This window comes from Chlorocebus sabaeus, chromosome 5 (genome assembly GCF_047675955.1).
Source record: "Chlorocebus sabaeus isolate Y175 chromosome 5, mChlSab1.0.hap1, whole genome shotgun sequence".
Classification (NCBI taxonomy): Eukaryota; Metazoa; Chordata; class Mammalia; order Primates; family Cercopithecidae; genus Chlorocebus; species Chlorocebus sabaeus.
The window spans coordinates 10,288,581-10,360,669 of NC_132908.1; the positions used below are offsets into that span (position 1 = coordinate 10,288,581).

The 72,089-nt window shown below is 45.1% G+C and overlaps 1 protein-coding gene across 1 annotated transcript; it reads right to left on the bottom strand.

The window, feature by feature from the left end:
* Positions 1-30,753: 30,753 nt before the first annotated feature.
* LOC103228119 (tektin-5) lies at positions 30,754-49,827 on the bottom strand. Its single transcript, XM_007985502.3, has 5 exons — positions 47,883-49,827; positions 44,553-44,636; positions 43,873-43,943; positions 36,499-36,642; positions 30,754-31,059 (listed from the first exon to the last, which is right to left on the bottom strand). The coding sequence occupies exons 1-5, from the start codon at positions 48,444-48,446 to the stop codon at positions 30,777-30,779; spliced, it is 1,146 nt and encodes a 381-aa protein (XP_007983693.3). The 5' UTR covers positions 48,447-49,827; the 3' UTR covers positions 30,754-30,776.
* Between the last annotated feature and the right edge of the window lie 22,262 nt (positions 49,828-72,089).

A 72,089-nucleotide genomic window follows, 5' to 3' on the forward strand; every position in this document is an offset into this window, starting at 1 on the left:
TATGGGCACACCAGGAAATTGCTTCCTCACTAGAACATAAGCCGTCAGAAGTCAGGGGCTGTGTTTTGTTCACGCTGTTCTCCCATCGCCTGGAACAGTGTTTGGTGCAGCATTAGGGTTACCAGTTAAACTATAGGACTCCTAGTTAAAATTGAATTTCACATAAACAACAAAGCACTTTGTCATGTATGTTCTATAATGGACTGTCTGAATGTTTGTGTTCCCGCAAAATTCCCATATCGAAAGCTTAATCTATCCCAGTGTATTAGAGGTGGGGCCTCTGAGAGGTGATTAGGTGGGAAGTGGAGCTCTTGTGAATGGGATGAGTGCCTTTATAAGAGGCCAAAGAGCTACTTTGCTCTCTGCCAGGTGAAGAAAAAACAAAGGCTGTCTACGACCCGGAAGAGGGCCCTCACCAGAACCCGCTCATGCTGGCACCATGACCTTGAACTTTCAGCCTCCAGAACTGTAAGAAATAAATTTCATTGTTTATAAGCCACCTAGCCTATGGTACTTGGTTATAGTAGCATGAATGCACGGAGGCAAGCCCCAGTTATTGCATGAGACATGCTGATGTTAAAACACGATTTGTAGGTCAGGCACAGTGGCTCACACCTATAATCCTAACACTTTGGGAGGCCGAGGTGGGAGGACTGCTTGAGCCCAGGAGTTTGAGACCAGCCTGGGAAACAGGTGAAAAACCATCTCTACAAAAAATACAAAAAAATTAAGTCAGGCGTGGTGGTGTGCACCTGTGGTCCCAGCTACTCAGGGGGCTGAGGTGGGAGGATTAGCCTGACCCCAGGAGGTAAAGGCTGCAGTGAACCACTGCACCACTGCACTCCAGCCTGGGCAGCAGAGCAAGATCCTGTCTCAAAAAATAATAATAATTTGGCCGGGCGCAATGGCTCATGCCTGTAATCCCAGCACTTTGGGAGGCCAAGGCAGGCAGATCACCTGAGGTCAGGAGTTCAAAACCAGCCTGGCCAACATGATAAAACCCCATCTCTACTAAAAATACAAAAATTGGCCAGGCATGGTGGCAGGCACCTGTAATTCCAGCTACTGGGAGGCTGAGACAGGAAAATCGCTTGAACTTGGGAGGCAGAGGTTGCAGGGAGCCAAGATCGCACCATTGCACTGGGCTGCAAGGCTGGGCAACAAGAGTGAAACTCTGTCTCAAAGAAATAAATAAAATAAAATAAAAATAATTTGTCGGTCGGCCATGGTGCCTTTGTGCCTATAATCCCAGCACTTTGGGGGGTTGCTGAGGTGGGAGGATTGCTTGAGCCCAGGAGTTTGAGACCGGCCTGGGCAATATAGTGAGACCCCATCCCTATAAAAAAAAATGAAAAATTGGTCAGGCATATAAGTGCACATCTGTAGTCCCAGCTACTTGGGGGGCTGAGGAAGGACTGCTTGAGCCCAGAAGGTCGAGGTTGCACTGAGCTATGATCACAACACTGTACTGCATTCTAGCCTGGGCAAAAGAGTAAGACTCTGTCTCAAAGAAAAAAAAAAAATTTGTTGATCTGACATTCAAGTTTAAATGGACATCCTGTATTTGTCTTTGCTAAATCTGAAAACCCTACTTACCATAGTAGCTCAATAAACTTTAATTGAATGAATGAATCACAGTGGGATCTAGAATTTTAACCAGCTGCCCCCCAGTGACTCTTATGCACACTCAAATTTGGGAACTACCTGCCCTACAAATTATAGAGTCCTGCCCATCTCAGATTTTAAGATAGGGGAAAACTGATTACACAGTAAATTGTTCCTGAATGAGGTGGGATTGCAAGTATAACACCCAGTCCCTGCCTTCAAGGATTTTACGATCACTTTGTTTTTTTCCTTTCTCATAAGCTATAAAACATTCACACATCTTCATATGCAGAAATGACTGTTTTAGCGAGGTTGGGTCCATACCCTATGGGCACCAAGAAATTGCCTAAAACAGAATTTTTTTCAAAGAATAAAAGTCCTGGTTTCTGTATTAGCTTACGAAAAAATCCAGAAAAAACATAGCAGTTTGCTCCCTAAAGAGGACAAAAGGATGCCTGTTTCCTACTGGTGGAGTCAAGACAAGAAGCTGGGTTATGGGAGGGAAGGGAGGCCCAGCCTCCTCTGGAACCCACCTAGGAAGGAGGCCGGCCCCTCACCTGGTCCTCCGTGAGCCACAGCAACTCAGCCCACACGCAGGTTAAACATTGTCCCATAAGAATGTTCTGTGCCCAGCGAGTGAGTGGCATATAAACACTCAATGGGGGAACACCTCTCTTGGAAGCCCTGGGGATTTTCTTCAGAAACCTCCCCTTTGTGGGGGCAGTGGGTGGGATGTACAACCCTTAGAATGCACCACTTCAGCCCAGCGCAGAAGAAAATAAAGCCTTATATAGATGAAAAATGCTTCTTGGTGCCACTTTGCCCAGTGTTTGCCCTGTCATGGAAAACAGCCCCTACCATCTAGGCGTCCTTACTTGAAGAGCCTATTGCTGGGGTGGAGAGGACATTACTGAGAGTTCAGCAGGTGATAAGAAGCTGCCAGTGGGCTGGGCGTGGTGGTGCACACCGGTAGTCCCAGCTACTCAGGAGGCTGAGCAGGAGGATGGGCTTAAGCCTGGGATGTCGAGGCTGCAGTGAGCTATGATCACACCACTGCACTCTACCCTGGGTGACAGAGTGGGACCCTGTCTCAAAAAAAAAATAATAAAATAAAAAGCAGCAGCTGCCTGTGGTACGCACCAGCCCTGCCCCACCCGGAGCCCATCCAGGGCAGCTCCCAGGATGCTCCTCTCCACGAACAGGTGCTGCTGCTAGAGAAATCTAGAGATGCCTCCGGCCAGTGACCTAAGCCCACTCTGTCTCTTTCTTTGTTCACTTTCTCCACTCCCTGGTCACCATGCTCAGGGCTCAGCCAGCCTCTGATGGGGACCTGAAACTTTACAAAAGGCCTGTCTCCTGGGTCTGGGAAAGGAAGAGCTAATACTCATTCATAAGCTCAATCCTTTCTTCATTCATTCATTCATTCATTCATTCATTCAGAGTCACTGATTCATGTGTCGACGCAACAAATGTTCACTGAGCACCTACTTAGTGCAAAGCACTGTTCCGGGCGGTGGATCCAGCAGTAAGCAGAACAGCTGGAAAACCCTGTCCTTGTGGAGTGGACATTTCGGTGGACTTTACACTCTGTCTGCTTTTTACGCAACAAACACTTGTTAAGCGTATACGAGTGCACACTACAAGTGAGACAAATGGTCACTTCCAGCAACACAGGAACTCAAGTCCCTTCCATCTCCTGTTAAAAACACTTATTAGATGCCTTTGATGTACAGCACATGGGTGGGGGACAGGACCACAAAAAAAGGCACCATGTTAGTTCTCCTGGAATTCCTGTGTAAGCAGAGAAACAAGGGCACAGCCTCACACGACCATTTATCAAGTGTTTACTCCAGGCCGGGTCCTGCGCCAAGACTCTCACATGAATCATCTCATTATAGGACCAAACCAATCCTATGCAGAAGGTTCTAGCAACAGTCCCTGACTTTTATTTTTATTTTATCTGTTTTTTTTTTTTTTTTTTTTTGAGACGAAGTCTCGCTCTGTCGCCCAGGCTGGAGTGCAGTGGCCGGATCTCAGCTCACTGCAACCTCCGCCTCCTGGGTTCAAGTGATTCTCCTGCCTCAGCCTCCTGAGTAGCTGGGACACGCGTGTACCACCACATCTGGTTAATTTTTGTATTTATTTATTTATTTTTTTAGTAGAGACAGGGTTTCGCCATGTTGGCCACGCTGGTCTCAAACTCCCGGCCTCAAATGATCCGCCTATCTCGGCCTCCCGAAGTGCTGGGATTACAGGCATGAGCCATCACACCCTGCCTGCATTCCCTGGTTTTTAGATGAGAGAAGTGAGACAGTTACCTCCTTGTCAATTCTTTTTCAAACCTGCTGACCATTTCCAGGCATGAGGCCCCAGGTGGTGCCAGCCTATCTTTGTCTCTCTAGCCCTTGGCCATGTTGCATGGTTCACAAACAGCAGCTTCAGCACTGAGCAGTTTCTGCAGGCCACAGGCTCAGACTGCATTTCAATGGTTGGCTCTGCTTTCCTTGTATTTATTTTCTAGCTACCCTCAGGTTACAGCAAGTGCTGATGGTTTTCCATTTATTGAAGTGACCTGAAGTTTCTCTTTTATTTTCATTTTTAATTTTATTTATTTTTAGAAACAAGGTTTCTCTCCATTGCCCAGGCTGGAGTGCAATGGCATGATCATGGCTCACTGCAACCTTAAAAATCCTGGGCTCAAGTGATCCTCCTGCCTCAGCCTCCTGAGTAACTGGTGCTACAGGTACATGCCACCATACTTGGCTATTTTTTTATTTTTGTTTGTAGAAATTGGATCTCACTATGTTGCCCAGGCTGGAGTGCAGTGGCACGATCGTATCTCACTGCAGCCTAGAACTCCTGGGCTCAAGTGATGTTTCCAACCCAGCCTCCTATGTAGCTGGCATTACAAGTGTGTGCCACCATGCCTGGCTAATTTTTTGTAGAGATGGGGTCTTGCTATGTTGCCCAGGCTGGTCTTGAACTCCTAGCCTCAAGCCATCCCCCTGCCTCAGCCTCCCAAAGTTCTGGGATTATAGGCATGAGCCAATGCACCCAGCTGTGTCTCTTTTAAATACTTTTTTTTTTTTTTTAAATTTTCTTTTTCTTTTTAACACAGGGTCTCTCTCTCTTACCCAGGCTGGAGTGAAGTGGCACAATTTCTCCTCACTGCAGCCTCGACCTTCTAGGCCTCAAGTGATCCTCCCACCTCAGCCTCCTGAGTAGCTAGGACTACAGACGTACACCACCATGTTCAGCTAGTTTTAGTGTTTTTTTGTAGAGACTGGGTCTCGCCTTGTTGCCCAGGCTGGTCTCGAACTCTGGGGCTCAAGTGATTCTCCCACACTGGCCTCCTAAAGTGCTGGGAATACAAGTATGAGCCACCACACTCGGCCTATTTTTTGAAATTTTTAGGTGACTCAATTTAAATAGAAATACAAAGTCAGTAATGGTCCAGGTGGCACATGAATACAGTAAAATCGAGAACATGGCGCTGCTGCACTTGGTACATAGATAACACAGGTGAAAGAGAATTGAAGCAGAGCTAGGAGGAGGACACTGAGGGGCAGAGACCGCTGCGGAGCCTGTTCCCACCCCATATCCTTCCTAGGTTGAGACTGGAACTGACAGCTGCCTGTTTCTCCACCACCCCCACCCCATTCCACTTTCTTCCTCCCCCTGTTGTCCGCTCCTCCTTCCCCCGCCATTTCTTTTTTTATTTTTATTTTTATTTTTATTTTTGAGACTAGTCTTGCTCTGTTTCCCATGCTGGAGTTCAGTGGCACAATCTTGGCTTACTGCAACCTCCGCTTCCCGGGTTCAAGCAATTCTCCTGCCTCTGACTCCCCGGTAGCTAGGATTACAGGTGTGTGCCACAAGGCCTGGTTAATTTTTGTATTTTTAGTGGAGACAGGGTTTCACCATGTTGGCTGAGCAGGTCTTGAACTCCTGACCTCAGGTGATCTGCCCACCTTGGCCTCCCAAAGTGCTGGGATTACAGGTGTGAGCCACTGCAACTGGTCCCCCTCCCATTTCTTCACAGGGCCTGTCTGCAGGTTTTCCAGAATTGGCTTCCCTAGAACCTATCAATGACTCACACCCAAGGTAAATCTGTCCATGTGGGTGTGCCCTCTGCCAAAAAACATGCCCCTTAACATCTTGTCCAGACTCTGTCACTCAAGGCCAGGGTCATCTTCATTAGAAGGGAGGAAATCTGGCCAGGTAGGTGGCTCACACCTGTAATCCCAGCACTTTGGGATGCCAAGGCAGGCGGATCACCTGAGGTCAGGAGTTTGAGACCAGCCTGGCCAACATGGTGAAACCCAGTCTCTACTAAAAATACAAAAATTAGCCAGGTGTGGTGGTGTGAGCCTGTAATCCCAGCTGAGGCACGAGAATCGCTTGAACCTGGGAGGCGGAGGTTACAGTGAGCCGAGATTGTGGCATTGCATTCCAGCCTGGGTGACAGAGTAAGATTCCATCTAAAAAAAAAAAAAAAAGCCACACCCACTCTGTCTGGGGGGCAGCCCCTGCTTGTGCACTAGAAACACTGGGGCACCATGAGAGCTTCCGGAAGTTTGAGGAATGGGACTCCCAGCGTCGGAGAGGCAGATGGCTGCATGGGCTGGCCAGGGGCAGGGGCTGGAGACAGAGCAGGTTGAAGCTCCATGCTGAGGAGGAAGCCCAGGGAACCTTCACCCCGAGCTGGAGGGACAGTTTAGTGATATGGTCTTTCTGCAGGGCAATCCAATGCACCAAGATCAAATAGGGGAGCTGCCCCTCCACCTGGGATGTACCTCCCCAGGTATCCACATGCCTTATTCTCCCACCTCCTTCAGGCTATGGCTAAAAAGCTAAGAAGCCCTTCCCTGACCATCCCAGTTTAAATTGCAGCCCTAAACCAGCCAGCACCCCCAATCGCCTGCTTCCCTGCTTCATTTTCTCTCTAGCCCTTATCCCTGACATACTGTATGTTTTACTCATTAATTTTGTTGTTAATTCCCCTAACCAAAAAGCAAGCTTTTCCTCTGGGGAGGGGTTTTGGTCTATTTTGCTCACTTCTGAAGTCCCAGTGCCTACATGGGATCAATGTCTGGAACATAGTAAATAATAATGATGATGATGATGATAATATGCAACACTTAGCATACTGCTATTGTGTACCAGGCACTTTTCCAAGGACTTTGCATATATCAATCAATTAGTAGTTGCTCAGTGAACACTGGCTCTCTGGATGGATAAATACACACCATGGGGTGTGTGTTTAAGACAAAAGTACACGGCCGGGTGCGGTGGCTCACACCTGTAATCCCAGTACTTTGGGAGGCCGAGGTGGGAGGATCACCTGAGATCAGGGATTCGAGACTAGCGTGACCAACATGGCGAAACCCCATCTCTACTAAAAATACCAAAAAAAAAACAGCCAGGTGTGGTGGTGGGCGCCTGTAATCCAAGCTACTTGAGAGACTGAGGCAGGAGAATCACTTGAACCCGGGAGGCAGAGGTTGCAGTGAGCCAAGATGGCACGAATGCACTCCAGCCTGGGCAATAGAGCAAGACTCCAAAAAATGAAAAAGACAAGAGGAGACACATTGGCATCAGACTGTCTGAATCCCAGCTCCAGCATATCTAAGCTGGGTGTCCTTGGGCCAATGTCCTACCCTCTCTGAGCCTTTCCACTACAGCAGGGGTCATAATCATTCCTAGTCCATGGGCTGGAGGTGAGGTTTAGTGAGACAATCCAGCAACATGATTAGCACAGGGCCTGGGAGAAGGAACTCTTGAAAACCTTAGCAGGTATGGACCCCTTCACTGCCTTGGCACACAGAGCTGGCAGACGCAGACACCTCTCTGGTCACAGAGCAAAGGTGGCATGTAGCTCTTCCCACAGTGCATGCTTTTCTCCCACACAATCTGGAAAATGCCAAAGGGAAGTCCTGCTCCTCTCCCCACCTGCCCTCCCACCCTCTCCAGGACAGGTAGAATGATCCCTTATATACACAGGCAGACACACACACACACCGCACCCTCTCCAGGTCAGGTAGAACGATCCCTTGTATACACAGGCAGAGACGCGCACACACCCCCACCCTCTCCAGGTCAGGTAGAACGATCCCTTATATACACAGGCAGACACACACACACACCGCAGCCTCTCCAGGCCAGGTAGAACTATCCCTTGTATACACAGGCAGAGATGCACACACACCCCCACCCTCCCCAGGTCAGGTAGAATGATCTGTTATATACACAGGCAGAGACACACACATGCACAGACAGAGCTGGCATCTCTCTGCCCATCCCCCAAGCTCTGAGGGGCTCCCCCACTGCAGGCCCCCTCCGCCGGGATGTTAACCTTCCTGTTCCCATGAAGCTGGAGGAATCTGGGGAAAAGAGGCTTCTGGGGCACAGCCTGGCATATCCTAGTGGCTGGGTGAGGCTGCTGGGGATTGGCTCAGGGGGTCACCCCATGGGAGGAGTCCTGGCATCCTGTGTCTGGCAGCCAGCCCTGCCTTCCCCGCCCAGCCCTGCCTGGGAACTGGAACTCTGGTGGGAAGAGGGCGGTGGAGTAGAGGACTCACCTCACTCCCTTTCCCGCCCAAACTCTGTGCTCTGCACATAGCAGGCTGCCTGCCAGTGGAGATGAGGCGAGCCTGGGGAGCAGGAGTCCTAAGCCTCCCACGTGCTATACACCTGGGGACAGGTTACTTCACCTTCCTGAGCCTCTCTATAGTTGCACAGATGTAGGTTCAATTCCACCTCCTGCTGTGTGACCTTGCATGGATCACAACCTCTCTGTGCCTCATGCAATCTGCACTCAACAACAATTGAGCCCTTTCTAGCTGCCAGACACCATGTAGAGCACTTGTTCTTTTGTCTATAAAAACTGGCTTAATAATAACTTGCCTGGCCAGGTGTGGTGGCCCATGCCTATAATCCCAACACGTTGGGAGGCCAAGGCGGGCAGATCACCTGAGGTTAGGAGTTTGAGACCAGCCTGGTCAACATGGTGAAACCCCGTCTCTACTAAAAATACAAAAATTAGCCAGGTATGGTGGCAGGTGCCTGTAATCTCAGCTACTTGGGAGGCTGAGGCAGGAAAGTCGCATGAACCTGGGAGGCAGAAGTTGCAGTGAGCCAAGACCGACCTATTTTACTCCAGCCTGGGGAATAAGAGTGAAACTCTGTCTCAAAAAAATAAATACAAAAACAAACAAAAATACTTGCCCACAAGGTTACTGGGGGGACTAAGTAAAATTGTGTGTGTGTGCACGTGTGTGTGTGTGTGGTGGCTGCTCTATTATTTTTTTGAGAGAGGTTCTCTCCCTGTTGTCCAGGCTGAAGTGCAGTGGCACTATTACGGCTCACTGCAGCCTCAACATCCCAGGCTCAAGGGATCCTCCCACTTCAGCCTCCCGAGTTGCTGGAACTACAGGCACATGCTACCACACCCAAGTAACTTTTGTGTTTTTCATAGAGATGAGGTTTTGCCACGTTGGCCAGGCTGATCTCAAACTCCTGGGCTCAAGCAATCCACCCACCTCAGCCTCCCAAAGTGCTGGGATTACAGATGTGAGTCACTGCACCCAGCCAGTGGTTAATTTTATATGTCAATTTGACTGGCTTGACTGGGTTAATAGTATATGTTAATTTAAAGGGATACCCAGGTAGCTAGCTGGTAAACCATTATTTTGAGGGGTGTCTGTGAAGGTGTTTCTGGAAGAAACTAATATTTGAATGCATGAACTCAGTGGTCATGTCCAATGTGGGCAGGCATCACCCAACCCACTGAGGGTCCAAATAGAACAAAAAGGTAGAGGAAGGGTGAATTCGCTCTCTCTGCTTTAGCTGGGACATCCACCTTCTCCTTCCCTTGGACATCAGAGTTGCTGGTTCAGACTCAGACTGAGGCTTACAGCCTCAGCTCCTGACTCTTAGACCTTAGGACTGGAACTGAATTACACTAGCAGGTTAGCAGACTGCAGGCTGTGGGCCTTCTCAGCCTCCATAACCTCACAAACCAATTCCTATAATAAATCTCCTCTCAGATATATTTCTGTACATCCTATTGCTTCTGTTTCTCTGGAGACCCCTAAAACAGTGTGTAAATTGCTGAGTCCAGTGTCTGCCACCATGCCATGGACTGTCCTGCTCCCCACTCTACCTTCCCCAACCCCCCGAGTCTGTGATGAGATTTTTCATTTGGGATCATTGTGTGTGTGTGTTTTTTAATGTAAGACAATAGGAAATTCAGATTCGCTTGAAAGAATTTGTCTTTGCAGGCAACTTAAATTCTGTAATGCAGGAAGAGAGATTTACTGTTGGAGAAATAACTACCTTTCCTAAAAAAAAAATTGAGGACTAAATTTATCCTTCAAGAATTGTTATCTCTTTTACATACACACAAATGCTGAATGGGTAACTCGAAAGCCGATTACATAAAAAATGTTGCCTTTACAAACAGCCTCCAACCATATTTACACATTCTTATTGCTCCCAGTCTAAACGGAGGGAGTGCAGTCCATTGGGAAACGAAGGCCTTCAGAACCCAGCAGAACTCCTGGGTTCTAATCCCAGTTCCACTACTTACCCCCTATTCAACTTTGTACAAATTACCTAATCTCTCTAAACCTCAGTATTTTTTTTAAATTATGAAATAATATTTTTAATGCCTGCCATATAGGATTATTGTGAGGGTTATGTAAGATTATACATGTTTATATGTGGGTGGCATTGTGGCTACTTGACACATAGAAAGGGCCATATTAATACCCATTTTCTCTTAACCTGTGGAATACTATAAAAGACTACATTTCCCAGGCTCCCTTGTAGCTCCAGGCCATGTGACTAATTCCAGCCAGTAGAAAGGAATCAAAATGTTGTCTGGGACTCTTGGGAAGTCTCTTTTAAAAGGGGGTGGTTGTGCCCTTCTTTTTCTCGGGTATCTTCCTGCTAGCTCAAACTTAAGATGTGATGGTGGAGCTCCAGCAGCCCCCTTGGACCATGAGATCTAAGTATGAAAAATAAATGCTTGGATGGTGAAGTGGAAAAATAGCAGCCTGGTCATCTGATAACACCATGAAGCCAACTTGCCAACCCAAGATTTATTTTATGTGAGAGGAAAGTAGACTTCTAACTTACTTAAATTGGTGCTATTTGAGGTTTTCTATTACATGTGGCTGAACCTAATCCCAAATGAGTTGTCATATATGACCAAAGAGTTCATAGCAAATCATCCCTCATGAGGGTATCTTGACCTCAGCACTACTGACATTTTGATAGACTCTGATAAAATTTGCGGAGGAGGCCGTCCTGTGCGTTGAAGGATGTTTAGCAGCATCCCTGGTCTCTACCCACTAGATACCAGTAGTACTCGCTTCCAGCGTGACAACCAAAATCATCTCCAGACATTGCCAACTACCCCCTAGAGGAAAAAATTGCCCCATGTTGAGAACCACTGCCTTTGATTTATTTATTTTTATTTTTATTTTTTGAGAGTCCTGCTCATCACTTAGGCTGGAATGCAGTGGCGTGATCTCAGCTCCCTGCAATCTATGCCTCCTGGGCCCAAGCAATTCTCCCACCTCAGCCTCCTGAGTACCTGGGACTATAGGCATGTGTCACCACGCCCAGCTAATTATTCTTATTTTTTGTTGCCCAGGCTGGCCTCTAACTCCTGGGCTCAAGCGATCCACCCACCTTGGCCTCCCAAAGTGCTGGGATGACAAGTGTGAGCCATCGTGCCCAGCCATCTTGATTTATTTGCTGAGAAATTTGGAAGCCAAAGAGGTAAGGCCTATGGAAGTGAACCCCTAGAAATGAACACAAACACCTGAGATATAATAAACTGATATCAAGAGGAAAAGGTAATCAAAGGCACAAACATTTGGGTTATACAGATCTCTCCAGAAAAGTATTCAACTGGGTACATGCAAATTATTTTTTGTTTTGTTTTTGCAACAGTGTCTTGGCTTTGTTGCCCAGGCTGGAGTACAATGGTGCAATCACTCCTCACTACAGCCTCAATCTCCTGGGCTCAAGAGGCCCTCCCGCCTCAGCCTCCTGAGTAGCTGGGACTACAGATGCACATCACCATGCCTGACTAATTTATTATTTTGTGTCGAGATGGGGTCTTGCTAGATTGCCCAAGCTGGTCTTGAACTCCTGGGCTCAAGTGATCCTCCCACTTCAGCCTCCCAAAGTGCTGGGATTACAGGTCTGAGTCATTGCGCCCAGCCTACCTTTTTGACTTGAAGTTCAAGCCTAGACTCAGATTCATGGACAATTAGTTGTATATAAAGCCAAAAATTAGGGCTGCCTTTTTTTTTTTTTTTTTTTTTTTTTTTTTTTTTTTTTTTTTGAGACAGTTTCACTCTTGTTGCCCAGGCTGGAGTGCAGTGGCGCGATCTCGGCTCACTGCAACCTCCGCCTGCCAGGTTCAAGCAATTCTCCTGCCTCAGCCTTCTGAGTAGCTGGAATTACAGGCGTGCACCACTATGCCCAGCCAATTTTTTTTGTATATTTAGTAGAAATGGGGTTTCACCATGTTGGCCAGGCTGGTCTCAAGCTCCCGACCTCAGGTGATCCACCTGCCTCAGCCTTCCAAAGTGCTAGGATTACAGGCATGGGCCACCATGCCCAGCCTAGAGCTGCTTTTAAACAACTGTATTTAGGATAGGAATCAATAGGATAAGACAGTAGAGAAATAGGAGTGAGGCCAATGCTGTAACCAACGACTTCCAAAGTGATTTTAAGTGGTAAATGATAACATAAGTCACATTGTAGGAAAGTCATTCCCCTTTCAATTTTTTCAACATCTTTATTGAGATACAATTTACCAAAATGTTTACCCACTTAAAATGTACTGTGGTTTTCAGTATAGTTACAATTGTCCAGCCATCACTATAATCTAATTTAGAACATTTTCATTACCCACCCACAAAAGAAACTTTGTATCTCGTCTTTGAATCTGATTATTGTCTTGTAATCTAAATGAAAGAGATGACAATTCTAAGTGTTGACTAGGATGCAGAGAAACTGGACCACTTATATGCGGCTGGTGGAAGTCAATATTTGTCAACTTCTGGAAAGCCGTTTGACAGAAGCTACTGAAGTTGAAGATACACCCACTCTATGAGCCAGGGATTCCATTCCTGGGAACGCCCATGAGAAAGGAGTCCATATGTCCACCAAACGACTTGTGCAAGAATGTTCATAACAACTTAAACATCTGTCATCAGGAGGATGGATCAGTTGTGGAATAGTCCCACAATAGACTACTATCCAGCAGTAAAAAAGAACTTCTAACACACACACAACAATACAATGGATGACCCTCACCGATATTATATTGAGTGGAAGCAGCCAAGCACTAAGCAAAGAACATATTGCATGATTCCATCAACATGAATTTCAAGACCAGGCAAATCTAATGGCTGGTGATAGAAGTAAGAATGACGGTTCCTTTGGGAGAGGGTGTAGACTGGGAGAGGGCAAGAGGGGAGCTCCTGGAACTAGAAATGTCCTAGGCTTTGATCTGGAACAGGGTTTCCCAACCTCATCACCTATTGACATTTAGGGTCAGATATTTCTTTTTCTTTCTTTCTTTTTTTTTTTTTTATTGAGACAGAGTCATTCTGTCACCCAGGCTGGAGTGCAGTGGTGCCATCTCAGCTCACTGCAACCTCTGCCTCCCGGGTTCAAGCAATTATTGTACCTCAGCCCCCTGAGTACCTGGAATTACAGGCATGCACCACCACACCTGGCTAATTTTTGTATTTTTAATAGAGATGGGGTTTCACCATGTTGGTCAGGCTGGTCTCAAACCTCTGGCCTCAAGTGATCCACCCACCTCAGTTTCCCAAAGTGCTAGAATTACAGATGTGAGCCACGGTGCCTGGTCTGGGACCAGATAATTCTGTGTGTGGCATCTGTTCTGTGCATTGAAGGATGTTTAGTAGCATCCCTGGCCTCTACCCACTAAATGCCAGTACCATCCAGCCCGCAAGTTGTGATAACCACATTGCTAAATATCCCCTGAGGGGCATAATCACCCCATGACTGACAGCCACTGAACTAGGTACTGGTTACACATGTGCGCACACATGTAAAAATCAAATTCAAGCTGTACACAGATTAATGCAGTCAAATGTCACATGTACCTGATGAATAAGTACCACTATGTCCCCATAATAACTAAATATTTTTTAAAATTTGAAGATTAATACAGTTGTGTTCTTTGCTGTATTATACGTCAGTTTCTTTATTTATTTATTCATTTATTTTGAGATGGAGCCTCGCTCTGTCGCCCAGGCTGGAGTGCAGTGGCGCTATCTCGGCTCACTGCAAGCTCCGCCTCCCGGGTTTACGCCATTCTCCTGCCTCAGCCTCCCAAGTAGCTGGGACTACAGGCGCCCGCCACCACGCCTGGCTAATTTTTTGTATTTTTAGTAGAGATGGGGTTTCACCATGTTAGCCAGGAAGAGCTCAACCTCCCGACCTTGCGATCTGCCCACCTCGACCTCCTAAAGTGCTGGGATTACGGGCAAGAGCCACCATACCCAGCAATACCTCACTTTAAAGAAAAGTTTTAACAAGGCAACTGCAGAGAAAACAAATCAATGTGTTTACATTCAAGATAAGAAGACTATGAAAGGCCTGTACGCTCATTATTAGTGTTACGATAGCTTAAAGGTGAAAGGTGAATGGGTGAAGTTTGGGGAGGACAGATTTCAATGGACACAAAGTTTTCTTCTGGGGTGACGGAAATGTAACTGGGTAGAGGTGGTGGTTGTACAATATTATGAATACTAAATGGCAGCAAATTGTTCACTTTAAAATAGTTAATTTTATCTTATGTGAATTTCACCTTAATAAAGGAAAACACTCATTTTTGTCTCCACCACCCCCAATACCTATTACTATTTTAATTTAAAAGGAATCCACCTTCAGAAGCATTTAATCCAGTTCCCTGGATATCACAGGCAACATTCGGAGACATTAGGCAACGTGACAAGGTCACAGATGGAGAGAGGCAGATCCCCAGACCTCCGGTATGGGCTCCAATTTAACGCCGCATCCCCGCCCCAGCCCAGTCTCCATCAACCTACTTATTCCAATGTAAGGGGTCAAGACGGGGGTTGCCTGTGTGATGGAAAAGGGCTCTCCACAGTCTTTCGAATGTGGCTCAGAAAAAAGCCTGCCCAAGGCAAGTGGCAGGTGGCTCCTTGGGCCACATGCCCCCACCTTTGGCTGACCAAAGGTTTTCGTGTTAAGTAACTCCCCCCACCCCACCCCCAACTGCTGGCAGAATTCCGTACAGGGCGTCCTGGAGGTATAAACCCTGGGGAGGAAGTCAGGAGGCCCAGGTTCCCATCTCAGCCCTAACACAAACCAACTATGGGGCCCAGACTCCCACTCAGAACCCCTGACTGCTCTGAGCCGCTATCTCCTCATCCGGGAAATAGAGACTGGCCAGGTAATGTTCTCTAAGAATTCCATCTTCAAACTCCCACACATGCCTGGAGCCACTTGCTTCAAAAGCCAGTCTGAGAATGTTACCAGCAGGAGTGCAAGGGTGTGTGTGTGTGTGTGTGTGTGTGTGTGTGTGTTTATTTATTTATTTTTTTGAAGATGGAGTCTTGCTCTGTTGCCCAGGCTGAAGTGCAGTGGCACGATCTCGGCTCACTATAACCTCCACCTCCTGGGTTCAAGAGATTCTCCTGCCTCAGCCTCCTGAGTAGCTGGGACTAGAGGCCCATGCCATCACACCCGGCTGATTTTTGTATTTTTAGTAGAGACAGGGTTTTGCCATGTTGGCCAGGCTGGTCTCGAACTCCTGACCTCAAGCGATCGACCCACCTTGGCCTCCCAAAGTGTTGGGATACAGACCTGAGCCACTATGCCCGGCTGTGTTTTGTTTTTACTTCTTCAAGTCCATCCTCTTTAAATTGCTGCAAGTCTCAATATACAGCTTTATAATCTCTGTTGAAACTACTCAACTTGGCCATTGTAGCACAAAAGCAGCCGCAGACAACAAGAAAATGTATTGGGCATGGCTGTGCTCCAATAAAACCATTTATAAAAATAGGTTGCGGGGCGGGGATTTGGCCCTTGGGGCTGTGAGTTTGCAACCGCTGTTACAAACTATTCCAGGGGAAATCATGATCCCCGAAAGCCGCCCATCTCATACAAGTCTGTTGCTCCTCTGGGGTTTCTGTGTTCAGAGAACAATTTCTCCAGTGCCTGGCTACTCAAAGTGTGGTCCTTGGACCAGCATCTTTGGACTTGAAGAGCTTGTTAGAAACCCAGGCCACACCCCAGATCTCAGCACAGAATCTACATTTTTACAAACTCCCAAGCTATTCATATGCATAGTAAAGCTTTAAAGCAAGAGAAAGACATGATTATGTTTGTAGTTTTATGCAGATCTCTCTGGCTGCCATTTGGAGGCTGGACAGAGGGGACAATCTGGATAAGCTGAGAGACAGGAAGACTCACACCTAAGCAGTGTGGACAATTGCAGAAAGAATGAGGTCACCAGAGTATCCAGAAGTTGAAGTAGGAAGGACTTGAGAACTTATGGAATGTGCGGAGTGAGGAGAGGCCAGTGGTATTCGGATTCCAGTGTGCCCACCTCACTACCATCCAGAGGAACCTTCTAGAAGAGAGGTTGGGGAGCCACCAGCCACTGCCAAGCGTGTGGCCTTGGCAAATCACCAAACCTCTCTGAGCCTCAGTTTCCCCATGTGTATAAAGAGGATGATAATAACACCTATCCCAGAAGGTGACTTCCAGGATGGATTTAGGTAACCCGTGTAATGTGTTCAGCACTGCGGCCAGCATATAGCAAGCCTTCCAGAGCCCCGGGTCCCTCAGCCTCCACACTATCTATCCTTCCATCTGCCTAGCCATCTACCTATCTACTATCTTTTTTCCTGTTTTTTAAAATTAAACCTTAATGTTAGCAGATCAGGGTTTCTTAGCCTTAGCACTATTGACATTTGAGGCGGGGTGATTCTCTATGGTGGGGGGTGGGGACTGTCCTGTGCACTGTGGGATGTTTGGCAGCATCCTTGGCCTCTACTCACTGGATGCCAATCATCAGTAGCACGCACCCCCATTTGTGACAACTGAATGTCTTCAGACATTGCCAAATGCCCCTGGGGGAAATGGTGGCAAAATCACCTTGTTTGAGAACTACTGCTTTAGATGTCCACCTGTTATTGTTATCATTAGGCTGGGTAGCGGGGGAAGCATCCCTATTAACCTGAAGCCCAGAATCTAGAGCTGGACTTGTGGCGTCCTAATAAGTTAGCAACAACGAGGAGGGGGCCCCAGGTTGGGGAGAACAATTGTTCTGAGAGACAGTTAACCACAAGCAACTCACTTGCACAGCATTCTGTTCCCAAATACTTTGTTCTGCACGTACCCCCAGCAGCACAACCCTGTAAAACTTCCTTCCAGCTCCTGCCTCTTTGCAGACAGCCCCTTCTGTGCTGTGCTACCCATTGCTTTCTTGCAACGTATCCTTGTACTTTCTCCAATACATCTGCCTTTCTTTACCCATGACCATCTTGGTAAATTCTTTTACCACCCACAACACTGGCCCCAGTCAGCTGCACCCATGACAGGACCACCTGGAGTAAAATCACAGCTCTGCCATTTCCTAGTTGGAGTGGTTAGTGGTGGGGACTTCAGGTAAATCACTTTTTGTGATGAGTCCTCAGTTTCCTTGTCTGTAAAATAGGTCTAATAATAACCCCTTCTTCATGGGAGGGAAAGATAAGCTCACCTAAGTAAAGCACTCAGTAAGGCTAATATGTCTTTTGTTGTTACAGTAAGTTATCTTCTTCTTTCTCCTTCTGCTTGCAGCAGGATGGAAAACTCAATTATGATCACCCACTCTCACGTCCTGTAGAGGAGAAGCCAGAAGCAAATCTCCACTCCACCCACCCACTCACCCTCAACCCTGCACCCAGAATATGGAAAGGGTTGAGGTCAGCACTGGGAATGGTCTCTGGCCATGCATGGGGTGTGAAAGGCAACTACCAGGTCTGCCTCAGATAAAACCAACCTCGGCTCGGTGGAAAAGTGTGCCGATGTTCCTGGCCGGACTAGAAATCCACCCAGCAGCTCTGAAAGCACAGATATGTTTGGCAGGGTTGTTCGCCATGTAAAACTATCTGCCTGTGTCTTGTGACAGTGGAGATAGCCTCTAAGGCCAAGAAATTATTTTTGATGTGGAAGGGAAAAAAAAAAAAATGGATTTAGCAGTTCCAGCCAGCTTTAGGCTTCTGGATGTTTTGTGCAACCTTGCAAATTTATTGTTTTCCAAAGTGCACGAAGCCAAGGAGTTTCCAAGGAGATGCTTAGCTCAGTGCAGATCCCCAGCTCAGGAAGGGGGAAGGCAGCTTGAAATCCTTTTCTGGTCAAATGGTGGAAGATTCTCAAGTTCAGCCAAACTCAGGAGCAAGGAGAGGGAGAAAGAGGAGAAGAGCACTCCGGAGGGACCTGGCCAGGGATTCAGAACATGAACGTCTCAGAGCTGGGACTCTCAACCCTCGGCACTCTCGACATTTGGGCCCAGATATATCTCAGCTGTGGGGGCTGTCCTGTGCATTGGGAGCTGTTTAGCACAGCATCCTTGGTCTCTACCCACTAAATGTTAATAGCATTCTCCACCCCCAGCAGTTGCAACAACCAAAAATGTCTCCAGACATTGGCGAATGCCAGCGGGGTACAAATTCACCCTGGTTGGGAACCAGTACTCCAGGAGATAAATGTTGAGCAGGTCTTGCTCACAGCTGTTTCTGTCAAGTGGTGGCCCAGCTGCTTTCAGATAATGTCAAGCCAGCACATGCATCAGCTGTTGAGAGGCTGTCTGAGGTCAGAGGTCCTGAAAGTCCTGAATGGGGTTAGAAATGGATAGAAGCTTTCTTGCCTGAGAGACCAATGTGTTCGTAAAAAAACTGATGGTAATTCACCATCTCAGGCCTTTGAGGGCCTCCTTCTTATCACTTATTACCGTTTTTAATTAATTGTGTGTTTGCTTATTTTTTTAAACTCTGTTTCCCCCTCTAGAATATAAGCCCCTTGAGGGTAGGGATCTTGTCTTTTGGTCACTGTTGTATCCCCAGCGCCACACTCAGTCTAGCACATAGGATGGGCTAAGTATGTATCTGCTGCAGGGAGGAAAGGAAGAGGGAGGGAGAGAACAACAGATAATTGTTGCATGTCTACACCTGGAAGATATACCTAGAGGGCTTGTTAAAACTCGGATCACTGGACCCCGCTTGCAGACTTTCTGATTCAGTGGGTCCCGGATGGAGCCTGAGAATGTGCATTTTTATCAAATTCCCAGGTAGTGCTGATGCTGATGGTCCAAGGACCACACTTTAAGAACCACTGGTCTGAAGACCTAACTTTTGGTCCTCAGTCCTGGGCTATGCATTAGAGTCACCTGGAGAGCTTTAAAAAGATCTGCTGCAGGCCACACCCTGGCTTATTGAATCAGAATCCCTAGAGCGAGGCCCAGGCATCTGGGAGATTCCAATGCGGCACTAAGGCTGAGAGCGGCTCACCTGCACTTTCTCACTTGTTCCTCACAGCTGGTAGCATTGTTCCTTTCTTACAATTTAGGAAACAGATTCAGAAGGGTTAGTTACTTCCTCAAGACCCCTTAGTCGTACCAAAATTCAAACCAGGTGCCAGGTTCTTTCAGTTACTTTGTCGTCCCTCCCACTTCAGCAGATCAGAAAGCAGACCATAGCTTTGTGCTATTTTTATAACTAATAGTCATTGATCACTATGGGATGGGCACAGCTGCTGTTATTCTCACAACTGCTTGTCAAACATCATTACTCCCATTTGACAGAGGAAAAAACTGAGGCACAGAGAGGTAGAGAAACCTGACTTTGGTCACACAGCCAGGAAGTGCTAAAGCCAGAATTGAGCCCAGCCCTCTGCAATACACTATGGGTCTTACCTGTGAGGACACAGAAGGTGGAGATGGAAGGGGAGGCTGGACCAAGAAGGAGGCCAGCCGATGTCAAAGCTGGAGCATAGGTGAGGCTAGCCAGTAGGTCCCATGCTAGCAAGCAGACAAAGACACAAAGGTGGACGAGGCATGACTTGGAAAAAATTAGGGGACTGCTGGGGCATAATGGTACCCGCGAGATGCCACTGCAACCCTCTGCCTTGGCCAGGCTGCACCTTATATTCATCTCATCTCACCAGGAACCAATCCCGGTGATTGTCCTTCCCAGGGCTTCCAGGCAAAGCATATGATTGGCTGTCACCATTTGAAGCCAGCCATGGGAGGAAGGAAGTACTAGCGTCCCTGAGCATAGGTGGTGCTCACAAAACGAGCTAGAAACAGCCTCATTTGTGCTGCCGTCTCCCGTGTTCGTTCTCTCCACCTCCTGTCTGGTCCCTCCAACTTCCCGCATCTGTCGGCTACCTCCCCAGCTCTGGACCTTGGCTCCACCTTCCTGATTCCAGCAGCCCCTCTCCCATTTGGCACAGTGTTCCCATGAACTGATAACCAGTGACACAGTCCCCCTGACCAGCCCACCTTTTGGCGTGGCTCTCAGAGTTTCCCATGTCTGAGCTCCCAGGGAGCCCTCATGCTGGGTCCGTTCAGTCACATACGTACTATGATGAGACCTGAGCCCACGTGACACTGGAAGGGCTATTGAGTCCTCCTGGTGCTAAGGTGGGCATCAGGTAGAGACCTACCTATGCATGCATATGACCCTGAGCCTTTTCCTGAGAGCTACAGCCTGAGATAGCTGGAAACCCATAGATAGCAGAGCCTCTGCAAGCCACATTCACACCAAGCCCAGGACCTACAGGAACATAGTCTTAAACAGAACAGAGGGCCGGGTGCGGTGGCTCAGGCCTGTAATCCCAACACTTTGGCAGGCCGAGGCTGGTGGACCTTGGAGTTCGAGACCAGCCTGGCCAACATGGTGAAACCTCGTCTCTACTAAAAATACAAAAATTAGCCGGGCGTGGTGGTGCACTTCCGTAATCCCAGCTACTTGGGAGGCTGAGGCAGGAGAATCACTTGAACCCAGGAGGCAGAGGTGGCAGTGAGCCGAGATCGTGCCACTGCACTCCACCCTGGGCAACAGAGGGAGACTCTGTCTCGAAAGCAAAACAAAACAAAAACAGATCAGGGATGGCATTTAGGGGTGTGGATGCCCTGAAGAACCACCCTGTTCACCAAGCCACGGAGAGTAGGCACAGCCCAGGTTCTATACACCCAAATTCTTCCTCCCTTCTGGAATCTTGTAGTTTATAAGAAGGCAATTGGCCTCTTCAGACAACACTCTGTGAGTTCAGGACTCAGGCAGATCTGAAGAATTCTGGAGGTCTTCTACCTCCTCAAACCCTCCCCTCCGTTCCTCAGTGGTGCCTGGAATTCCTTTAAAACAAGCTTTCTCAGCCTCAGCATTACTGACATTCAGGCCCAATCATTCTTTGCTGTGGGGGGCTGTCCTGTGCCATGTAGGAAGTTTAGCAGTATCCCTGGCCTCTATCCAGCAGATGCCAGCAGCACCCCCTCACCCAACTATAGCAACCAAAAATGCCTCCGAACATTTCAAATGTCCTCTGGGGAACACAACTGCCTTCAGCTGACAACCACTGCACTGAAGAATTACTCAGGCCGCAACTTCCAAGAAAACGCAAACTGCAGAGAGAGGGGAGCGCCTGCACAGGAATGGACAGTGGCCGTTGATTACTGAGTGTCTGCAAGGGCGGCTCATCTTATGAAGCCAGGGACGGGGTGTTGTTCTGAAGTCAATACAAGGCATGAAAATTGCGTCTGGTCAAAAGTGCCCTTGAAACCTGGTCATCCCTCCATCAGGACATACGGCTGTTTCCTTAGTTGAATACTGATGTGGGTGTGTTTTCCTAAAACATGGCAGTCACTTTCAAGGCACAATTGCCCATATGAACTATCTACACTGGTGCAGGGGTAACTATTCTGCCAGCGATTTCGATGAAATGAACTAAACTTCATTCAGTCTAACGCTGGCTCCTTACTTTTTTCTTTTTTCTTTGAGACAGGGTCTCGCTCTGTTGCACAGGCTGGAGTGTAGTGGCACAACCACAGCTCACCGAAGCTTCGGCCTCCTGGGCTCAAGTGATCCTCCCACCTCAGCCTACCAAGTAGCTGGGACTACAGGCGCATGCCACCATGCCCAGCTAATTTTTATGTTTTTTGTAGAGACAAGATCTTACTATGTTGCCCAGGCTGGTCTCAAACTCCTGGCTCAAGCTATTCTCCCACCTCAGCCTCCAAAAGGGCTGGGATTACAGGCATGAGCCACCATGTCCAGCTTCCTTCCTTACATATCTTAACGGTCTCTCCCGTACACAGTGAACTGTGACCTAACTGGATGTGTGAACAGCCTGGAACCGACTCCTGTACCAATCACAGAATTTTAGCCAATCGCAGGCAGCCAACTGTTCAAATCCTGTTCAAATAAGGCAAACAAACAATAAGCAGAAACCAATCTGGCTGTTTCTGCACCCGACTTCCGCCTTCTGTGCCTCACTTTCCTTTTTCTGTCTGGAAATATCATCCGACCACGTGGCAGCTTTGGGGCTGCTCTGAATCTATTCTGGTGCATGGGGCTGCCCGATTCACAAATCGTTCTTTGTTCAATTAAATTCTGTTAAATTTAATCTGCCTTAAGCTTTTCTTTTAACGCTCCCAAATTTCAGGTACTGGGCAGCATTGTCATCACATTTCCCATATCCACATACCATCTACATAATCACTTAATATTTTTCTTCAAATCAGCCTGTTTCAGCCTTTAATATATGTATTTGAAACGAAATCTTTAAATTATTTCCACAAGTGGAAAGCTACTGTTGTTTTCCACTAATAGAGGGTACTATAACAATAGGGAAAATGGGAAAAATAAGTTAATAATTCTTTTTTTTTTTTTTTTTTTGAGATGGAGACTCACTCTGTCACCACGGCTGGAGTGCAGTGGCATGATCTCGGCTCACTGCAACCTCCGCCTCCCAGGTTCAAGTCATTCTCTTGCCTCAGCCTCCCGACTAGCTGGAACTACAGGCATGCGCCACCACGCCCAGCTAATTTTTGTATTTTTAGTAGAGATGGGGTTTCACCATGTTAGCCAGGCTTATCTGGAACTTCTGACCTCAAGTAATCTGCCTGCCTCGGCTTCCCAAAGTGCTGGGATTACAGATGTGAGCCACCACACCTAGCTGGAAAAAGAAGTTAATAATTTTATCTAGGTTCTATTGCTTTCCAAAGCTTCTAAGCCTGAGGCCTGATGCCTTTGCTAGAAAGGTAGATGGGCAAAGGAAGGACAGGTGTTAAAGAGAAGTCGGCATCATGATGAGTCTTGCTCTGTGACACCATCAGAAAAGACAGAGACTTTCTCCCCGGGATGCAGTGGTGTTTTATGAGTAGGGTAGCACAGGGCCAGACTGCCAGCTCCACTTCCCCAGGGCTGGGCCAGTTTTAGAAACCAGCCGTCAGTAGCTTGGCTGCAGGCTCCGCCGCTGGAAGGAATCGGCTGCAAAGCACAAAAGCATTTCCCAGTGCACAATGGGTTCCAGACCTCCTTGGACAAACAGAGGGATTGGCAGTAGGCACGCAGGGCCTCAGATCACCAGCAGGGGCCCTCATCCCTCAGACGCCAGACCTTCCTGCCCAGGCCTTCCTGGGAAGGGGTGGTTTTGCTGATGCTAATAATGGCTGCTTGGGAGTCAAAACCCCAAAGAAACTTCAGAATGAAACCAAAGCTCTTCAAGGTTAAAATTCATAGCGCTTCTCTGTTCTGTTCAAACTCTTCCTATGCCTGGATGTTCTGTTTATCTGCCTCTCTGAATTTCCTCTGATATATAAAGCAGAGTGCACAAATACAGGGATACAGGATCAAGCAAATAACGCAAATGACGGAAGTGTGCTGTAATAGGGAGTGCTGGGGCCTGAGGCTAATTGGAGCACCTGACCCCAAAGAGAGGCAGCAGCCACTCAACCCTTACCCAGTGTTCCTTGTAGAAACATGGGCTCTGAATTGCCAGAGCTACTAATTTTTCAAGAGATACTGGAAATCTCAAAAATTTTTATGTGAAATCCCCATTTTATACCAAATATTTTTTGAACTCTGTGAGAGTGCATACAAATATGTGTACATGAGGGTTCACAGCAGCTCTATTTGTAACAGCCCCAAATGGAAACAACCCAAATGTTTATCAACAGGTGAGGCCACGTGCGGTGGCTCACACCTGCAATCCCAGCACTTTGAGAGGCTGAGGCTGGTGGATCACCTGAAGATCAGCCTGGCCAACATGGCGAAACCCCATCTCTACTAAATATACAAAAAAATTAGCTGGGCAAGGTGGTGCACACCTGCAATCCCAGCTACTCAGAAGGCTAAGGCAGGAGAAATGCTTGAACCTGGCAGGCGGAGGTTGCAGGGAGCCTAGATCGCGCCACTGCACTCCAGCCTGGGCAACAAAAAGGAACCCTGTCTCCAAAAAAATTATAAAAGGGAGATCGGCAGGTGTTAAAAGAGGTAAGGAAGGCATTCTAGCACCTTTAAGATGGTCAGAAGCAATAATAATCTTCTCGTTGTATGATTCAATGATATTAATGCTACATCCATGTAACACATCTAATATTTCACCTGCCAGGATCTAGTTCACACGTCAGAATAGGCACTTTCTCCATAGAAGGATCCCTGACCCCACACATCCTACCCCCAAAAGCCATATTTGTGCATCTTTTCCCCGCACACATTAAGAGATCCCCCACTCAAATGCACATTCACGTGGGTAATTGCATGTAAGTGAGGGTTGTTTTTCTGGAAGTTTCCAGGGCCCTGCGTCTCAGAGGAATCAGCACTCAAAGGCAGCAACCCACTCTATGGCCACCAACTGCTTTAGTCCAGAGAAGTCACCAGCTCCTCTGCTAGCAGTGGTCAGTATGATACAGTGATGCCTGGAGCCTCAAAGTGCAAGGATGAGGCCCCAGGGCAAGTTAGGAGGCTTGGGGTATGGCCGAGGTGACAGAACTCTAGGATCCCAGTGAACAGATGAGGCTGTCTGCACAGCCCCAAACCACTGTCTGCATGTGGAGCCATGTAGATCTGGCCTTACAAGGTGGATTCCTATGACCGCTTGGGAAATAGCTGCCTTGCAGCACAGGTACGGATGGGCACTTGGAATTTTCCAGAAATGCCTTTTGCCAAGGAGAATCAGGCTGAGCTCGACTAATAACAGTTACATTTTTAAAGAGAGCATTTCAGGTCAGGTACGGTGGCTCAAGCCTGTAATCCCAGCACTTTGGGAGGCCAAGGCGGGTGGATCACCTGGGATCAGGAGATTGAGACCAGCCTGGTCAACATGGTGAAACCTCGTCTCTACTAAAAATACAAAAATTAGCTGGGCATGGTGGCGGGCACCCAGCTACTCAGGAGGCTGAGGCGGGAGAATTGCTTGAACCCGGAAAGCAGAGGTTGCAGTAAGCCAAGATCTTGTCACCGCACTCCAGCCTGCGCAACGGAGTGAGACTCCGTCTCAAAAAAAGAAGAGAGCATTTCAAATCCTCCAGCCAAAGTAAACTGTCGAAAGGTGAAATGGTTGCTATATATTTATCTTCACTGAGACACATTCCTGTATTATTTTAGAAAAACACCATGTGAAATTCACCAACCAGAAGACAAATCCTTGCTCAGGAAAATGTCAATAGTGTAGGGTTGGAGTTTGGTGCATTTCAGACGGGTGCTAGCTTATTTGCAGAACAGCTGGTGATTAAATTATGACTATTAATAAAAATCCATGAGGTTGCAAAAACCCTCTGGTCTGCAGTGATGAGGTTGTTAGTAACAATTCAAAACTTCCCTGGAGGAATTTTTATTTTTATTTATTTATTTCAACTTATTTTAATTTTAATTTTTAGAGACAACATCTTGCTCTGTCACCCAGGCTGGAGTGCAGTGCTGCGATCATAGCTCACTACAGCATCAAACTCCTGGACTCAAGGGATCCTCACTAGAGGAATTTTGAAAGGGAAAAGGTTTTGCTCTCTCCACCTCCACTCAAAAGATCCTTTCTCTCTCCATCAATAATTGAATTAATACTTACAGTTACCTTTTACTGACTGTTGATCATTTGTCAAGCACTGTTTTAAGAGCTCCAGAGATTAATTCATTAATACAGTAATGTTACCATGTAGAAATTCTTATCCCTGCTTCACAGGTGAGAAACCAGGCACCAAGAGCCAACCAAAAGAGCCTTCCCAAGTCATCCCCAGACCACAAACTTCAGGCAATGAAACATGACAATGAACTACATTTGATCCACCGTATGAGATGCCTCATTAAAAGAAAATGCACAAGAGCCAAAAGACGGACACCACCAAGTGTCCATAAATGGATGAATGGGGCCGGGCGCGGTGGCTCAAGCCTGTAATCCCAGCACTTTGGGAGGCCGAGACGGGCGGATCACGAGGTCAGGAGATCGAGACCATCCTGGCTAACCCGGTGAAACCCCGTCTCTACTAAAAAAAAAAATACAGAAAACTAGCCGGGCGAGGTGGCGGCGCCTGTAGTCCCAGCTACTCGGGAGGCTGAGGCAGGAGAATGGCGTGAACCCGGGAGGCGGAGCTTGCAGTGAGCAGAGATCCGGCCACTGCACTCCAGCCTGGGCGACAGAGCGAGACTCCGTCTCAAAAAAAAAAAAAAAAAGAAAATGGATGAATGGATAAAGAAAATGTGGCATAGATAACGGAATATTATTCTGACTTGAAAAGGAAGGAAATTGTGACACATGCTACGACACGGATGAGCCTTGAAGACATTATGTCAAGTGAACTTAACCAGTCACAGAAGGACAACTACTGTATAATCCCACTTATATGAGGTCCATAGAGGAGTCAAATTCTCAGAGACAGAAAGTAGAAGGGAGGTTACTTGTATTCATGTGTTCTCATGTTGCTAATAAAGACATACCCAAGACTGGGATATTTATAAAGAAAAAAAGATTTAATGGACTCGCGGTTCGACATGGCTAGGAAGGGCCTCACGATCATGATGGAAGGCAGGGGAGGAGCAAAGGCACGTCTAACACGGCAGCAGGCAAAAGAGAACGTGCAGGGGAACTCCCTTTTACAGAACCACCAGGTCTCACGAGACTTATCTGCTATCACAAGAACCGCATGGGAAAAACCTGACCCCATGATTCAATTACCTCCCACCGGGTCCCTTCCACTGACACATGGGGTTTATGGGAGCTACAATTCAAGATGAGATTTGGGTGGAAACACAACCAAACCATATCACCATGGAGATGGGGGAAGATGGAGATGCGGAGGGAGTGTTTAAAGGGTGCAGAGTTTCAGTTTGGGAAGATGGAAGGTTCTGGAGATGGATGGTGGTGATGGATGCACAATGTGTGAATGTACTTAATACCACAGAACTGTACACTTAAGAGTGGTTAAAATGCTAAGTTTTATGTTATGCGTATTTTACCATGAAAAATGGATTTTTGCATGAAAAAAGAAAAAGAGACATTAAAAGCATTCATTCATGCATGCTTCATTCTTTAAAAAAAAAAAAAACCTCAATAAAAAACTCAACATTGTAGGCTGGACATGGTGGCTCACACCTGTAATTCCAGCACTTTGGGAGGCAGAGGCAGGCGGATCACTTGAGACCAGGGGACTTGAGCCTGGAAGTTTAAGACTAGCCTGGGCAATATGGCAAAACCCCATCTCTACAAAAAATACAAAAATTAGCTGGGGTGTGGTGGGGGTACGGGGTGCCTGTAATCCCAGCTACTCAGGAGGCTGAGGCAGGAGAATCGCTTGAACCAGGGAGGCAAAGGTTGCAGTGAGCTGACATTGAGTCACTGCACTCCAGCCTGGGCTACAGAGTGAGACTGTCTCAAAAAGCCACCTCAACATTGTAGATTCCTTCCATTCATTGCACAAAGATGTGAGCAGTACCAGGCAGTTACTAAGCAGTAGGGGGACAAGGTTAAATCAGGAGCAGTGCTCTGAAGACATATTGGAAAGTAAATAAACTAGTACAGTAAGATCACAGCCACTAGCACAGACATGGTGCCTACTATGTGCCCTCACTCCTTCAGGTGTTATACCTGCATTAACTCAAATAATCCTCACGGCAGTCATTTTGGGTTTTGCTTTTTTTTTTTTTTTTTTTTTTTGGAGACAAGGTCTTGCTCTGTCGTCCAGGTTGGATGGAGTGCAGTGGTGCAATCACAACTCACTGCAGCCTCCACCTCCCAGGCTCAAGTGATCCTCCTTGCCTTAGCCTCCTGTGACAGTCATTCTTATCCTCATTCTACAAACAAGGAGACTGAGGCTCAGAGAAGTTAAGAAAGTTGTCCAAGGTTATAGAGGATTCATCACACCCATGCAATGTGGCTCAGGGTCAGTGGTTCTAGCCAAAAGGTATGAGATGGAAGAAGCAATGAAAAACACAGTCTCAGAACACAGTGGCCACCCAGAGATGGTGAGTGCAAATAGGCCACGGAGTTTAGGAAGGATTCCTGGAGGAAGAGGCTTTTGAGCTAAGTTCCAGAGCAGGGGCTGTCAAAACCACAACCTGTGGACCAAATCCGGCCCACTGCCTAGTTCTGTGAAGTTTTATTGGAACACAGCCACGCTCATTTGTGTACAGATTGTCCATAGCTGCTTTTGCAGTATAGGGGCAGAAACCATATGGCCTGCAAAGCTGAACACAGTTATCATCTAACCCTTGACAGAAGAAGTTTGCCAACCCTGTTCTAGAGAATTAATAGGAAAATAGTTCATGAAAGATAAAGGGAAGGTGCACAGGCCAACTCGATGCCAACTTTGCCTTCTCCAGATATCTTACCCTCTTCCAGTCCTTCTTCCACTTGATGTCACCACCACAGCACAGGCAGCCTTCCCCACTCCCTGGGCCCCTTCCAGAGCCTCCTAACCACTCCATCCATTCCTTTTTTTTTTTTTTTTTTTTTTTTGAGACAGAGTCTCACTCTGTCACCCAGGCTGGAGTGCAGTGGCAAGATCTCAGCTCAATGCAACCTCTGCCTCCTGGGTTCAAATGATTCTCCTGCCTCAGCCTCCCGAGTAGCTGGAATTACAGGTGCCTGCCACTACACCCAGCTGATTTTTTGTATTTTTAGTAGAGATGGGGTTTCACTATGTTGGCCAGACTGGTCTCTAACTCCTGACCTCAAGTGATCCTCCTGCCTCTGCCTTCCAAAGTGCTGGGATTACAGGTGTGAACCACCACGCCCGGCCCCTGCATCCATTCTCAACTGCTGCATCCCTTCTGCCACCCAGGCAGAAAAGAAATCAACAAAAGGACAAGCTTGGACCCAAACACTATCCGCTTAAAACCTTCAAAGGCTCCCCATTGTTCTTAGGTGAGAATCCAAACCCTTCACCAGGCCTACCCAGACCTGCCTGCCCCTTCCTCCAGCTTCATCCTGGACGCATCCTTTGCCTTGCTGCTCTCTCTGGAATCCTCTTCCCACAAACTTTTGGCCACTCAACTCCCTGTTCATCTGTTCTGGGTGGCAATGTCCCTGCTTCTCTGCTCTACCCAGTGTAGGTCCCATGAGAATCTCTGGCTCACCCACCCTTGCTTCCTCCCTATAAAAATGTTGGAATGATTTCATGGAAACTCCTGTTTCGAGGCCAGGCACGGTGGCTCACTCCCATAATCCTAACACTTTGACAGGCTGAAGTGGGAGGACTGCTTGAGCCCAGGAGTTTGAGACCAGCCTGAGCAGCATAGCGAAACGCTGTCTCTAAAAAAACTAAAAAACTTAGCCAGGTGTGGTCACACGCACATGTAGTCTCAGCTGCTTGGGAGGCTGAGGTGGGAGGATCGCTTGAGTCCAGGAGTTCAAGGCTGCAGTGAGCAATGATTGTGCCACTTCACTCCAGCCTGGGCAACAGAGCAAGATCATCTCAGAAAAAAAAAAAAAAAAGAGAGAGAAGAAAAGAAAAATAAACTTTATTTATTTTTTGTCTCTTCTGGAGTACCAGACTACAGGGTGGCAGATGTAGGTGGGCTGAAGCTACCACTGTAATTTCCATCAAGCCCTGCCTGCAGCCCATGAATCCCCCCAAAGATACAGACACAAGAAAAAAGAGCACAGTTTTTTTTTGTTTTGTTTTGTTTTTGTTTCTTTTTGAGACAGGGTATCACTCTGTCGCCGAGGATGGAGTGCAGTGGTGTGATCTTGGCTCACTGCAACCTCTGCCTCCCAAGTTCAAGCGATTCTCCCACCTCAGCCTCCCCAAGTAGCTGAGATTACAGGCATGCACCACCACACCTGGCTAATTTTTTGTATTTTTAGTACAGACAGGATTTCACCATGTTGGCCAGGCTGGTCTCAAATTCCTGGCCTCAAGTTATCTGCCCACCTCAGCTTCCCAAAGTGCTGAGATTACAGGCGTGAGCCACTGTGCTTGGCCTTAAAAAGGCGTACTGTTCTGCAAATACAAATTCAAGGCAAGTTCCCTCTGACCTGACTATCATCCAAGTTCTTTCTGTGTATATAAATTTCACAGCCACCACTGTTCTTCCAGGAGAATGTCAAATCCCCAGAGGCCAGGGCCCATGTTTATACGGCTCCTCATTTTATTCCTAGTGCCTAGTGCAGCATCTGGCACCCAGTGGGAATCTAAATTTGCATTGAGCAGGGAGTATAGATTCCATCCAAAGAGGACTCCAAGAGCCAACCCAGAGGTGTGAAACAACATGACGCAAAATGCCTAAAGGGCAAGGTGGTGTGGGCATAGCGGGCTGACGACAGAATCGGGCAGTGCTGCAGACTCCTCAGATCCAAAAAGCACCCCATCCCTCAGCAGGAAATCCCTTTAGACTGTTAGGGTTCTGTTGAGGCCTTTGGAAGTCAAAGGTTACACTTCCAAAGATGCTGCTGTGGGCGGAGAAGATGTGTTGGAGTGACAGAGACAATGCGCTGCCAGGCTCCGTTCCAGTGAGCAAGAGAGGATGGACCCTGGACGCTTAAATCCCCCCAGGAAGCTCAGCCCTTGGCCGCTTTTAGAAAGAACAAGCCCACAGACCTTGGGGAGGGAGGGTACTGGTTTGGCACCAGGGGCAGGGCCAGCTTGGCCCAGAAACCGCTCAGATTCATGGGAGGAGGGTGAGGGCTTGGCAAAGAAGGCAGGGATCCTGGGAGGATCTGCTCACCTTCGCCAGCTGTGTCTGCAGCTTATTCTTCACGTCTGTCACCTCAGAGATGCGGGCGTTGAAGGCCAGGTTGGTGTCTGTGAACTGCCTCCACATCTGATCCGACAAGGTCTCAAAGAGGTGCTCCGCCTCCTCCCGCAGCCGGATGGAGTCGGCCCGCATGTTCTGAGAGTGCTTGATGTTGTCATTACTGAACTTGGCCCAGGTCTCGGGTACAGAGATCCTGCAAAGGCACAGGGGCGAGTTGCTGCAGCCCTGGGAGACCTCACAATCTGCGGTTTCTCAGCCTTGGCAGTCTTGGCCCCTGGATCGGCATTATTCTCTCTCCTGTGCATTGTGGGATGTTTAGCAGCATCCCTGGCCTCTACCTACTAGATGCCAGTAGCTCCCGGACCACCCCATTGTGACAACCAAAAAATGGCTCCAGACATTGCCAAGGCACCCTCCTGGGGGAGGGCGCAGTCACCCCTTGCTGAGAACCACTGTCCTGATCCAATACCCTCATTTTACAGGGGAGGCAAGAGAACCCTAAAGAGAGCAGCTGGTCGGCAGAAGGGCACTCAGTGAGTGGGTCAAAGAGAGGGGCTCCCTCAGAGAGCTCTTTTCCCTAACACCCACACCACTGCCACCAGAAACACAACACGGACAAGCCAAGAAGCAGGCATTGGGCACAGAGAGGGTTCAGGGACCCTCCAACTCTGCAATGAGAATGTGGCCATGCTACTTTCACTGCCGTTCATTCATGGAATATTTCTTCAACTTCTACCACAGGCCACTCATTGTTCCAGGCACTTAGGAGAGAGCCATGAACAAGAACAGCAACATCCATGTCCTTGTGGCGGTTAATTGCCAGAGAAGGAAGATTGACAGTGAACGAGGAGATAGTTCCACATTGTGTTATGTGCTGGGAAGGGATTTAGAAACTGGGGGGCCGGGCCAGCCATGCCTCTAATCCCAGCACGCTGGGAGGCCGAGGAAGGCAGATCAGTTGAGCCCAGGAGTTCAAGACCAGCCTGGTCAATGTGGTGAAACCCCCATCTCTATAAAAAATGCCAAAAAGAAGTACCTATGTGTGGTGGTACATGCCTGTGGTCCCAGCTACTTGGGAGGCTGAGGTGGGAGGATCGCTTGAGCCCAGGAGTTCGGGGTTGCAGTGAGCCATGATTGCACCACTGCACTCCAGCCTGGGCAACATAACAAGACCCTGTCTCAAAAGAAGCAGCAGCAGCAGGAGGATGAAAGAGACAAACGGAGTGGTGTCATTATGTGTTGGTCAGGGTTGTAAACGGGAATGGATGAATACTCGGAAGGGTGTTGAGATGGTCAGGGATTAGAAAATGCATGAAGTGCTGAATGCGGTGGCTCATGGCTGTAATCCCAGCACTTTGGGAGCCCAAGGCGGGAAAATCACTTGAGGTCAGGAGTTCGAGACCAGCTTGGCCAACATGGTGAAATCCCGTCCCTACTAAAAATACAAAAATTAGCTGGGTGTGGTGGCATGTGCCTGTAATCCCAGCTACTTGGAAGGCTGAGACAGGAGAATCACTTGAACTGGAAGTCAGAGACTGTAGTGAGCCAAGATCACATTGCTGCACTCGAGCATGGGCAACAGAGTAAGACCCAATCCCCACCACTAAAAAGTAAAAAGAAACTGCATGAAGTTGTCATTATCCCAGCTGTAATGGGCAAGAGAAAAGGAAGCAGTAGGTGTTATAAGAGCCCCAGAAGAGAAGGAACCATGGTCGACTACAGCGTCTGGGAGGGAGGTAGCAGGGGAAGAAATCGTAGCCTCTCCCCTCCCATACTCTGTCTTCTGCTGGTGCCCTTCCTCCTGGCTGAACCCATCTGGAAATCAAAGGGCAGAGAGCCCAGGAGAGGAGGTCTGCAGAGGAGAGTCTGTTGTGCAGGACACACAGTGTGGCAGCTGGAGAATGGATCTGGGGAGATCAATGGACAGGGACACAGGCTACATTAGCAAAGGCAGGCAGGGAAGGTTTCTCGGAGGTGGTGACACATGAGCAACTCCTCAGTAAAGTTCTTCCTGGCAGAGCATGTAAATCCCTGCAACAAGCAACCAATGGACCACGTGGGGTTTTCTCATCTGGGAAGGCTTTGAGGAAGGGCATACATTTCTTTGAGTTGGCTTCAGGTCCTGGATAAACCAGACTAGGTAATTTCTCAAGGTCTTTTCTGGTCCAGGAAGTCTTCAGTTCTTAAATAAAGCAGATTTTTATACTCAGGCAGCAGGAATTGAACTCACATTTCTGAAATAAAACTCCCTTTTCAGACTTTTTTTCTTTCTTTCTTTCTTTTTTTTTTTGAGACACAGTCTCGCTCTGTTGCCAGGCTGAAATGCAGTGGCAGGATCTCGGCTCACTGCAACCTCTGTCTTCCAAGTTCAAGCAATTCTCCTGCCTCAGCCTCCCAAGTAGCTGGGACTACAGGCGAGCACCATCATGCCTGGCTAATTTTTGTATTTTTAGTAGAGATGGGGTTTCACCATGTTGGCCAGGATGGTCTGGATCTCTTGACTTCGTGATTCGCCCACCTCGGCCTCCCAAAGTGCTGTAATTACGGGCGTGAGCCACCACACCCAGCTTCTTTTCAGACATTTTAAAGCACAATTAGGTTGCATGGTGTACAGAAAGTTTTAAAAATCATATAGTGTATGTGATTGTTTTGCCTGGCTTTTGCAGGAGTTAAAAATCAAGCAACAAACAGGCATCTCGGGCTTCTGGAGACAGGAGTGGCACTATGTCTGGTTCAGAGCTTTCATCCAACCAAGACCTGAGGCTCAGAGAGTGAAGCATCTTGTTCAAGGCCGCACAACAACGCCCCATCCGAGAACACCGAGGAAAGAGGAGACAATAAGGACAGCAGAGAGGAACATGCAGATTTACTTTGAGTGTCTCTGTTGCCTCTGAATCAGGGGACACTGTCAATGTCATGAACAGTAACCTCTAAGCCCTTGTCCTCCCCTGCAACAGACAGCTGAGCTCCCCAGAGAAAATCACCCGCTTAACCACATTCTCCCTGGGGAGGAATTTGCCAAAGACACTCTGCCTCCTCAGCAGGCAGTGTGCCTCAGTAGGGGGAAGTGCTTTCTGGAGTCTATGTCCACTAAAGATGGAGAGGACAGCTGGCCTTGCTGGAGAGGCAGGAAGGCACCATTGGTAAAACACACAGGCTCAGTATTCAGTGCAGATTCAGAATCACAGCTCTGTCGTTTGCTGTGTGAGCTTGAGCCAATCGATTTGCCTCTCTGAGCCTTAGTTTCCTCATTATAAAATGGAGATAATGGCACTAACCCCCAGGGTTGCTGAGTGTTTAAATGTGAAATCTTTATCATGGCACTGGACAGAGTAAGCGCCCGAAAAATATTTATTATTCATGAGATGTTGCACATGAAGCTGTCAGCACAGTGTCTAGCACACAGCAGACACCAGGTAAAAGGTGTCTCTTCCTGGCCAACATGGTGAAACCCTGTTCCTACTAAGAATACAAAAATTAGCTGGGCATGGTGGCACGTGCCTGCAGTCCCAGCTACTTGGGAGGCTGAGGTAGGAGAATCACTTGAACCTGGGAGGCAGAGTTTGCAGTGAGCTGAGATCGTGCCACTGCACTCTGGCCTAGTGACAAAGCGAAACTCTGACTAAAAAAACAAGGTGTCTACTGCCATCATCATCATCATCATCATCACTGTTAATCCAGAAAATAGAGATACTGCAATCCAGACAGTCACCAAACATCCTCTTTCATCCACCCAGACATAGCCCTGCTTTAAGAAAACCCCAAGGCTGGGCATGGTGGCTCACACCTGTAATCCCAGCACTCTGGGAGGCCAAGGCCTGAGGATCACCTGAGGTCAGGAGTTTGAGACCAGCCTGACCAACATGCAGAAACCCCATCTCTACTAAAAATACAAAAAAATTAGCTGGACGTGGTGGCGCATGCCTGTAATCCCAGCTACTCGAGACGCTGAGGCAGGAGAATCGTTTGAACCCGAGACGTGGAGGTTGTGGTGAGCCAAGATCACACCATTGCACTCAGCCTGGGCAACAAGAGCAAAACTCCGTCTTGAATAAGTAAATAAATAAGAAAACCACAAATACAAAGCCCCAAGCTAGCACATCTGGGGAGCAATTAATTGCCACAAACAGCAGCTCTCTTCTGCAGATGGAGTCTCTAGATGGGGGACTTCCAGTAGCAGGTCCTCCTGGGTGTACAAATTGGAGGCTCCGGGGCTGCCAGGTTTCTGGAGAGGAATCTGTTTGGGAAGAGAGACCCTCTGGACTTCCTGTGCAGATGAGGGGGGCCAAGCCCCCAAAGTCCTGCTCACCTTGCCAGTACCATGGGGGACAGCACCGTGTCAGGAAGAGGAGGAAAGTCCCCAGGAGTTGTCATTACCGGAAGTCCCAAAGGGTCACCTCAGCACTTCGACATTTGTAAGATCCAGAAAGTGACCCCAGGCTTGGGCCAAGGAGACTGCCAAGGAATATCGTCCTTCTCGCTCCCCTTCCTCCCTTCCTGTGGTTCTTCTTTTCCTCCCTTCCTCCTTACACTCATTCTTCCATTCAATAAAAATTTATTGCATACCAACATGTGCCAAGCACAATTCTATGTACTAGAGATTTTTTTTTTAACAGAAGAAGGTGGAACTAAGATAGACCCCACCTTCTTCCTCATCCTAAGCATCTCTCAGACCTCAGACTACCAAGTGGGAAGCATGTTTTCATTCTGCATAAAATCTCACAATTCTGTGATATGCCCAGGATCATGACAGGCTCACAGAAGGCACCACCTCGTAGCTGCTGTGACGAGAAAATGAGGTCACACAGTAAGCACTTGATAAATGTTGGCTGCTATTATTCTATATTACGCTCTGTGCTTAAAACTTCATACACCCACCTTTTTCATACTCACAGCAGCCCTGGGAAGCGGGTACTAATTTTCTCCCAGTGGTATGGATTCAGAAATGGCCCAAAGAAATGAAGTGACTTGCTCAGTGTTAGTGTAGAGGCTGGGATTTGAAGCCAGGCAACCTGGCTCCAGACTCCACTCTCTCTCTCTCTCTCTCTCTCTCTCTCTCTCTCTCTGGCTGGTCTGGAAAACTCCTGGAACTCCTGGCCTCAAGCAATTCTCCAGACTCGGCCTCCCAAAGGGCTGCGATTACAGGGGTAAGCCACCACACCTGGCCAGGCAAGAATTCACTCTCTTAAACCACTATCGGTACCAGCTGACCTCAGGTGGCTTCCCTGCCAAGCCTGTCACTTGTTTGGGAATTTCTTTTTTGGTGAAACTGCTGAGCGGCAGTGGCTGTGCGGCCTCCCTCACTAAGCCAATGGCATGCTCTCTCAAAATTTGGATCTTGAACAGTGGGGCAAGGATGGAAAGATGAAGGCACTCTGACCACACAGCTCCCCCTGCCAGGACCTTTCTCTCCAGCCTTCCCCTTGAGTTCTTGGCTCCCCGATAACCCCTCGGGTTTTGTCTTAAGGTAACCCAACTTGGATTCTGCCGCCTGCACTGGAGGATCCCCGTTCGACCACACTACTTCCCACTTAGCTGGCGCACGATGCCCCTTCGCCATTCGTTGGCAGGAGCAGAAGCCCTCACTCCAGTTGGACACGCCACGGATGGGGAGGGGGTGTCTAATACTTACGTGCCATCAATTTTCTCCATGCCGTGGAAGAAGCTGATGCAGTCTGACGTATTTCTCAGGTTAAAGCACTTCTCATCGATGCACTGCGCAGAGCTTTTGTCCTCGAGGTCCCTCTCTAGGGCATGCTGAGCATCTCGGTTATCCCTGCAGGGAGGGAGGAGTCATTCTTGGACTGTACACCTGCCTGGAATTCCTAGCCCGGGCCACACAGCAGGTGTGTGTTACAAGCCCTGGCCCCCCAGCAAGCCCCCCAGTAGCTTCTCAGTCCTCTTCCCACCTCAGTGCCCCACCACATACCCAGAGGCTCCCCCCAGTCCAAACAGATTTGTCCTTCATTCTTTTTTTTTTTTTTTTTTTCCCAGAGTCTCACTCTGTCACCTGGGTTGGAGTGCAGTAGTGCAGTCATGGTTTACTGCAGCCTTGAGCTCCCAGGCTCAAGCACTCTTCCCACCTCAGTCTCCTGAGTAGATGGGACTACAGGCGTGCAGCCACCAGCCCGATTAACTTTTTAAATATTTTGTAGACACGGTCTTGCTGTGTTGTGCAGGCTAGTCTTGAACTCCTAGGCTCAAGTGATCCTCCTGCCTCAGTTTCCCAAAGTGTTGAGATTACAGGCGTAAGCCACCACACCTGGCCCCTGTTGTCCTTTAGAAGAAGGATGGGTAAGGATTTACTGTAAAGCATTGCATGATAAATATTTTAGGCTTTGTGGGTCATATGGTCTCTGTTGCAACTACTGAACTGTGCACGAAAGCAGTCACAGATATGTAAAAATGGTTGTGCCTTTATCTCAATAAAACTTTATTTACAAAAACAGATTGTGGGCCAGATTTGTCTCTCCAGCTGTAGCTTGCTGACCTAATTTAGAAGATATCAACCCATACTTTGGACAAAGTCTGATGCAAGTCAAATCACTTCGTAAATCCAACACTGTGTCTGACCCTATACTGGGCACCAAGGGATGAGACATGAATAAGACGACACAATCACTGCCTTCAAGTTGCTCACAGATTTGTGTGAACAAATACTATATATATATACACACACAGAACAGAATGGTAAGGGCATTGTGCAGGTTTGAAAATACAAAACAACACAGGGGAGGAAACCGCTAATTGAGGATGAGAGGGTGGTCAGGGAAGGCTTTCCAAGGAGGTGTCTGAGCTGGGTTTTCACAATAAATTGCAGTAGCCATTATGGGTGAATTACTGCTGGGGGAATGAGAATTCCAAGCCGAGAACATCACACGTGTCAACGCAGAGAAGCTAGAAACACCAGATGTTTAGAGACCTTGGGATCAGGAACTGGGCAGAGTCAGGGTCTAGGTTAGGACAGGGATTGGGTGGGGTCAGGGACTAGGTGGAGTCAGGGACTGGGTGAAGACAGGGATTGGGTGGGTTCAGGGACTGGGCGGGGTCGGGGGCTAGGTGAAGACAGGAATTGGGTAGGGTTGGGGCTGGGTGGGGTCAGAGACTGGACCGAGGTAAAGAGAGGACAATGGATCAGGGCCAGGGCTTAAGCCAGGAGGGCTGGTTGGATCTTGGCTAAGAAACTTAGACTTAAAGATTACTGCCAAATTCCAGACATTTGAGAACCACTTCCATGATTCTTGTCAAATACCAAACTCTACTTGTTTTTCCTTTTTAAAATCACTTTTATTTAATTAATTAATTTTTTTGAGACAGAGTTTCCCTCTTGTCGCTTCGGCTGGAGTACAGTGGCAGGATCTCAGCTCACTGCAACCTCCGCCTCCTGGGTTCAAGGGGTTCTCCTACCTCATTCTCCCTAGTAGCTGGGATTACAGGCACCCACCACCACTTCTGGCTGATTTTTGTATTTTTTTAGTAGAGACAGGGTTTCATCATGTTGGTCAGGCTGGTCTTGAACTCCTGACCTCAGGCAATCCGCCCACCTTAGCCTCCCAAAGTGCTGGGATTATAGGCGTGAGCCACCGCATTTGGCCTAAAATCACTTTTAAAATGTAAATAAATGTATGATAAAAGGAAATTTTACATCCCTGCCTTTATAGAAAAACCCATCACCCTTTCCATTGATAGAAGATCACCTCAGACCTAAATATTAATACTAAGTAGGCACTCACTAAATAAAAAATATTAATACTAAGTAGGCACTTACTAAATCCTAGCTAGAATCTACTTCCTCCAGAAGGTTCTAAGCCTGGACCTTTTTCTGTTTCCCTGTTGGCTGAAAAAAGACAGATCAGTTGATGTTACAGACACGTAAGCGGCAGCTGAAACTTTGCCTTGGAGTGTTTAGAAGAATTGTAAGAGTAGAGAAGGGAATAACTTCCATTAAGTGAGGGTATGTCAGACACCAGCTAAACTGAGTGTCTCTGTTCTCTGTCTTTCTCTCTCTCTCCCTCCCTTCTTGTGCCTATGTCTCTGTCTCTCCAACCTTTGTCTCTTTCTTGGTTTCTCTCTGTCTCAGCCTCTGTGTGTCTCTCTGGGTGTCTCCCTCCCTCTCCTCCATTCCTCCATCTATATCTTTTTTTTTTTTTTTTTTTTTTTCTGTTATGGATGTTGGTTGTGGGTGAGGGATTTCCAGCAGGCCAGGAGCCAGGAAGCGAAATCCTGACAGTAGTGGGGATTCCCACCTATCAGGAAGCACGGGTCACATCGGAGCAGGAGGAACCCCTGACCCGGGGCCCTTGGGGTTTCCAAATTGGCAGAGCCCTGGAGAAATGGGGCCCTGTCCTGCCGAATGAGCTGGAATGTGAAGCGAGGCCAGGATGTGGAAAGCAAACATGTCAGAGAATTAGAGGGAAACCTGGGGGCCTCAGAGTCCAGCGTGTCCAGCTGCCTGGCACTTGCCATGAGGCCTGGGGAAAGAGGAGGCAGTCCTGTCCTCCCTACTTGGCCCACAACCAAGGGCCAGACCAGTGCCAAGCTCACCCTGCTGTCAGCCCACCAGGAAAAGCCCAAACGTGACTTCCTCTGTCAGGAAGAGCCTTTTCTCACCTGGTATGGCAAGGACACCACCCTGCCCAGATGCAGGCCTCGGGCTTCGCAGAAAACCATGAGCCAGCAGCCTGGTGTTGGCCACCTGAGCAGTTCAGCGGCAGAGCTTCTCCAAGCGCGTGAGGACGCACCAGACTCTGCCTGGCTAATGAGGTTCTGGCCAGCTCTCAGTTAATCAGTATAATCCCAATCCCTCTGGCAGCACAAGCTGCCTCCCCGTGAGATGGCAGGAGTCACCTGACACACAGCCACTGCCCAGCGACAAACAGTCTCCATCCAGGGTGGCTCGGCCTCCAGTCTCCACAAAGCGAAATGCTGCCCTCACCTGCTCTCATCCTCTCCCTCACTCACTCTGTGCTTGCTTTCTCTCTCTCTTGCTCTTGCTGTCTGTCTCAGTTGCTCTCATCTCTCTCGGTCTCTATCCAAGCTCAAACATCTCCCTCTCTCTCTCTCTCTCTCTTTCTCTCTCTCTCTCTCTCTGAGACAGTCTTGCTCTGTAGCCTGGGCTGGAGTGCAGTGGCGTGATCTTGGCTCACTACAACCTCCACCTCCTAGGTTCAAGCCATTCTCCTACCTCAGCCCCCCGAGTAGCTAGGATTAGAGACAGCTCTAATTTTGTGTTTTTAGTAGAGACAGGGTTTCACCATTTTGGCCAGGCTGGTCTCGAACTCCTGACCGCAAGTGATCTACCCACCTCAGCCTCCCAAAGTGCTGGAATTACAGGCGTGAGCCACCGTACCCGGTCTCTTTCCTCTTTCTCCATAACTGTCTCTCCTCATCTCTTTGCCTTTCTCTGTCTCTATCTCGTCTCTTGATTTCGCTTTCTGGCATATCTGACTCTGTGCCTCTCTGTCCCTCTGTCCCCCTACTCCCCATCCGTGTCTCTGTTTATCTCTTCATGTCTGTCTCTTTTGATGTCAGTGCTCATCTCTCTCTGCGTGTCTCCCAGTCTCTGGGACTGTCTCCATCTGTCTCAGTCTCCCTGGTTCTCCCAGCTCCCCCGGCCTCTGGTTGCATCATCTGGGGTTGCACAAGCAGCCTCCTGACCCCAGTCTCAGGATTTCTCCTCTGAGGTCCAGCTCCCCACTTCAAATCTGTGATTGGTTCACTCTGCCGGCTCAAACTACACCACTTCCCAAACGTCAGCCCTCCTGTCCCCACCAGCGCCACGGTTTGTCACATCCCATGGCAGTTACAAATGGAAAACCACTCTCTCTTGCCATGAATATAAGATCACAAAAATAACTGGAAGAAAGAACAGAATAGAGAGCCCAGAAATAAATCCAGGCATTTACAGTCAATGGATTTTCAGCAAAGATGCCAAGAACACACAATGGAGAAAGGACAGCTTCTTCCTTTCTTTCTTTCCCAATACCATGTATAAATGGTATTGATACAAGTGGAAAAGTACATGCCAAAGAATAAGTTAGAGCTCTATCTCACACCATAGACAAAAATCAACTCAAAATAGATTAAAGATTAGCCAGGCATGGTGGCGGGCACATGTAACCCCTGCTACTCAGGAGGCCGAGGCAGAAGAATCACTTGAACCCGGGAGGAGGAGGTTGCAGTGAACCGAGATTGCACCACTGCACTCCAGTCTGGGTGACAGAGGGAGACTCCATCTCAAAAAAAAAAAAAAAAAAAAAAGATTAAAGACTAAAATGTAACACCTGAAATGGTAAAACTACTAGAAGAAAACATAGGGGAAAAGTTCCATGATATTGGTCTGGACAATGACCCTAGTAGCACAGGAAATCAAAGCAAAAATAGACAAATGAGATCACATCAAACTAAAAAGCTTCTGCACAGCAAACAAAACAATCAAGAGAGTGAAGAGACAACCTAAGAAATGGGAGAAAATATTTGCAAACTATACCTCTGATAAGGGGTTACTATGCAAAATATACAAGGAACTCAATAGCAAGAAAACAACCTAGCTTTAAAATGGGCAGTTATTGCGGCACAATCTACGATAGCCAGGACATGAAATCACCCTAGGTGTCTCATAATAGATGAATGGATGAAGAAAATGTGGCATATATACACGACAGAATACGACTCAGCCTTGAAAAAGAAGGAAATCCTGTCATTTGCGACAACAAGGATGAGCCTATAGGACATGATGTAAAGTGAAATAAGTCAGGCACAGAAAGACAAATGTCTCATGATCTCCCCATATATGTGGAATCTAAAACAATCGAACTAATAAAAGCACAGAGTAGAATGGTGGTTACCGGAGGCTGGGGGTGGGGGATTGAGGAGATGTTGGTCAAAGAGTACAAATTTCAGTTTGTCAGGGGGAATAAGTTCCAGAGACATGGTGACCATAGTTAATAACAATGTACTATGTACTTGAAAATCACTGAGATTTTAACTGTTCTCACCACAAAAAATAAGTATCTGAGGTAACATACATGTTAAGTAGTTCAAATTAGTTCAATGTTTTGAAACATACATGTAATTTCAAAGCATCATGTTTTGTCTGATACAGCATATACCACTTTTGTCAATTAAAAATGAATAAGTAATTTTTTTGAAAGTGCAAGAAAAATGCAATAAAACAAAGACACTGGCCTGTCCCAATTCTCCCTTTGTTGAAGTTTGCCTGTTTAAATAAGAGTATTTAGGCCGAGCGCAGTGACTCACGCCTATAATCTCAGCACTTTGGGAGGTGGGCAGATCACCTGAGGTCAGGAGTTTGAGACCAGCCTGGCCAACATGGTGAAACACTGTCTCTACTAAAAATACAAAAAAATAGCTAGGTGTGGTGGCATGGGCCTGTAATCCCAGCTACTCGGGAGGCTGAAGCCAGAGATACTCATGAATCTGGGAGGTGGAGGTTGCAGTGAGCTAAGCCCGCACCACTGCACTCCAGCCTGGATGGCAGAGTGAGACTTCGCCTCAAAAAAACAAACAAACAAATAAATATGAATATTTAAGGAATTTTGTTTACTGAATTGATTTTTTATTTATTTATTTTTTGAACTTTTGCGGATACATAGTAGGTGTATATATTTGTGGGAGGTATTTTGATACAGGCGTGCAATTTGTAACAATCACATTAAGGTAACTGGGGTATCCATCCCCTCCAGCATTTATCATTTCTTTGTGTTACAAACATTCCCATTTATACTCTTTTAGCTATTTTTAAATGTGCAATAAATTACTGTTGACTGTAGTCGCCCTGGTGTGCTTAAGGTTTTTTTAAGCAAATCAATTTATAGACAAACTATAGGTAACAGTAGTCCCGGTGACAGGTGGAATTGTGAGAAATTAGGACAGGGGCACACAAACCATCGAACTTCAACTCTGTTTTTGTCCTTTCAGCCATCATCCCTCCTGCTATATTTGCATCTTCTCTGTACACCTCCACCCCTGATGTCTTTCTAGGGGTCTCCAATGTGTCTGTCCCTGACCAAGCTCTTTGCTCTAAGGGTAACTTGCTTGTGATGTCTTTCTTCCTAACATCCAGCACTAACCACTTCGGGGGCTCCGAGGGTTCCTAGAGGAGGAGGTGGGTTCTGGGGTACAGCAAACCGAGACGTGTGCTCCCAGGGCTGCTTTGGAAGCTGCCCAGCCCCTCTGCTTCCACCCCAGCCGACCATGTGCACCAGGCAGCGGGACGGACAGCCACTGCCAGGTTGCCAGCCTGTCCCGTGCTTTCTGTGTCTCTGTGTCAAGAGTGAATGAAGTGGAAAAACCAGCAGAGCAGCGTGCCCTGAAAGAGTTAAAGGTGAGTGCCAGATATAGGTGGAGGTGAGGCAGCTGCTTCCAGGGGGGAGCTGGTGCCAAGGGCTTAGCTATGGGCCCCAAGCCCTGTAAAACTTGTCTCCCTTTAATTATGAGGGGGGGCCCCGGGCTTGTCGGGATACTGGTTACATAATCTTGTAAGAACAAAAAGCTGATTTCTTTTGAAGACTTCTGGCTCAATGCGTCCACCAGCTCCCTTGCAGAGGTGCCCAGCCCCTGGCCTTGCTACCTAATACCACCCACCCTCTGTCATCTCCCAAGGTTTAGAACTCAAATGGGGAAACCACAGGCTAAGAGGGGCCTCAAGGAGGCCAGCTGCCTCTTGCCAGGGCTCTCGTCGTAAGCAAGAGTAACAAGTGACGCACCGGCTTGTGAGAGTCAATTGTGCACGTCTCAGTAACATCATATTAGCAGCTTAAAATCAGCCATTGTGGTAGCATTTACACCACCCAAACTGGCTGATCCTACATTCAGGACTCTTTTTTTTCCCCCAGAAAACTGGTTGTTGAACATTTACCAGCACACCACTGACCAACAGAACCACACAGAGACAAGTGTGCCCCTCTGGCTTGTCCCCCAGAAACCTGGGAGTCCCAAAACAAACCCCAAGGAGAGGGAATTTAAAAAAAAAAAAAGCCCTTACCGCATCTGGAGATCAATCCTTTGAGCTAATTTTCTCATCTGTTGTTGGCAACATTTTAGCAAATCCACTTCCTGAAATGAAAAATGTCAGAAAGAGTGGTGCCTCTTAGAACCTCAGTCTTGTCTCTCAAGCCACAGCCCTCACTTCTCCCCTCCCCTCTCACTGACCACCCTCGACCCCAGGAGGTGAAATGTCAGCGTGGGGCCCCTGCCTCAGTCCACGTGACCCCAGGGCCAGGCAACTAAGGGTTGATTATGGAGTCTCCACCATTGTTTTTCTTTACCCTACTTTCTTTTTATAGACTCCCAGAAAAAAAGAAAATTTAGCACCTACTATGTGCCAAGCACTCACTTATATTTTATCATTACATTAAATAATGCATATGAAGTGGTATAGCCTATGACATATAGTAGGTGCTCAATAAACACTAGTTTTTATTATTGTTATTGGAATATTATTATCATGCCTATTTTGGAGATGAAAAGACTGAGAGTCAAATAACTCCATTTCTCCTTGCTCCTAAATTGCAAACTAGGCCTCCGCCCATGCTTCCTGAACCCTAGCTTTCCACAGGGTGATACGTGTGGCTTCTGTTCCTGACAGGTAGCTCAGTCATTTCTCTGACCTGCTGGCCGTCCCACCTCCTTCCGGGGGCTGGACAGACCTAAGAGATACCTTACCCGGATAAGGTTTTTCTCCACGTTGTCATGGACCAAATCAATCCCAACCCTCTTCTCTCGATGGTACAGACACTCCAAGGCCACCTGTGGGAAGCAGCATGACGAGCTTATTCTTCCTGCAGCTGTATGCAGACCCTGAGCAGAAGGCACTCACATCCACCCTTGCCACAATCTGTTCCTTTCTCCCGGAAACCTGGGTGCCTCATGTGACCTCATTACTGTGCATTGGATGGGTTTCTGCCTCCCCTTCTCACCGGATGAGAGCTGTGGGTTGCCACAAGACCAATGCATCTGGAGATGCAAGGCCCATGTAGAGAAGGCAGGACAAGGTAGCACCTCAAGAACCAATTTGGATTCCCATAATTGCATCAGCAGCCCCAAGCCTTCCCCAAATACAATAATATATACAGTAAACATAATAATTTCAGCTAAGATGGTTTTGGCTGCCATCCTCCATATAGCTTCTCTTCTGACTTCAATCGGGGCTTGGCCACTTCCTATTGTGTGCATTTGGGCAAATTGCTTAACCTCTCTGCTGGTTTCCTCCTATGCTGATGGGTGCCATATTGGTGCCTATCTCACAGGTCCTTTGTGCAGGTGAAGTCGACTTGACAAGTGTAAATCACTGAGAACACTGCCCAAAAATATTACCTGTGAATACGCATGAAAATCCCTCTTTGCAGATCTCCCAGTGGAGGGACAGTTTGGGGAAGTGGTCAGGACAACCCTGCCACACAGCCCTGGGTCTTACAACTCTCATGCAGACCTGGGCAGAACGGAAGAGAGGACAGGAAAAGGGGCTTTTCAGGGGTGCTCTGTGATAGGAAGCTGACGAACAGCAGTGATTGGCAAACCAGCCCGTGATGTCACAAAGGGCCCAGGAGCAGAAGGAAGCAGGACATCAAGGTCTGGATGTCACGATGCAAATGTATGTGAGAACTCAGAAATGGGAGGGGGTCACTGACCCGTGCCACAAGGATTTCCGGAACCCCTTCTGTGAGTCATGCTCTGCTGAGGTGCTGGGGATAGCACAATGAACCAGGCTGAGAGTCCCTGCTCTCACGCAGCCTGTGTTCTACTAGGGGAGAGAACTCCCATAAGAAAATCAGGTTGGGCGCAGTGCCTCCTTCACGCCTGTAATCTCAACGCTTTGGGAAGCCAAGGTGGGAGGATCACTTGAGCTCAGGAGTTGGAGACCAGCCTGGGCAGCATAGCAAGACCCCATCTATTCAAAAAATTTTAAAATTAACCAGACATGGTGGTGCGTGTCTATAGTCCCAGCTCCTCAGGAGGCTGAGGTTGGAGGATCTCTTGACTCCAGGAGGTCAAGCAATGAGCCAAAATCATGCCACTGCACTCCAGCCTGGGAAACAGAGCAAGACCCTGTCTCAAACAACAACAAACCAGGAACTCAATCATTTCCAACTGTGTGAAGGGCCAGGATGAAAATATTCAGGGTGACGTGAGTGGGTGAGGAGTAACCAGCGGAGTGGTCAGGGAGGAATTCTCTAAGGAGGAGAAGGACTGCGTCATGAGAAGCAGAGATGCAGACCTGGATAGAAATACACCAGAAGGGAAAACAGCAGGTGCAAAGGCCCTGAGGTCAGCAGAGAAACAGGAAGCCATTGGCACTGGATTAGAGGAAGTGAGACTGGAGCAATAGCGGGGACAGGGGTTATGGGGAGGAATGGAGGAATTCGGGAATTAAGATGTTAATTTCTGGGAGGCCATCAAGGCAATCAGTGGCTGCTGTGAGGACAATGGGTTGGAAGGGAGCAGGAATTGGGAGACCAGGAAGGAGGTGGTTGACATTGTGCAGGGAGAGGCTGCCTGGACTGTGGGGGCAGCCCAGGAGATGGAATTGAGATGTTGATGGTCCCCCTGCCACCATGTGGCTGATCAGAGAAAGCCAGATGTGACCAGGCAGAGCTGGACTTTCTAGACAGGATGGGGGAGTGAGAAGAGAGTGGGAGGGAGAGCAGTAGGTTTGGGATGCTGCTGTAGGGCTCTGAAAAGCAGCCCTGCCCATCCTCCTTCCCAGGGAGAATCTGGGGTTGTATGGAATCTGCTCCCTGCATTCCATGGGTTTGGACATCTCAGAGTGATGGAAACCTATGCCATGTCTCCCAGGAGGATCCGGAGGCAGGATCTCTCCTACAGAAGCCCCTGAAGCTGCAGGAGGCTTCCAGGCAAGAGGTCCTGAGTTCCCCACACACTCCAGGGAGCAGCCAGTCATCTTCCTGTGTGGTCAAAGTCAGTTCCCATAGGTGCTGCTGGTTCCTTACCCAGTGTCCATTCAACCCCTTCCATCACTTTCTCCTGGGTGCTGTGAGAAACATTCACTTATCCAGACCCCTTTGTATCCAGACCCAGGCGTGAGCCACTGCGCCCAGTCACATTTAGATATTTACTCATTTATTCAGCATGTATTTATTGCATGCCTATTCTGTGCTTTGCCCTGTCCTAGGTTGGGAATACATTCAAAACATTAGTGTAAACAACATCAATCAGCACCGATATTGGTCATTACGGACCCACACAGACATACAGGTGCCCTGCACTGAATAGCAGTCTTGAATACATCAGTGACAACACAGGCAAAAGTCTCTGCCTTGATAGAGACGATCCTATATTCTAATATTCAATCAAGTATACATCATGTTAGAGAATAAGTATTACGGGGAAAAATAAGGCAGTTATGGGCCAGGTGCAGTGGCTCATGCCTGTAATCCCAGTACTCTGGTAGGTAGAGACGGGCAGATCAGATTGAGACCAGCCTGGCTAACATAGCAAAACCCTGTCTTTACTAAAAATACAAAAATTAGCTGGCCATGGTGGCAGGCGCCTGTAATCCCAGCTCCTCGGGAGGCTGAGGCACGAGAGTCGCTTGAACCCAGGAGGCGGAGGTCGCAGCGAGCCAAGATCGAGCCACTGCACTCCAGCCTGGGTGACAGAGGGAGACTCTGTGTAATAAATAAATAAATAAATAAATAAATAAATAAATAGGTCAGTTATTTTAAGTATGTGCTTTAAGGAGCGGAACACACACATGCTCAGGCATGCATATGTATGCACATAATACCTTCAGGAAACCCCTGCAACTTTGATGTAGCTTCAAGGAGAAAAGGAAATTCTATTGAGTCCAAGAAACCCTGATTTGACTGGGATTATCCTGAATTGACTAAGATTGTATTACTGATCACATTCGGTGGTGCAGCTCAAACCGACCTGCAAGGTGCCTGCCACCTTGATCTTCAGTCGAGGGAAGTGGAATGAGCGTGCAGTATCCCCATCACATGACCACAGCCCTGTCCCCAACCCTGTACTCACCTGCAACGGGCAGTTCACCTCATTGGCCGCGCACTCCAGCCGCCTCTTGACCGTCTCCAAGTTCTGGTTCTCAGTGAGAAGTCTGTCCAGCTCATAGCTCAGCTCCGACTTCCAGAAACCGATGTCTGACAGTCTCTGGCCCAGGTTCCGGGTGGTGCCCTGCTGCATCTGCTGCGTCAACTGGTCCTTGTCCTGCAAGAGCCTCATGGAGTCGTCCGTCAGCCGGCTGGCCCACAGCCGGGAGGCCTCTGCCCCACGCACCTGCAGCTGGTTGGACTGGTCCCAGTCATGGGGGCTATAGCGAGAGAAGAGCGCTGAGCGCAGCGCGGGCAGGGTGGTGGGCGGCCGCAGGGTGCTGGAGCTCTCGTCCGGGCAGGTCTGGACGTTGGATATCTTGTAGAAGAGGCTAGGCCTCCATGAATTGAGGTAGCGGTACCCAGGCAGGTAGTAGGGCTGATAGCACTCCTGGATCACTGGAGCCTGTACAGCTGGCAGTGAGGTCAAGCCACAGCATTTCTTGGGGCCACAGTAACTGGCAGTCTGAGTGGTCCCAAGAAACTCCATGTTCCCCCATGAGCCCCGCTCGGGCAAAACTCTGCTCAAGGATCCAAAGTCATCACCAGGAAAGGGGAAAGTGCTTCTCCTGGGGACTGGCAGAACCTCTATGACTCAGCACTGGTGTCATAAAGCCTGGGGAGAGGGACTCTTAGTGGGGCCTTTGCTCACTTACAGGCCAGCTGGGGCCATATTGTCCAAAACAAAAAGACAAAACAATGATCGGCAAAGTGAATGTGAGTTTCGTAATCCACAGATTCGGTTGCAAGAAGTGACATTTTATCTTCCTATTAGAACGGAACTGTGTTCCCAGACCTAACTGGGTCCCATGGGAGGAAAATTAATGTAGTCTAGCCAGTGAATTCAATCAGCTCGGGCCAATTTGGTCAAAGCGAGTTGTTTTCTTTCTTTCTTTCTTTCTTTGTCCCCAACATGGCATCAAAATGGTCCATCTGAGGTGAGGCATGGTGGCTCTTGCCTGTCACCTCAGCACTTCGGGAGGCTGCGGCTGGAGGATCGCTCGAGTACAGGAGTTACTAGTATGGGAGACTGGCCTGGGCAACGTATTGAGACCCCATCTCTACAAAAGAATTTTAAAATGAGCTGGGCACAGTGGCTGGTGCCTGCAGTCCCAGCTACTCAGGAGGCTGAGACAGGAGGATCACCTGAGTCCAGGAGGTGGAAGTGGCAGTGAGCTGTGATTGCTCCAACTGCACTCCAGCCTGGGTGACAGAGCAAGACTTTCTCCAAGAAAAAAAGAAGGACCATTGGTACCATGGGATACCACTCAGCAATACTACTCAAAAGAGCACGAATGAATCTCAAATGTTAAGCTATGTGGAAGTAGCTAGGTTCAAAAGATGACATTGTGTATTAGTTCATGTATATGGCATTCTCGAAAAGACAAATCCATATGGACAGAGGACAGATCAGTGGCTGCCAGGGTCTAGAGGTTGGGGTAGAGTTGCTGACTCCAAAGGAGCACAAGAAAATTGGGAAGAGCAAGACAGTATGTTCTAGATCTTAATTGTGTTGGTTACACATTTGCTGAAACCCATAGAAGCTTCCACTAAAAAGAGTAAATTTTACTGTACATCAATTATACTTCAATAAACCTGGTTTCTAAAAATAGAGGGAGGGATCTTGAGCATCAGGAGGCAGAGACCATGTCTATTTTGCCCACCACTAAATTCCTGGCATCCAGAACACTACTGAATGAGTGAATGGATGGGTATCTAAAATGACAGCTTTCTTGTTCCAGAGAAGTTATTAACTCTATATTCTGTAACAATTTTTTTTTTGTTTTCAGAAAGACAGTGCTGCTCTGTTGCCCGGGCTGGAGTGCAGTTGCATGATCGTAGCTTACTGCAGCCTGAAACCCTTGGGCTCAAGTGATCCTTCTCCCTCAGCCTCCCAAGTAACTGGGACTACAGATGCATGCCATCATGCCTGGCTATTTTTTTTTTTTTTTGTAGAGATGGGGGTCTCATTATGTTGCCCAGCCTGGTCTCAAACTCCTGGCCTCAAGCGATCCTTCCGTCTTGGCCTCCCAAAGTGCTGGGATTACAGGCATGAGCCCTCCACCCCCACTCCACCACCACCACCCCACCACCACCACCCAGCCTATAACAATATTTTAATTACACCAAGAAACTTTCCTCCCTCTTTGGCCAGTGGGAGTAGCAACGAAGTGACAAGGTATAGAACAAGAGGAGTGCTTGATTTGTGGGGCTTCTTTCTGCTGTTGAAATGGGAAAGAGATGAATCTAACTCTCAAATGGTCTTTGTTAGTAGAGTATGATGTTCAATGGCAATTTTCCCCCAATCGCCTAAAATCAGGAGTGGGTATGAGAGGACCAAGGCAGCGAAAGTGAAGATAAATAACATTTAGTAAGCACCTTCAATGCTCTTGCACTTTACATAGACTCATTTATTTCATTTCCACAGAAAACCTCTAAGGAAGGCTTCACACCCACATCTTCTAGTGTGGGATCAGAAAAGCAAGTGGGCCCTGGTCCTTCTGATATTCACAACCCTTACCTCTGAGATCTTCTAAGAGTCACATATGGGAGAGGCCTGCACACAGAAGGCAGCCAAGAAATTGACGAGAAAGATTCAGGTATTTTTTTAAGCACAAATGGTTATGGTAAAGTATTATTTTGGAGGGAAGTGTAGGGGGAGGCAAGGGGAAAAAAGGTTTTTTGTGTAACATCAACAAGTATAAAGTGAAATTTAGGGTTTCTCATCATCCTTGGCTTCTTGTAGCCTCCCCAGACATAACTAATATTATCAGATTTTTCCAGAGATAATTCATACATATATCGCATACATATAGATGATATCATATATAACACACTATGATGTTAATAAAATATCTAAAATATTTATAATAATATCAAGTGTAACACACAGTGTTACCACACTATGATGTTAATAAAATATTGATATTTACAATATCTAGTGTTAACACAAAGTGATATTAGTAAACTAATATATCTACAAATTCTAGTGTTAACACACTGTGATACTAATAAAATATCTATATTTATAAAATCTAGTGCTAACACATGGTGTTAACACACAATGATATTAATAAAATCTCTGTATTTATAATATCTAGTGTTAACACACTACGATATCAGCAAAATATGATATTTATAATATCTAGTGTTAACACACGATGTTATTAACAAACTATGATATTTATAATATCTGATGTTTACAGTGTTAACACACTATGATATTAAGAAAATATCTTGGCTGGGTGCGGTGGCTGAAGCCTATAATCCCAGCACTTTGGGAGGCCGAGACAGGCGGATCATGAGGTCAGGAAATCAAGACCATCCTGGCTAATACGGTGAAATCCCGTCTCTACTAAAAAAGTACAAAAAACTAGCCGGGCGAGGTGGCGGGCGCCTGTAGTCCCAGCTACTCGGGAGGCTGAGGCAGGAGAATGGCCTAAACTTGGGAGGCAGAGCTTGCAGTGAGTGGAGATCCGGCTACTGCACCCCAGCCTGGGCGACAGAGAGAGACTCCGTCTCAAAAAAAAAAAAAAAAAACAACTTTATATTTATCATATCTAGTCATAACACACTATAGTATTAAGAAAATATGTGTGATATTTACACGACCTTATGTTAACATACAGTGTAAACACACTATAATATTCATAAAATATCTGTGATAAATATAATATCTAGTGTTAACACACGGGGTTAATACATTATGATACTAATAAAATATCTATGATATTTATAATATCTAAAGTTAGCACACTGTGTTAACACACTAAAATATTCATAAAATATCTACGCTATTTATAATAACCAGTGTAAACACACAATGATATTAATAAAATATCTATGATATTTATAATATCTAGTGTTACCACACAGTGTTAACACACTATAATATTAAAAATATCTATGATATTGAAAATATCTAGTGTTAAAACACACTAAGATATTAATAAAATATCATATTTATAGTAGCTAGGGTTAATACACACTGTTAGCACACTATGATATTAATAAAATATCCATGAGATTTATAATATATAGTCTTAACACACAGGGTTAATGCACTATGCTATTAATAAAATATCTATGACATTTATAATATTTAGTGTTAACATACTATGATATTAATAAAATATACGTGATATTTATATTATCAAGTATTAACACACTATGACATTAATAAAATTTCCATGATATTTATAATATCTAGTGTTAACACACTATGATATTAATAAAATACCCAGTATTAACACACTATGGTATTAATAAAATATCCATGATATTTATACTATCTAGTATTAACACATGTGATACTAATAATATATCTATGATATTCATAGTATCTAATGTTATCACAAGGTGCTAACACACTATTCCATTAAGAAAGTATCCATGATATTTATAATATCTAGTGTTAACACACTAGGATATTAATGAAATACTCATAATATCTCACCCCCTGTGACATTAGGAGTAATATCTCCCTAGGATATTATGAATAATGTTACAGGGTGCCCACACATGATGTACACCTCTGTGACATTAGAAGCAATGTCTCCCTTGGATATTACGAGTAATGTCACAGAGTGTCCACACACGGTGTATACCTCCTGTGACATTAGGAGTAATATCTCACTGGGATATTACAAATAATAGCACAGGGTGTACACACACAGTGTAAACCTCCTTTGACATTAGCAGTAATATCTCCCTAGGATATTAGGAATAATATCACAGGGTGTACACATGGTGTACACTTTCTGTGACATTAGGAGTAATATCTCCCTAGAATATTCCAAATAATATCGAAGGGTGTACACACATGGTGCACACCCTCTGTGATTAGGAGTAATATCTCCATAGGATATTATGAATAATATCACAGTGTGTATACTCCCTGTGACATTAGGAGTAATATTTTCCTAGGACATTACGAATAATATCACAAGGTGTAATCCCCTATAATATTATAGAAGTAATATTCCCCTATAATATTACGAATGATATCACAGTGTGTACACCTCCTGTGATATTAGGATTAATACCCTTCTAGGATATTATGAAAAATATCACAGGGTGTACACCCACTGTGACATTAGAAGTATCCCCCTAAGATATTAAAAATAATATAACAGGATGTACATCGACTGTGAAATTAGGATTAATATCCCCCCTAAGATATTATGAATAATATCATATGGTATACTCCCACTGTGACCAGAAGAGTAATATTACCCTAGGATATTATGAATACTATCACAAGAAGTACACACGTGGTGTACACCCACTGTGACATTAGAAGTAACATCCCCCTAGGACATGCCGAATAATATCACAAGGTGTACACACATGGTGTACAACCACTGTGACATTAGGGGTAACATTTCTCTAGAATACGATGAATAATATCACAGAGTGTACATCCTGTGAGTAACATCCTAGGAGTAAAATCCCCATAGGATATTAGGAATAATATCACAGGGAAAGTACACACATGGTGTACACCCACTGTGACCTTAGGTGTAACGTCCTCCTAGGATAAGATGAATAACGTCACAGGGTGTACACACATGGTGGACACCCCCTGTAACATTAGGAATAACATCCCTTTAGAATATTAGGAATAATACGACAGGGTGTACATCCCCTGTGACATTAGAACTAACATCCCCTTAAGATATTACGAATAATATCACAGGCTTTATACATCCTGTGATGTTAGGAGTAACATCCCCCTAGGAGATTACAAATAATATCACAGGGTGTACAACCCCTGTAACATTAGGACTAAAATTCCCCTATGACATTATGAATAATATCACAGGGTATACACCCCCTGCGACATTAGGAGTAACATCACCCTAAAATATTACAAATAATATAACAGGGTGTACACCCCATGTGACATTAGGAGTAACATATCCCTAAAATGTTACTGATGGTATCAAAAGGGGGTACACAACCTGTGACATTAGAAATAACATCCTCCTAGGATATTACAAATAATATCACAGGGTGTACACCCACTGTGACAATAGGAGTAATATCTACCTAGGTTAATATGAATAATATCATAATCATAGAGTGTACACCCACTGTGATATTAGGAGTAATATCTACCTAGGATATTATGAATAATATCACAGGGTGTACCCACATGGTGTACACACACTGTGATATTAAAAGTAATATCTTTGTAGGATATTATGAATAATATCACAGGGTGTACACCCACTGTGATATTAGGAGTAACATCTCCCTAATAAATTATGAATAATATCACATGGTGTACACCCACTGTGATATTAGGAGTACTATCTCTGTAACATATTATGAATAATACCACACAGTGTATGCCCACTGTCATATTAAGAATAGAGTAATATCACCCTAGGATATTACAAATGATATCACAAGTTTTATGCCCACTTTGATATTAGGAGTAATATCTCCCTAGAATATTATTAACATTATCACAGGGTGTACATCTACTGTGATATTAAGAGTAATATCTCCCTGGGATATTATTAATAATATCACAAGGTGTACACCCACTGTGATATTAAAAGTAATAGCTCCCTAAAATACTACAAATAATATCACAGAGTTTATACCCACTGTGATATTAGGAGTAATATCTCCTTCAGTTATTATGAATCATACAACAGGGTGTACATCCACTGTGGTATTAGAAGTAATATATCTCTAGGATATTACGAATATTATCACAGGGTATACACTCTCTGTGATATGAACAGTAATATCTTTCTAGGATATTATGAATAATATCACAGGGCATTCACCCACTATGGTATTAGGAGTAATATCTCCCTAAAATATTACAAATAATATCACAGTGGGTGTACACACATGGTGTACACTCCTCTGTGATATTAAGAGTAATATCTCTGCAGGATACTACAAATAATATCCCAGGGTGTCCATCCACTGCGATATTAGAAGTAATATATCCTCAGGATACTACAAATAATAACCCAATGTGTTCACACATGGTGTACCCCATCTTTGATATTAAAAGTAATATCTCCCCAGAAATTATGAATCCTATCTCAGGGTATACACACATGGTGTACACCCTGATATTAGGAGTAACATATTGCCAGGATATTGCTAATACTATTCCAGGGTGTACATACATGGTGTCAAAGCATTGTGATAGTAGGAGTTATATCTCCCCAAGATATTACAAATGCTATACCAGTGTGTATACACACTATGATATTAAAAGTATCTCCCCAGGATATTACGAATAGTATCCCAGGGTGTGCACACATCGTGTACATCCACTGTAATATTAGGAGTAATGTCTCCTCAGGATATTACGAATACTATACCAGTGTGTACACACACGGTGTACACCAACTGTGATATTTTAAGTAGTATCTCTCCAGGATATTATGATTACTATCCCAGGATATAGACACATGGTGTACACCCACTGTGGTATTAGGAGTAATATCACCCCAGATATTACTAATAATATACCAGGGTGTACACACATGGTGTACCTACCCCCACTTTGATATTAGGAGTAATGTCTTCCCAGGATATTACAATAATGTCCTAGGGTGTACAGACACGGGGTACACCCACTGTGATATTAGGAGTAATATCTCCCCAGGATATTACAAATAATGTCCCAGGGTGTACACATGTGGTGCACAACAACTGTGATATTAGGAGTAACATCTTTTTAGGATATTATGAATAATGTCCCAGGGTGTACACACATCGTGTAAACCAACTGTGATATCAGGAGAAATATCTGCCCAGCATATTACAAATAATGTACACACCATGTGTGTATACCCACTGAGATATTAGGGGTAATATCTCCCCAGGATACTGCTAATACTATCCTAGGGTGTACACACATGGTGTACACCCACTGTGATATTAAGTGTAATATTTTCCCAGGATATTACAAGTACTCTCCCAGGGTGTACCCACATGGTGTACAGCCACCGTGATATTTTGGGTAATATCTCCCAAGGATATTATGAATACTATTACAGGGTATAGACACTTGGTGTACACCCACTGTGATATTAGGAGTAATCTCTCTTGAGGACATTTCGAGTACTATCTAACATGTCGTGTACACCCACCATGATATTAGGAGTAATATCTTCCCAGGATATTATGAATACTATACGAGGGTGTACAGGGTGTACACACATGATGTACACCCACTGTGATATTAGGAGGAGTATCTCCCCAAAATATTACAGATACTATAACAGGGTGTACACACATGGTGTACAACCACTGTGATATTAGGAGTAATAGCTCCCAAGGATATTAAGAATACTATGCCTGCTATACACATATAGTGTACACCCACTCTAATATTAGAAGAAATATCACCCAAGAATACTATGAATACTACCTGGGGGTGTACACACATAGCATAAACCACTGTGATATTATGAGTAACATATCCCCAGAATATTGTGAACACTATCCCGGGGTGTACACATCTGGTGTACACCCACTGTGATATTAGGAGTAATATCTTTCCAGGATATTATGAATACTATCCCAGGGTGCACACACATGGTTTACACCCACCATAATATTAGGGGTAATATCCACTTAGGATATTATGGATACTGTCGCAGGGTGTACACCATGTGTGTGATATTAGGAGTATATTTCCTCAGAATATTATGAATACTATCTCAGGATGTACACACATAGTGCGCAACTACTGTGATATCATCAGTAATACCATCCAATGTTATTACGAATGCTATACCAGGCTCTACACATATAGTGTACAACTACTGTGATATTAGGAGTAATATCTCTTCAGTTTATTAAAAACACTATCCAAGGGTGTACACATATGATGTACACCCACTGTGACATTATAAGTAATAGCTCCCCAGGATATTACAAATACTATACTATCCCAGGGTGTACACACATGGTGTACACTCACTGTGATTTTAGGAGAAATATCGCTCCAGGACATTACAAACACTTCCCTAGGGTGTGCACACATGGTGTGCACACACTGTGATATTAGGACTAATATCTCCGCAGGATGTTATGAATACTATCTCAGGGTTTAAATACACGGTGTACATCCACAGTGACATTAGGAGCAATATCTCTCCAGGAGTTTACGAATAATACTCCATGATACTAAGAGTAATATTTCCCCAAAATATTACAAATACTATCCCAGGGTGTGTACACATGGTGTACAGCCACAGTGATATTAACAGTAATATCTCCCTAGGATATTATGAATACTATCCTAGAGTGTACAACCACTGTGATATTAGGAGTAATATCTCAACAGGATATTATGAATAATACCCCAGGGTGTACACACATGGTGTACACCCACTGTGATATTAAGAGTAATAACTCCAGAAAATATTACAAATACTATCCCACACATCGTGTACACCCACCGTGATATTAGGAGAAATATCTTCTTAGGATATTATGAATACTATCACAGGGTGTACACAAATGATGTACAACCACTGTGATATTTGGAGTAATGTCTCCCCAAAATATTAAGAATACAATAATAGGATATATACACATGGTGTACACCCACTGTGATATTAAGGGTAATATCTCCCAGGATGTTATGAATACTATACCAGTGTGTACACACATGGAGTACATACACTGTGATATTAGGAGTAATATCTCCCCAAGTCACTGCGATATTAGCAGTAATATTTTCCAGGATATTGCCAATGCTATCCCAGGGTGTACACACATGTTGTACACCTGCTGTGATACTGTAAGTAGTATCTCTGCATCATATTACAAATTCAATCCCAGGGGGTACACACAGGTTGAACACACACTTTGATATTAGGAGTAATATCTTTCAAGGATATTACAAATAGTATCCCACGGTGTACACACATGGTGTACACCCATTGCAATATTAGGAATAACATCTCTCAAGAATATTATGAATAATAGCACAGAGTGTACACACACGGTGTACACCCACTCTGATATTAAAAAAAATCTCCCGAGGATATTACAAATAATATCTCAGAGTGTACACACATGGTGCACACCTACTTTGATATTTGGTGTAATATCTTTGGAGGATATAATATCATAATATCCTCCAAAGATATTACACCAAATATCAAAGTACACACCATGTGTATACACTCACTGTGATATAAAAGTGATATCTCTAGAGGATATTACAAATAATATCACAAGGTGTACACTCACTGTGATATTAGAAGTAATATATTCCAAAGATATTATGAATAACGTCACAGGATGTACACTCAATGAGATATTAGGAGTAATATCTCCCTAGGATATTACAAATATTATCACAAGGGGTGCGCACACTGTGCTATTAGGAGAAATACCTCTCTAGGATATTACAAATAACATCACAGGCTGTACACACACGGTGTACACACCCTGTGCTATTAGGAGTAACATTTCCCTAGGATATTATTAATAATATCACAGGGTGTGCACACATGGGTATATTTACTGTGATATTAGCAGTAATATCTCCCTCAGATATTATTAATAATATCACAGGGTACACACACGTGGGGTACACCCACTGTGATTTTCGAAGAGAAGTATTTCCCCAGGATATCATGAGTAATATCACAGGGTGAGCAAACATGGCATACACTCACTGTGATATTAGAAGTGTAATATTTCCTCAGAATATTATGAATATAATCTTAAAATGTACACATGTGGTGTACACCCACTGGGTTATTAGAAGAGTAATATATCCTTAGGATATTACGGATATTTCTGGGTGTACACATAGTGTGTACACCCACTGTGATATTAGAACAGTATTTCCCTGCAATATGGGGTGTAATATCATCCTTTTTCCCGCTGGATATTAGGGACTATATACACCCCCTGTGATATGGGAAGTAACATTATCCTTTCTTCACCAGGATACTCTGGACAATATCTCAGGGGGGTGTACAACCCCTGCGATATGCAGAGTAACATCATCCTCTCACCCCCTGGATATTATGAACAATATCACAAGGGGGTGTTCACCTACTGCGATATGGGGAGCAATATCGTCTTCAGTCTTCCTGGATATTGTGAACAATATCACAGGAGGGTGTACATTCCCTGCGATATTGGGAATAATATCACCCTCATCACCCTCTCCCTCCCTGGATATTATGAAAAATAAAACGGGGGGCTGTACACCCCCTGAGGTAGGGGGAATAATATCATCTTCTTCATCCCTGGATATTAGGAAATATGTCATAACAAGGCATATACTTTCTGCGATATTGGGTGTAATATCATCCTCTCCCTCCCTGGATGTTATGAACAATGGTACAGGGAGGTGGACACTCCCTGTGGTATGGGGATTAATATTCTCTTCACTCCTGGATATTATGAAATATATCACAAGGGGGTGTATACTTTCTGTGATATTGGGAGTAATATCATCCTCTTCCACCCTGGATATTACAGACAATATCACAGGGGGGTGTACACCTCCTACAATATGGTAAGTAACATCATTCTCTATCCCCTGGATATTAAGGATATTATCGCAGGGTGTTGTACACCCACTGCGATGTGGGGAGTAACGTCGTCCTCTCCATCCCTGAATATTACCGACAATATTGCAAGGAGGTTACAGCCCCTGTAATATGGGTAGCAACGTCATCCTCTCCACCCTGGATATTATGAACAATATCATATGAAGGTATACATCATGCAGGACAGTGAGAAATATCATCTGCGACCCCTCTGAATATTAAAAAACCATATCACAGGATGTTTTATACCCTCAGCGATATGGAGAGCAATATTACGGTCTCTTGTCCTGGATATTACAAACAACATCATAAACAAGTGTACGCCCCCTGCGATGTGGGCAGTAAATACCACCATCTCCCTCTCTGGATGTGACGAACCATAGCACAGGAGAATGATATGGGGAGTACTATCACCAATTCCCCACTGTATATTACGAACAATGTCACAGAAAATGTGTACACACCGCATGATATAAGGAGTAATATTAAACATTTTCCTCTTGGATATTAAGAACCACATCACAGAGGATGGAACACCCACCGCGATATAAAGAGTGGTATCACCCTATCCCTGGAAATTATAAATTATATCCCAGGGCGGTGAACACCACCAGCGATATAAGGAGTAACATCACCAAATCAAAACCGAATATTACAAATCGCATCACAAGGAGGGTGTACATCCCACGCGACATAAAGAGTAATATTATACAATTTCTTCTTGGATATTACGAACCACATCGCAGAGGGGTGAACGACCCCCGCGATATAGGGACTAACAGCACCCTACTCCCCCCTGGCTGTTAGGAGCCATGGCTGTTCGCCCCTCTAGTTCGCTGTGTTTTCGACATTGGAAGAAATATCATCTCTTCGGTGTGTATTACGACCCATATGACGGAGGAGTCTGCAACCCCTGAGATATAAAGAGAGGTATCACTCTCTTCTTTCCGGATATTAGGAAGAATAACACAGAGGGGTGTACACCAGCTGAGATATTGGGAGTAATACTACCCTCTTCTCTCCTGGATATTAGTAGCAATATCACAGGGGAGTATATACCTCTTGCGATATTGGGTTTAATATCATTTTTCCTTCACCGGATATTACGAACAATATCACCAGGAGGGGGTTTAGACCCTCTGAGATAATGGAAATAATATCTTTTTTTTCCAGTCTTGGATATTAGGAACCACATCAGATAGGTATACACTTCCTGCAATTTTGACAGTCATATCACCTTCTCCTCCCCTGGAAATTAGGAACAATATCACGGAAGTGCTGTACACTTCCCGGGATATTGGTTGTAATATCTTCCTCTCCACCTTGGATACTACGAAAAATATCACAGGGGTGTGTACACTCCCTGCGATTTTGGGAGTAACATCGTCCTTTTGTTCTTTGGATACTAGGAACCACATCACAGGGGTGTATACACTTCCTGCAATATTGACAGTAATATCACCTTCCTCTCCCCCGGAAATTAGGAACAATGTCACAAAAGAGGCGTACACTTCCTGCGATATTGTGAGTAATATCATCCTCTCCCCTTCTGGCTATAGAAAGAATATCACGGGGAGCTGTACACTTCCTGCGATATGGGAAGTAATACCATACTCTCCCTCCCTGGATATTGAGAACTATATCACAGGGGAGGTGTATACCTCCTGCTGTATTGGGAGTAATGATATTCTTCTTCTTCCCTGGATATTACGAACAATATTACAGCGAAGGTGTACATGCCCTGTGATATTGGGTGTAATGTTATTCTCTCCACCTTTGGATATTAGGAACAGTATCACAGAAGTGATATCGCTGCACACTTCCTGCGATATTGGTGGTAATATCTTCCTCTTTCCCCTGGATATTACGAATATTACAGGAGTGTGTAGCCCCCTGCAATATTGGGAGTAATATAATCTTCAACCCCCCCGGATATTAGGAACAATCTCACAGAAGGGGTGTACATTCTCCCTGCAATATTGGGACTAATATCATCCACTCACCCCCTGGATATGGGAAACAATACCACAGTGGGGGGTTGTACAACTCTCTGTGATATTGAAAGTAACAACATCCTCTTCCCCCGGATATTAGAAATATATTACGAGAGTATTGATATTGAGAGTAATATCATTTTCTCCCCTTCTGGATATTATGAATCATATCACTGGGGGGTGTACACCCCATGTGATATTTTGAAAAATATCATTTTCTCTCCCCTGAATATTATGAACAATATCACAGAGGGGAGTACACCCCCCTACGATAGTGGGAGTCACATCATCCTCTCTCCCCGTGGATATTACGTACAATATCACGGGCCATTGTACAACTCCTTCTATATTGGGAGTAATATCATCTTCATTTCCCTAGATATTATAAATGATATTACAGAGGGGTGTACACTTTCTGCGATATTCAAAGTAGTATCATCCTCTCACCCACTGAATATCACAATAATAATGGTTTATTATTATGAACGATATCACAGGGGGGTGTACAACCCCAGCGATATTGGGCATAATATTATTCTCTCCCTCCCTGAATTTTATAAACAATATCACAAGAGAGGCGTACACATCCTGTGGTATTAAGAATAATATCCTCTCCCCGCCTTGTACATTAGGAACAGTATCACAAGGAAGGTGGACACCTCCAGCGATTTGGGGAGTAATATCATCCTCTCATATCCTTGGATATTATAAACAATATTACAGGGGTGTGTACACCCCTTGCAGTATTGGGAGACATCATCCTACCCCCTACTGGATATTAGTGACAATATCACACAGGGGTGTACACCCTCTGCGATATTGGGAGTAACATCATCCTTTTTTTCCCTGGAAATTAGGAACAATATCAAAGGGGTGTGTGTACACCCTCTACGATATTGGGAGTAATATCATCCCTTTCATCCCTGGATATTAGAAACTATATCACGGGGGCTGAGGTGTACATCCCCTGCGATATTGAAAGTAATATTATCCTCTCCCCTCCCCCTAGATATTAGGAACAATGTCTCAGGAAAGATGTACACCAGCTGCGATGTTGGGAGTCATATCGTCCTCCCCCTCTGGATATTAAGAATAATATCGGCCGGGCACAGTGGCTCAGGCCTGTAATCCCAGCACTTTGGGAGCCTGAGGCGGGAGGATCACGAGGTCAGGAGATCGAGACCATCCTGGCTAACACAGAGAAATCCCGTCTCTACTAAAACACACACACACACACACACACAAAACTAGCTGGGCGGGGTGGCGGGCGCCTGTAGTCCCAGCTACTCGGGAGGCTGAGGCAGGAGAATGGCGTGAACTCGGGAGGCGGAGCTTGCAATGAGCCGAGATCGCACCACTGCACTCCAGCCTGGGCAACAAAGACTCTGCCTCAAAAAAAAAAAAAAAAAAAAAAAAAAAAAGAACAGTATCACAGGGGGGGTGTACACACCCTGAAATATTGGGAGTAATATCATCCTCTTTTCAACTGGATATTACGATATTACAATATCACAGAGGGAGTGTACAGCCCCTGCAATATTAGAGGTAATGTCATCCTCTACTCCCCCTGATATTATAAACAATATCAAAGGTGGGGTGTACACGTGCTGTGATAATGGGAGTAATATCACCCTCTCTTCCTGGATATTAGGAACAATATCACAGGGGGTGTACATTCCTTGTGGTATTGGGAGTAATATTATCCTCTCTCCCTTGAATATTAAAAACAGCATCACAGCAGGGGCATACACCCACTGTGATATTGGGAGTAATATCATCCTCTGCTTCCCTAGATATTAGAAACAATATCACCGGGGAGGTCTACATTCCATGCAATATTGGGAGTAATATCATCCTTTCCTCCCATGGATATTAGGAATAATATCACAGAAGATGTGTACATCCCCCTGCAAAATTGGAAGTAATATCACCCTCTCACCCCCTAAATATTATAAACAATATCACAGGGGCAGTGTGCACTATCTGCGATATCGGGTGTAAAAACATCTCTCCCCGCCTAGATTTTAGAAACAATATTACAAGGGCGCATGTACATCCCCTGCAATATTGAGAGTAATGTCATACTCTCTGCCACTGGATATGAGAAATAATATCATCGTGGGAGCCGTATACCTCATCCAATATTGACACTAATATCATCCTCTTTCCCCGTGAATGTCAGGACCAATATCACAGAACGGGTGTACAACCCCTGCAATACTATGAGTATTAACATCCTCTCCCTTCCTGGACATTTGGAATAATATCATGGGAAGGTGTACACTCTCTGCAATACTGTAAGTAACATCATCCTCTTTCTCCCTGAATATTATGAGCAATATTACAGGGAAAGTATACACCCTCTGCGATATTGGGAGTAATTTCAGCCTCTCCCCTTTAAATATTAGGAACAATATCACAGAGGGGTGTACACCCTCTGCGATATTGGGAGTAATTTCCGCCTCTTCCCTTTAAATATTAGGAACAATATCACAGAGGAGTGTACACCCTCTGCGATATTGGGAGTAATTTCAGCCTCTCCCCTTTAAATATTAGGAACAATATCACAGAGGGGTGTACATCCTCTGCGATATTGGGAGTAATTTCAGCCTCTCTCCTTTAAATATTAGGAACAATATCACAGGGGGGTGTACACCCTCTGCGATATTGGGAGTAATTTCAGCCTTTCCCCTTTAAATATTAGGAACAATATCACAGGGGGGTATACACCCTCTGCGATACTGGAAGTAATATTATCCTCTTCATCTTTGAATATTAGGAACAATATCGCAGAAGTGGTGTACACCCACTGTGATATTAGGAGTGATATCTACCTAAAATATTATGAGTAATGTCAAAGGGTGTACACCTACTGTGATAGTAGGAGTAATATCTTCCTTAGATACAACAAATAATATCACAGGGTGTACACCCACTGTGAAATCAGGAGTACTATCGCCTTAGGATATTACTAATATTATCCTAATATTCATAATATTACAAATAATATCACAGGGTGTACACCCACTGTGATATTAAGAGTAATATCTCCCTAAGATATTATAAATAATAACACAGGGCGTACAGTCATTGTGATATAGGGAGTAATAGCTTTCTTAGATACTACAAATAATATCCCAGGCTGCACACCCACTGTGATATTACAAGTAATATCTCCCTAAGATACTATTAATAATATCACAGGCTGTACACCCACTGTGATATTATGAGTAATATCTTTCTAAAATACTATGAATAATATCACAGACTGTCTACCCACTATGATATTAGGAATAATACCTTTCTAAGGTACTATGAATACTATCACAGGGTGTACACTCACTGTAATATCAGGATTAATATCTCCCTAACATACTACGAATAATATCACATGGTATACATGCACTGTGATATTAGGAGTAATATCTCCCTAAGATACTACAAATAATATCACAAGGTGTACACCCACTGTGATATTAGAAGTAATATCTCCCTAAAATACTATGAATAATATCACAGTGTGTACACCCACTGTGATATTAAAGGAAAGATCTCCCTAGGATATTACGAATAATATCCCAGGGTGTACACCCACTGTGATACTAGGAGTAATATTTCCCTTGGATATTACAATTAATACCACAGGGTGTACACCCACTGTGATATTAGGAGCAATATTTCCCAAGGATATTACGAATAGTATCACAGGCATAACTCACCGTGATATTAGGAGTAATATTTCCCTAGAATACAACAAGTAGTGTCACAGAGTGTACACCCACTGTGATAGTAGGAGTAATATCTCCTGAGGATATGATGCATAATATCACAGGATGTACACAGATGGTGTACAACCACTGTGATATTTGGAGTAATATCTTTGGAGAAAATTGTGAATGATATCACAGAGTGTATATACATGGTGTACACCCACTGTGATATTAAAAGAAATATCTCCCGAGGATATTACAAACAATATCGCAGAGTGTACACACGGTGTGCACCCACTTTCATATTTACAGTAATATCTCCAGAGTATATTATGAATAATATTGAAGAGCATACCCACATGGTGTACACCCACTGTGATATAAAAGTAATATCTCCTGAGGATATTACAAATAATATCACAGGGTGTACATGCACAGTGATATTAGAAGTAATATATTCTGAGAATATTATGAACAATATCATAGGGTGTACACCCACTGAGAAATTAGCAGTAATACCTCCCTATGATATTACAAATATTTCCCACTGTGATTTTAGAAGAGTAATATTTCCTCAGGATATCACGAATAAAATCCCAAGGTGTACGCACATAGTGTACACCCAGTGTGTTATTAGGAGAGTAATATCTCCCCAGAATATTATGAATAATATTTCTGGGTGTACACATGGTGTGTATACCCACTGTGATATTAGGAGAATAATATTTCCCTGTGATATGGGGAGTAACGTTATCCTTTCTTCACCTGGATACTATGGATAATATCGCTAGGGGTGTACATCCCCTGTGATATGTAGAGTAGTATCACCCAGTCACCCCCTGGATGTTATGAACATATCACAGGGGGGTGTTCACCTACTGTGATATGGGGAATAATATCATCTTCTCCCTTCCTGGATTTTATGAACAATATCACAGGGAGGTGTACATTCCCTGCGATATTGGGAATAATATTCTCTTTCTCCCTTGATATTATGAAAAGTAACACAGGAGAGTGTACAGCCCCTGCGGTTTGAGGAGTAATATCCACTTCGCCCCTGGATATTATGAAATAATTCACAAAGGGGTGTATACATTCTGAAATATTGGGAGTAACATCATCCTCTTCCCCTCTGAATATTATGGACAATATTGCGAGGCGGGTACACCACCTATGATATGAGTAGCAACATCATCCTTTCCGCCTCTGGATATTATGAACCACATCACATGAAAGTGTACACTCTGCACTACGGTGAGAAATATCATCCGCTCCCCCTCTGGATATTGAAAACCATATCGCAAGACGTTGTGCATCCTCCTCGGTATGGGGAGTAATATTATAGTCGATATTACGAACATCACAAGAAGGTGTACACCCCCGCTATATGGGGAAGCACATCACAGTGGCGTCAACACCCCCCGTGATATGGGGAGTAATGTCACCTCCCTCTCCCCCCCGGATATTACTAACCACATCGCAGAGGGGTGAACACTTTCTGCGAATGTGGGGAGTAATATCACCCCACTACCATCCTGGATATTACAACCATATCGCGGAAGGGTGAGAACAACCCCCACGATGTGGGGAGTAATATCACCACCCTCTCCCCCCTGGATATTACGAACTATATCACACCCCCCACGATATGGGGAGTAATATCACCCGCCTCTCTGCCCTTGGATATTACGAATTTTATCACAACCCCCACAATATGGGGAGTTATACCACCTCCATCTTCCCCCTGGATATTATGAACCATATCACAGGAGGGTGAGCACTTCTTGCAATAAGGGGAGTAATATCACCTCCCTATCCCCCCTTGGATATTATGAACCATATCACCCCCCCCCCACCGTGATATGGGGAGTAATATCACCCCTCCTCTCCCCTGCTGGATATTATGAACCATATCACATTCCTTGCAATATGGGGAGTAATAACACCCTCCTCTACCCACCCCTGGATATTATGAAACATATCACACCCCCCGCAATATGGGAAGTAATATCACCCCTTCCCCCCACCCTGGATATTACAAACCATATTGTGGGGGGATGATCACCCTCCTGCGATATGGGGAGTCATATCACCCCACCTCCCCCTCTGGATATTATGAACCATATCGTGGGTGGGTGAACACCTCCGCCGATATGAAGAGTAATATCACCCCCATCTTCCCCCCAGGATATTGCGAACTATATTGTGGGGTAATATTCCTATGTAATATTAACGGTTCTTCATATGGTTGAATATTCGTGTTGGCTAGATTTTACTGACCAGTTAATAATAGTATATGTTCTATAGTTTATTAAGAAATTTTGATACATCCTTATATGTATGTGGGCTAACTTTTTTTATGTACTTTAATATATGAATGCAGTATGTGCGATTAAGCATATACAGTACAATATATTATTCTTGGGGACTAACAGTAATGCCCGAAGTACACAGAAGCACTAATGTATTAGTGTTAGCTTATTAATACTGACGTGGTAGTTAAAATGTGTGCTGAGAAAACTACATGGAATAGTTTAATTAGAATTTCAGCTTTGGGTATTGACGGTGAAGTGGGAATGCTTTTTCCCTGAGTTGTCCTGGGGAGGGGAGTTCTCCATTTCTGGTTTATAAGACCAGAGTATTGAATTATACTACAAGGGTAGTTTAATGTAAGTAGCTTATTTTTCAATTAGGGCAGTGAGTGGCATAAGGGTGAGGATAGTGGAGAAATACATAATGGATGCTGTTTGTCCAATAATAATGAAAGGGTGGTGGACTGGCTGTCCTCCGATTCATGTGAGTGTGAGCAGGTCAGCTACTAAGATTCAGAATAGGCATTGACTTAATGGAATAAATATTATGCTTTGTTGTTTAGACATGTGAAGTATGGGATAATCGCTAGAATGAGAAAGCAGGATATAAAGGCTAGTACACCACCTAGTTTGTTAGGGATGGATTGTAGAATTGCATAGGCAAGCAAAAAATATCACTCTGGCTTAATGTGGGGTGGGGTATTTAGGGGGCTGGCCAAAGTGTAATAATCTGGATTGCTTAGGTCAGGTGACAATAGTGTTAGAGTTGTTAGGAGGAGGAGAAGAAAAATTAAACCTAGAATATCTTTGATCGTGCAGTAGGGGTGGAAGGTGATTCTATCTGGGTCTGATGAGACTCCTGAAGGGTTGTCAGATCCTGTTTCATATAAGAATAAACGGTAAACAGTTACTAGAGCTGTAATGATGAAAGGTAAGATGCAATGGAAAGTGAAAAATCGTGTAACGGTGGCTTTGTCAACTGAGAATCCACCTCAGATTCATTGTACGAGGTCAGTTCCAATATATGGAATGGCTGATAATAGGTTTGTAATTACTGTAGCACCTCAGAATGATATTTGGCCTCATGGAAGTACGTAGCTTATAAATGCTGTTGCTATGGTTGTGAGTAGGAGAATAACACCAGTATTTCAGTTTTCTAGAAATATAAATGACCAGTAGTATAAGCCTCGGTCAATGTGTAGGAAGAGGCAGATGAAGAATATTGAGGCACCGTCAGCATGAAAATAGTGGATTATTCAGCCATAATCTACATCTCGGCTGATGTGGGTGACTGAAGAGAAAGCAGCTGATGTATCTGATGTATAACGTATGGCGAGAAATAATCCTATGATAATCTGGAGAATTTGGCAGGCACTAAGAAGTGAGTCCAAGTTTCATCACATGGAAATGTTGGAAGGCGTGGGGAAATCAATGAATTAATTTTTATTAGTGGGTGTGTTTTGTGTATTTTGGTCATTAGTATTCTTATAGTTGAAGTACAATGATGGTTTTTCATACCGTTAGTCATCATTATAGTCCATGTAGGAATAATGGCATATGCTTTATTTTTATTAAGTATTCTTTTGGTTATAGGGTTTGTAAGTTTTTCTTTGAAATCGTCTCCTATTTATAGACACTTAGGGTTAATTGTTAGTGGTGCTGTAGGCTGTGGTATTGTGTTGAACTTTCGTGGGGTTAATAGTGTTTTTAATTTATTTGGGTGGTTACAGCTAGGGCTGTTAATTTTAGGTGACGCGGAATAGTTGTCTGGGGGGATGACATAGGAATAATACTGTTGGTGATAAGGAATCCAGAGAAGATACTGCCAGTTATTAGGCATTTAACTGAGTTAATTAGGAAGGGGTTATTTTTGTTAGTAGTGATCAGGGTTGCAAAGCGGGGTTGTCCTATCAGAGCGAAGAAAATAATTCGGATACTATAGACAGCTCTTAGGGAGGTTGCAATAAGAGTAATAGAGAGGGCTCGGCTGTTGGTATATGATGTGTTTACGGTTTCGATAATAAGATCTTCAGAATAAAAGCCTGTGAGGAAAGGCATACCTGTAAGTGTGAAGCTACCAATAATTAGGGAGGAGGAAGTGAGGAGTAAAGTCCTGAATAGATCTCCTGTTTTTCAGATGTCCTGTTCATCACTGAGGTTATGGATCATGGATCCTGAACATATAAATAACACAGCTTTAAAAAAAAAAAAAAGGCATGGGTGCAGATGTGAAGAAATGCTAGGTGTGGTTGATTCATGCCAGTTGTGACTATTATAAGGCCTAGTTGTCTTGAGGTGGAGAAAGCTACGATTTTTTTGATGTCCTTTTGTGTTAGAGCACAGATTGCTGTAAATAAGGTGGTCATAGCCCCCAAGCACAATGTAAAGGTTTGAACTAAGAGTTTATTTTCTATTAAAGGGTAGAAGCGGATGAGCAGGGAAACTCCAGCTACACTACGGGGCTGGAGTGGAGTAGAGCTGAGACTGGGGTTGGGCCTTCTATGGCGGAAGGAAGTCAGGGATGGAGGCCAAATTGACTTTCCTACTGCTGCTAGGATAAGACTAATTAATGGAAGGGAATTGGTGGCAGAATCTATAATAAATGCTTGTTGAAGCTCCCATGTGTTGGAGGACAAGAGGAATCATGCTATAGCTAAAATGAAGCCAATGTCGCCGATGCGGTCACAGAACCGCTTGGAGGGTTGCTGTATTAGCATCCGCTCGGTCATATCATCAGCCAGTTAATAAGAAGGACATGAATCCTACGCCTTCTCATCCGATAAAAAGTTGAAAGAGGTTATTGGCAGTAACGAGAATTAATATTGTGATGAGGAAAATGAGTATTTGAAAAAATGATTAATGTTAGGGCCTGAGTTTATCATATTGAGAATTCTATGATAGATCAAGTAACAAATAGTGCTACTGGGAAAATATTATGGAGAAGTAATCTAGTTTAAAGCTTAGTGAGAGTTTAAGAGTTTGGATTGTTAATCAATGTCAGTTTGAGATAATTACTTCTTGGTCTGTATATATAAATATTGCCGTAGGGATGAGGCTAACAATGAAGACACCTGCAATAGATATTTTTAACATAGTATGGGTATGAATCTTTTTTGCAGGAGTTGGCCAAGGTAATAAAAATTGGTAAGATTAAGGGAATTAGAACTGTTATAGTAGTGGAAAAGTACATGTTTATTACTTTTATTTGGAGTTGCACCAATGTTTTTGGTTTCTGAGACCAGTGGATAACTCTTATCCTTTAAAAGTTGAGAAAGCCATTTTGTTAGACACAAGGGCATGAGTTAGCAGTTCTTGAATACTTTCTCGGTAGATAAGAAGTTGCGGACTTCTATTGTTAGATTCATAGTCTAATGTTTTGGTTAAACTATATTTATAGCATGCAAATCCCATAATAATTTTAGAGTTTAAGGATAATAGGAAAATAGGTGCAAGGTATATAAGTATTAGTGTATTTTCTCATGTAAAGGAGGGTTTAATACTGTTAACGTAATATGCAAGTGTCCCTCATTGTGTCATGGTTAGCATACACAGGGAGTAAAAGGGCTGTGATTAGCATATTAAGTCCTATAAGCATAATGGTGATGTTTGATCAGGAGAATGAAACCATAGTAATGAAGAGTTCTCCTACCAGATTTATAGTAGGGGGTAAGGCAAGGTTAGTAAGATTTGCTAGAAGTCATCAGGAGGCTATTAGTGGGAGCAATGTTTGAAGGCCTTGGGTAAGTAGCATAATTAGGCTATGGACTCGTTCATAGTTCCAATTTGCTAGGTAGAATAGTAAGGATGAAGTGAATCCATGGGCAATTATAAGGGTGACTGCGCCTGTAAAGCTTCAAGAGGTTTGGATGAGGATAGCCATAATAACAAGTGCTATATGGCTTACGGAGGAGTAAGCGATAAGTGATTTTAAATCGGTTTGTGGTAGACAAATGAGCTTGTCATGACTATCCCTTATAAGGATAATATGAGGACAGGGTAGGCTATATATTCTGTTAGGGGGCTAAGGATAAGGGTAAGCCATATGATACTGTAGCTGCCTAGTTTTAGGAGTACCGCTGCAAGTACTATTGAGCCAGCAATAGGGGCTTCTGCGTGGGCTTTGGGAAGTCAAAGGTGAAGTCCATATAGAGGTATTTTTACTATAAAAGCCAAGATACATGCTAGTCATATAATGTTATTAGATCAGGTGTTTAATAGTTCTTCAGTGGTAAACATCATTATTAGCATACTTAGTGAACCTGAGACATTTTGAGTATAGATAAGTGTGACAAGAAGGGGAAGGGATCCCACCAGTGCATAAAGTAAGAAATATGAGCTTGCATTGAGGCATTCTGTTTGTTTACCTCAGCAGGTGATGATAATTAGGGTAGGAATAAGTGTAGTTTCAAAGAGGATATAAAATATAATTAGTTCTGTGGCTGTGAATGCTATAATTAAAAAATTTATAGGGAAATTAATATGGAAATGTAGAGATTTTTTCGTAGAAGTGATTCATTGGACAGGTGATATTGGCTTGCTAGAATTATAAGAGG

Excerpts from the sequence above, each read along its gene's own strand:
- LOC103228119 (XM_007985502.3), bottom strand. The coding sequence starts at position 48,446 with ATGGAGTTTCTTGGGACCACTCAGACTGCCAGTTACTGTGGCCCCAAG. Across the intron at positions 44,637-47,882 it reads AGGTGAACTGCCCGTTGCAG|GTGGCCTTGGAGTGTCTGTA; the intron begins GTGAGTACAGGG and ends TGCTTCCCACAG. Across the intron at positions 36,643-43,872 it reads AGGATTGATCTCCAGATGCG|GGATAACCGAGATGCTCAGC; the intron begins GTAAGGGCTTTT and ends CCCTCCCTGCAG.